The 72089-nt window shown below is 44.7% G+C and overlaps 1 protein-coding gene across 2 annotated transcripts; it reads left to right on the top strand.

Annotated features, from left to right (window-relative positions):
* Nucleotides 1-27759: 27759 nt before the first annotated feature.
* slc24a1 (solute carrier family 24 member 1) lies at nt 27760-71535 on the top strand. 2 transcript variants are annotated; one of them, XM_036961282.2, is made up of 10 exons: nt 27760-27875; nt 30475-31715; nt 32810-33009; nt 36809-36868; nt 47593-47701; nt 62622-62728; nt 62969-63235; nt 66945-67034; nt 67854-68020; nt 69448-71535. In XM_036961282.2, exons 2-10 carry the CDS (start codon nt 30818-30820, stop codon nt 69695-69697), a joined length of 2148 nt encoding a protein of 715 aa, XP_036817177.2. In that variant the 5' UTR covers nt 27760-27875; nt 30475-30817; the 3' UTR covers nt 69698-71535. The 2 variants fall into 2 exon arrangements, with proteins under 2 accessions (XP_036817177.2, XP_090070875.1); XM_090214749.1 differs by lacking the exons at nt 27760-27875; nt 36809-36868 and having other exon boundaries at nt 30715-31715; nt 69448-70738.
* Nucleotides 71536-72089: the final 554 nt, after the last annotated feature.

Raw genomic sequence — 72089 nt, 5'->3', positions numbered from 1 at the left:
ATTGATTGGCCCGTCCCTAAGTCACGCGTCGAGCTGCAGCGCTTTCTCGGCTTCGCGAACTTCTATCGTCGTTTCATCCGTAATTTCGGTCAGGTGGCAGCTCCTCTCACAGCCCTTACTTCTGTCAAGACGTGCTTTAAGTGGTCCGTTTCCGCCCAGGGAGCTTTTGATCTCCTCAAGAATCGTTTTACATCCGCTCCTATCCTTGTTACACCTGACGTCTCTAGACAGTTCGTTGTCGAGGTTGACGCGTCAGAGGTGGGAGTGGGAGCCATCCTTTCTCAGCGCTCCCTCTCTGACGACAAGGTCCACCCATGCGCGTATTTTTCTCATCGCCTGTCGCCGTCGGAACGTAACTATGATGTGGGTAACCGCGAACTGCTCGCCATCCGGTTAGCCCTAGGCGAATGGCGACAGTGGTTGGAGGGGGCGACCGTTCCTTTTGTCGTTTGGACTGACCATAGGAACCTTGAGTACATCCGTTCTGCCAAACGACTTAATGCGCGTCAGGCGCGTTGGGCGCTGTTTTTCGCTCGTTTCGAGTTCGTGATTTCTTATCGTCCGGGCTCTAAGAACACCAAGCCTGATGCTTTGTCTCGTCTCTTCAGTTCTTCAGTAGCCTCCACTGACCCCGAGGGGATTCTCCCTGAGGGGCGTGTTGTCGGGTTGACTGTCTGGGGAATTGAGAGGCAGGTAAAGCAAGCACTCACTCAAACTCCGTCGCCGCGCGCTTGTCCTAGGAACCTTCTTTTCGTTCCCGTTCCTACTCGTCTGGCCGTTCTTCAGTGGGCTCACTCTGCCAAGTTAGCCGGCCACCCTGGCGTTCGGGGTACGCTTGCTTCCATTCGCCAGCGTTTCTGGTGGCCCACCCGGGAGCATGACACGCGTCGTTTCGTGGCTGCTTGTTCGGTCTGCGCGCAGACTAAGTCCGGTAACTCTCCTCCTGCCGGCCGTCTCAGGCCGCTTCCTATTCCCTCTCGACCGTGGTCTCACATCGCCTTAGATTTTGTCACCGGACTGCCTTCGTCAGCGGGGAAGACTGTTATTCTTACGGTTGTCGATAGGTTCTCTAAGGCGGCTCATTTCATTCCCCTTGCTAAGCTTCCTTCTGCTAAAGAGACGGCACAAATCATCATCGAGAATGTTTTCAGAATTCATGGCCTTCCGTCAGACGTCGTTTCGGACAGAGGTCCGCAATTCACGTCTCAATTTTGGAGGGAGTTTTGCCGTTTGATTGGGGCTTCCGTCAGTCTCTCTTCCGGCTTTCACCCCCAGTCTAACGGTCAAGCAGAACGGGCCAATCAGACTATTGGTCGCATCTTACGCAGTCTTTCTTTTCGCAACCCTGCGTCTTGGTCAGAACAGCTCCCCTGGGCAGAATACGCCCACAACTCGCTTCCTTCGTCTGCGACCGGGCTATCTCCTTTTCAGAGTAGCCTCGGGTACCAGCCTCCGTTGTTCTCATCTCAGTTCGCCGAGTCCAGCGTCCCCTCCGCTCAGGCTTTTGTCCAACGTTGCGAGCGCACCTGGAAGAGGGTCAGGTCTGCACTTTGCCGTTATAGGGCGCAGACTGTGAGAGCTGCTAATAAGCGTAGAACTAAGAGCCCTAGGTATTGTCGCGGTCAGAGAGTTTGGCTCTCCACTCAGAACCTTTCCCTTAAGACGGCTTCTCGCAAGTTGACCCCGCGGTTCATTGGTCCATTCCGTATCTCTCAGGTCATTAATCCTGTCGCAGTGCGACTTCTTCTTCCGCGATATCTTCGTCGCGTCCACCCGGTCTTCCATGTCTCCTGTGTTAAGCCCGTTCTTCGCGCCCCCGCTCGTCTTCCCCCCCCCCCCCCATCCTTGTCGAGGGCGCACCTATCTACAGGGTCCGTAAGATCTTGGACATGCGTCCTCGGGGCCGTGGTCATCAGTACCTAGTTGACTGGGAGGGGTACGGTCCTGAGGAGAGGAGTTGGGTTCCCTCTCGGGACGTGCTGGACCGTGCGCTGATTGATGATTTCCTCCGTTGCCGCCAGGTTTCCTCCTCGAGTGCGCCAGGAGGCGCTCGGTGAGTGGGGGGGTACTGTCATGTACTGTCATGTTGTCTTGTCTCTGTCCTTTCCCTTCACCCTGTCTCCCTCTGCTGGTCGTGTTAGGTTACCTTTTCTCCCCCGCTTTCCCCCAGCTGTCCCTTGTCTCCTCTAACTACCCATTCACCCCGTTCCCCACCTGTTCCCTTTTTTCCCTCTGATTAGGTCCCTATATCTCTCTCTGTTTCTGCTCCTGTCCTTGTCGGATTCTTGTTTGTTTGTGTCATTCATGCCTGAACCAGACTGTCGTCATGTTTGCTGTAACCTTGTCCTGTCCTGTCGGAATCTGCCGGTCCATCTGAGCCTACCTATGTTTGGTAATTAAAGAAGCTCTGTTTAAGTTGATTCGCTTTTGGGTCCTCATTCACGCACCGTAACATTCTTGGTCAAATAACCTTGGGCTACAATTTCTGAGGCTGGTAGCTCTAATGAACTTCCTTTCCTGTGACGGTCCTCATGAGAGCCAGTTTCATCACAGCGCATGACGGTTTTTGCAACTGTGCTTGAAGAAACTTTCAAAGTTCTTGAAATTTTCCGGATTAACTGACCTTCATGTCTTAAAGTAATGATGGACTTTCGTTTCTCTTTGCTTATTTCAGGTGGTGATGGCATAATATAGACTTGGTCTTTTACCAAATAGGGCTATCTTCTGTATATCACCCCTACCTTGTCACAACACAACTGACTGGCTCAACCGCATTAAGGAAAGAAATTCCACAAATTAACAAGGCACACCTGTTAATTGAAATGCATTCCAGGTGACAACCTCATGAAGCTGGTTGAGAAAATCATTTTTTTTATAGGGGTGCCTCAGTACCCTCAGCACCTCTACTTCCAGCAGCTATGTACAGAGGCATGGAGCATGTTACCCCAACAAGGAGGTAACATTTAGACCTCACTACTACAGAAGGCTTACTGGATTTCCTATCCAAAAACATTGACCCCTAGTGGTCTGAATATTAACTTTGACCTCAGGCCCTTTTTATGAACAATTATTCATAAGGGCATGAGTCTTATGAATTTATGGATTCAGCTTCCCACCCAAGATATTCCCTTTGTTGATGATGCTAAATATGCATTACGTTTGAACCAAACGATGACAAGTTTCAAATTAAATTATGAAACATGTACAGTGCCTTCAGAAAGTAGTCACATCCCTGAACTTGTTCCACATTTTGTTGTGTTACAGCCTGAATTGAAAATGGATTACATTATTACAAGCTGCAAAGTCTAGTGTCTATCAGACCTCGGGATAAGACCCAGGTGCAGACAGTGGGCAGGCAAATGACAGGTCAAGGGCCGGCAGAGGACAGTAATCCAGGGCAGTGTCACAAGGTACAGAATGGCAGGCAGGGTCAGGGCAGGCAGAATAGTCCCTGTTTTCCGGGTTTTGCCCAGAGGGAAAACAGGGACTAGAGGGAAAGCAGGGACTAGAGGGAAAACAGGGACTAGAGGGAAAACAGGGACTAGAGAGAATTGGGACTAGAGAGAAAACAGGGACTAGAGGGAAAACAGGGACTAGAGGGAAAACAGCAGTACAGGAAAAACTCTGGTAGGCTTGATGAGACAAGACGAACTGGCAACAGACAAACAGAGTACACAGGTATAAATGCACAGGGGATAAATGGGGAAGATGCGCAACACCTGGAGGAGGTTTAGAGACAAGCACAATCAGATCAGCGTGTGACTGTGTCAATAAGTATTCTAACTCTTTGTTTTGGCAAGCCTAATTAAGTTCAGTAGTAAAAATGTGCTTAACAAATTGTATAAGTTGCATGGACTCACTCCGTGGTCAATTATAGTGGTTAACATGATTTTTGATTGACTACCCCATCTCTGTACCCCAAACAAACTCAGCAAAAAAATAATCGCCCCTTTTTCAGGACCCTGTGTTTCAAAGATAATTCATAAAAATCCAAATAATTTCACAGATCTTCATTGTAAAAGGTTTTAACTACTGTTTCTCATGCTTGTTCAATGAAGCATAAACAATTAATGAACATGCACGTGTGGAACGGTCGTTAAGACACTAACAGCTTACAGACGGTAGGCAATTAAGGTCACAGTTATGAAAACGTAGGACCTAAAGAGGCCTTTCTACTGACTCTGAAAAACACCAAAAGAAAGATGCCCAGGGTCCCTGCTCATCTGCGTGAACGTGCCTTAGGCATGCTGCAAGGATAAATCAGGACTGCAGATGTGGCCAGGGCAATAAATTGCAATGTCAATACTGTGAGACGCCTAAGACAGTGCTACAGGGAGTCAGGACGGAGAGCTGATCGTCCTCGCAGTGGCAGGCCACATATAACAAGACCTGCACAGGATTGGTACATCCGAACATCACACCTGCGGGACAGGAACAGGATGGCAACAACAACTGCCCGAGTTACACCAGGAACGCACAATCTGTCCATCAGTGCTCAGGCTGTTCGCAATAGTCTGAGAGAGGCTGGACTGATGGCTTAAGTTCACCTGTAAGGCAGGTCCTCACCAGATATCACCGGCAACAATGTCGCCTATAGGCACAAACCCACCGTCGCTGGACCAGACAGGACTGGCAAAAAGTGCTCTTCACTGACGAGTTGCTGTTTTGTCTCACCAGGGGTGATGGTCAGATTCATGTTTCTCGTTGAAGGAATGAGCGTTACACCGAGGCCTGTACATTGGAGCGGGATCAATTTGGAGGTGGAGGGTCTGTCACGGTCTGGGACGCTGTGTCACAGCCTCATCGGACTGAGCTTGTTGTCATTGCAGGCAATCTCATCACTGTGGGTTACAGGGAAGACATCCTCCTCCCTCATGTGGTACCCTTCCTGCAGGCTCATCCTGACATGACCCTCCAGCATGACAATGCCACCAGCCATACTGCTCGTTCTGTGCGTGATTTCCTGCAAGACAGGAATGTCAGTGTTCTGCCATGGCCAGCGAAGAGCCCGGATCCCAATTCCATTGAGCACATCTGGGATCTGTTGGATCGGAGGTTGAGGGCTAGGGCCATTCACCCCAGAAATATCTTGGAACTTGCAGGTGCCTTGGTGGAAGAGTGGGGTAACATCTCACAGTAAGAACTGGCAAATCTGGTGCAGTCCATGAGGAGGAGATGCACTGCAGTACTTAATGCAGCTGGTGGTCCACACCAGATACTGACTGTTACTTTTGATTTTGACCCCCCCCCCCCCTTTGTTCAGGGACACATTGTTAAATTTCTGTTAGTCACATGTCTGTGGAACTTGTTCAGTTTATGTCTCAGTTGTTTGTTATGTTCATACAAATATTTACACAATATTTACACAAAAATTTGCTGAAAATAAACGCAGTTGACAATGGAGGGTGTTCCTTTTTTGCTGAGTTTACATCATCATACAATTTTCTGTAAGGTCCTCTCTATAGAGTAATTAATCAACCACAAAGTCCAGGACAGCATTTCAATGCCTCAATCTACCGATTGGTAGATTGGTAAAAAATGTCCCTCGAGGTTAATTACACTTTGGATGTTGTATCAATACACCCCGTCACTACAAAGATACAGGCGTCCTTCCTAACTCAGTTGACGGAGAGTGGTGATTTTAAAACAGTTACAGAGTTTAATGGCTGTAATAGGAGAAAACTGAGGATGGATCAACAACATTGTAGTTACTCCACAATACTAACATAAACAAAAGTGAAAAGAAGGAAGCCTTCAGAGAATATAAATACTACAAAACATGCATCCTGTTTGCAAGAAGGCACTTAAGTAATACTACACAAAATGTGGCAAAGAAATTAACTTCATGTCCTGAATACATGGCAAAATGTTTGGGGCAAATCCAACAACACATTATTGAGTACCACTCTTCATATTTTCAAGCATGGTGGTGGCTGCATCATGTTATGGGTATGCTCGTCACCGGCAAGGACTAGGGAGGTTTTTTTGTTAGAGCGCTGGGCACACTGATTGGTGTCATCTCGTTAATCAGTATGTTTTACACCTGTGCTGGCTTCTCCATCTCTTTAGTGGGAAGGTGTTTCAACCTGTGCTGGTTGAGGTGTTATTTAAGAGTGTCTGCCCCAGTGCTCCAGTTGTCTTGAGAGATGTGGAGGGTTAACACCTTTAGTTGGCTCTCCCTATTTTAATCTCTAGACACACAATCCTTTATCTGATTTCCCTGGTTTTGTAATGCTCCACCTCTTTGGTTTGCTTCCTGTCTTTAAGTTTGGTGCGGGTTTTTCTTAAGTGGGCACTCATGTTGGTTGTCTTTTAGGTCCCAGTTGTTGTTGCTAGTCAACTTTCAGTGGACCCCCCCCATGAGTGTCTTTCAGAACCCCTCCTAGAACCACACCTGTTTTGTTTTGGTTGTTGTCAGTGACTCTTTATTTCCCCTTTCTGTTCTTACTGGGGAATGTAATAGGGTATGAATACTTTCTGAAGGCACTGTATAGGAAATAGTATTGGATGTTGATGTTAATACTATGTACAACATCTAATCTTGTTGCAATATGGTAAATAATTCTCATCATCTTGATAACTATGACACACCCCTCACTATTGTCATTGGTTGCACTAATTGCACTGTACATAACCTGGTTCAAGCATTTGTTCACCCTGAACCTCTACCAACTTTTCTGAGTGTGTGTCAGCTCATGCTTATCACAATCTACAAGAACAAAGATGAATGGGTGGAGCACCATCTGATTACTACTTATCCATAGAGAAGAGGTGATCAGATGGTGTGTTGTGTCACTGCAGGTTCGGAAACAAGGTAGAAAACACCCAGTGTCAGTTAGCTGACGTGAGCTCACACTGCTAGGGAGTTACATCAGCCATCACGCACACACGCATTCTCCCTCCCTCCCTGCCTCCCTCCATGCACCAGGGTAAGACATAACCCCCATGGAGAAGTCCTAGAGGTGTCAATGGTGTTTATGAGATATCCTCCTTCCACCATATCGTTTCCTGTCTTCATATCCATTGTCTTTTGTTATCTTAATGTGTATTTATTGATAGATTTTTGATGCTTGTGTTATTGTTATTGTTTGTGTTATTGCTTGGATAACCTTATCTACTATTATTGGTGTGTTTGTATATGTGCTGCCTGCTGGGCAGAACACTGGAAGAATCATTGGAAAGTTTGTTTATCAATTTGTCACTTAATCCCTAAGGCGTCGGTGGTCAGCTGGCAATTTGACTTAATTCATTCAACAGTTCTGGTCTCATTATCTTCCATTTCAACAGTACTGGTGGCATTATCTTCCCATTCAACAGTACTGGTGGCATTATCTTCCCATTCAACAGTACTGGTGGCAGTATCTTCCCATTTCAACATGATCTACTGTTACATTCCATCTATTCCATTTTCCTAAAAGATTGATATTTTTTACAAAAAAGAGCCTGCAAAAGAGGTTGGCTGAGAAGAAGTTACCAATTTTGTCTTTCTATGTCAGTACAGTCCTGACACTCCCACATCGTCTCACTTTCCAGAAGCACACAATTTATCTGACATGACCTCCAACTAACCAAACCCAAGGACAGACAGTAAACTCCTGAAGCTGAAGACAGTTGTCCCTTTATCTGAACGGCAGGCAATCCTACACATACACACAGAGTTATCAGAGCTATAATTTCACTCCTACGCATGCACACAGTGTTATCAGAGATATAATGTCACTCCTCTCTGGCTGATGTAATGCTCTTGGGCTGTGTCCCAAATGGCCCTCCATTCCCTTTAGGGTGGACTTCTGTTGCACTACTACCGATTGGCTCTGGTCAAAATAAGTGCCCTATATACGGAATAGGGTGTCATTTGGGACGCACTAGTCTCTCCGAATAGAAGTTACAGTGTGTGTGGCTACAGTCAGCTCAGCCAATAGCAGCAGGACAGGTTCAGGAGGAGGCTGAGCTTCAGACCAACAATGAATGAATGAATGAATGACACACACACACACACACACACACACCGAATAGAACAGATGCGCCAAATACAACAGGTGTAGACCTTTCAGTGAAGTGCTTACTTACAAGCCCTTAACCAACAATGCAGTTTCAAGGCTGGAGGCTATATACAGTGTATTACGGTACAGAGTCGGTGTGGAGGCTATATACAGGGTATTATGGTACAGAGTCAATGTGGAGGCTATATACAGGGTATTATGGTACAGAGTCAATGTGGAGGCTATATACAGGGGGTACCGGTACAGAGTCAATGTGGAGGCTATATACAGGAGGTACCGGTACAGAGTCAATGTGGAGGCTATATACAGGAGGTACCGGTACAGAGTCAATGTGGAGGCTATATACAGGAGGTACCGGTACAGAGTCAATGTGGAGGCTATATACAGGAGGTACCGGTACAGAGTCAATGTGTCAAAGTGTGGCGCACCGGTGTCAAGGTAATTATGAACATGCAGGCAGGGTTATTAAAGTTGCTGTGCATAGACAATAACAGATAATAACAGAGAGTAGCGTAGAAGTGGGGGGGCAATGCAAATAGTCTGGGTAGCCATTTGATTAGCTGTTCAGGAGTTTTATGGCTTGGGTGTGGAAGCTGTTTAGAAGCCTCTTGGACCAAGGCTTGGCACTCCGGTACCGCGTGCCGTGCAGTAGCAGAGAGAACAGTCTATGACTAGGGTGGCTGGAGTCTTTGTTAATTTTTAGGGCCTTCCTCTGGCACCACCTGGTATAGAGATCCTGGATGGCAGGAAGCTTGGCTCCGGTGATGTACTGGGCCGAACGCACTACCCTCTGTAGTGCCTTGCGGTCGGCGACTGAGCAGTTGCCATACTAGGCAGTGATGCAACCCGTCAGGATGCTCTCGATGGTGCAGCTATAGAACCTTTTGAGGATCTGAGGACCCTGAGGACAAATCTTTTCAGTCTCCTGAGGGGTAATAGGTTTTGTCGAGCCCTCTTCACGACTGTCTTGATGTGCTTGGACCATGTTAGTTTGTTGGTGATGTGTACGCCAAGAAACTTGAAGCTCTCAACCTGCTCCACTACAGCCCCGTCAATGAGAATGGGGACGTGCTTGGTCCACCTTTTCCTGTAGTCCACAATCATCTCCATTGTCTTGATCACGTTGAGGGAGAGGTTGTTGTCCTTGCACCACACGGTCAGGTCTCTGACCTCCTCCCATAGGCTGTCTCATTGTTGTCGGTGACACTGTTGTGTCATCGGCAAACTTTTTTATTTATTTTTATTTATTTATTTCACCTTTATTTAACCAGGTAGGCAAGTTGAGAACAAGTTCTCATTTACAATTGCGACCTGGCCAAGATAAAGCAAAGCAGTTCGACACATATAACGACACAGAGTTACACATGGAGTAAAACAAACATACAGTCAATAATACAGTAGAAACAAGTCGATGTATGATGTGAGCAAATGAGGTGAGTGTCACGACTTCCGCCGAAGTTGGCTCCCCTGCCTGTTCGGGCGGTGCTCGGTGGTCGTCGTCACCGTCCTACTAGCCACTACCGATCCCTTTTTCGTTTGTCTGTTGGTTTTGTCTTATTAGTTTCACCTGTGTGTATTTTAGTTTAATTAGCGCCCTTATATATAGTACGTTGTCCCGCCCTTGTTTTGTGCGGGATTGTTTTTTGTTACTCTGTTGTATGGTGGTTTTCGTGTGTGTATTCTCCTGACTATTTTGGTCCTGTGTTTGGGCTGGTCAATTGTATGCGCCCTGTGTGTTGGTGTGTTCGTTTTTGTGCGCCGGAGAATAAATTGTCAATCTACTGAACCCTGCTCTCTGCGCCTGATTCCACCCACCACTCCTAGTATCTCGTGACAGAATCCCGCACCACTACAATGGAATCAGCAGGAGCAGCCGCGTCTCCTCTCCCATCGATGGAGGAGAGGGTCCTCCATCACACCAGCGTGCTTCACAGGATTGTTTCGGCCATGGACCAAATGATGGAGAGGATGGATCGATGGGAGAGGAGTGGCCTTCCCACCTCATCAGCACCCCCTCCTTCAGCACCTCCAGTTCCTGCAACCACATCTGGCTCCGGGGCTCTTCGGCTGACGCTCCCACGGGAGTATGACGGAACGGCGGCTAGGTGCCAGGGTTTCCTTCTCCAACTGGAACTGTACCTGGCTACCGTGCGTCCTGCTCCCTCCGGGGAGGAGAGCGTGAGCGTCCTCGTCTCCTGTTTGACTGGGCGAGCCCTCGAGTGGGCCAACGGAGTGTGGAATGGTCCGGACTCGGCGAGGGATAATTACCCAGAGTTCACCCGCCGATTCCGAGCTGTGTTTGACCATCCACCAGAGGGTCGGGCGGCGGGTGAACGGCTGTTCCACCCGCGTCAGGAGACGAGGAGCGTACAGGACTTTGCCCTGGAGTTCAGGACCTTGGCCGCAGGAGCAGGGTGGAACGACAGGGCCTTGATAGATAATTTCCGATGCAGTCTCAGGGAGAACGTCCGCAGGGAGCTGGCATGTCGGGACACCACCTTCACACTGGATGAACTCATTGACTTGGCTATCCGTCTCGACAACCTGCTTGCTGCCCGCGGGCGTTCGGATCAGGTCCTGTCGTTTCCACTTCCCAGCCCTCCTGCCCCTATCCCTATGGAATTAGGAGGGGCGACTTCGAGGGGGACCGGAGGAGGAGTGTCCTCCTGCACCAGTTATGGTCGACGAGGGCATACGGCCGACCGGTGCTGGAGGAACTCGTCTGGGAGTCGGGAGGGCAGGCGGAGCACTACTCGATCACCCCAGGTGAGTAAGCACCAGACTCACCCAGAGCTTCCTGTCGGTCATATGTATGTGTTGACTTCTTTCCCTGTGTTTTTTCCCTCTCTACAGCATAAGGCGCTAGTCGACTCAGGCGCAGCTGGGAATTTCATGGATCGTGGGCTCGCGTTAAGGCTAGGGATTCCCCTGGTGTCGTTAGACCTACCTTTCCCCGTGCACTCCTTAGATAGCTGACCATTAGGGTCTGGAGTAGTTAGGGAGGCTACGGTGCCGCTGGACATGGTAACGCAGGGGGATCATAAGGAGCAGATTAGTCTGTTCATTATAGATTCACCTGCGTTTCCAGTGGTGTTGGGAATTCCCTGGCTAGCTCAACACAACCCGATGATTTCCTGGCGACAGGGGGCTCTTAAGGGGTGGTCAGAGGAGTGTTCAGGCAGGTGTATAGGAGTTTCCGTTGGTGCGACTACGGTGGAGAGTCCAGACCAGGTTTCCACCGTGCGCATTCCCTCTGAATATGCCGATTTGGCTATCGCCTTCAGTAAAAAGAGGGCGACCCAATTACCACCCCATCATCGAGAGGACTGCGCAATAAACCTTCTGGAGAACGATGCACTTCCTAGGAGTCACGTGTATCCATTGTCCCAGGAGGAGACGGTAGCGATGGAAACATATGTTGCTGAATCGCTGGGACAGGGGTACATTCGGCCCTCCGCATCACCCGTCTCCTCAAGCTTCTTTTTTGTGAAGAAGAAGGATGGAGGTCTGCGTCCGTGCATTGATTATAGAGGTCTAAATTCCATCACAGTGGGGTTTAGTTACCCACTACCTCTCATCGCTACGGCGGTGGAATCATTTCACGGGGCGCGCTTCTTCACAAAACTGGACCTGAGGAGCGCGTATAATCTGGTGCGTATCCGGGGAGGAGATGAGTGGAAAACCATATTTAGTACTACATCTGGTCATTATGAGTACCGCGTCATGCCGTATGGGTTGAAGAATGCTCCAGCCGTCTTCCAATCCTTCGTAGATGAGATTCTCCGAGACCTGCTCGGGCAGGGAGTGGTAGTGTACATCGATGACATCTTGATCTATTCTGCCACACGCGCGGCGCGTGTGTCTCTGGTGCGTAAGGTACTTGGGCGACTGCTGGAGCATGACCTGTATTGCAAGGCGGAGAAATGTGAGTTTTTCAAACAGTCCATTTCCTTCCTGGGGTATCGTATTTCCACCTCCGAGGCGTTGATGGAGGATGACCGCGTTAGAGCCGTGTGTAATTGGCCGACTCCGACCACGGTGAAAGAAGTGCAGCGGTTTTTAGGGTTTGCCAATTACTACCGGAGGTTTATCCGGGGTTTTGGTCAGGTGGCTGCTCCCATCACCTCACTGCTGAAGGGAGGACCGGTGCGCTTGCGTTGGTCAGCAGAGGCGGGCAGAGCTTTCAGTCGTTTGAAAGAGCTGTTCACCATTGCGCCCGTGTTGGCGCATCCGGACCCCTCTTTAGCGTTCATAGTGGAGGTGGATGCGTCCGAGGCGGGGGTCGGGGCCGTGCTGTCCCAGCGCTCGGGCGTGCCCCCCAAGCTCCGCCCGTGTGCTTTCTTTTCGAGCAAGCTCGGTCCAGCGGAGCGAAACTATGACGTGGGGGACCGGGAGTTGTTAGCTGTAGTCAAGGCTCTGAAGGTGTGGAGACATTGGCTTGAGGGGCCGAAACACCCTTCTCTGATCTGGACTGACCATCGTAATCTCGAGCATATCCGGGCAGCGAGGAGACTAAATCCACGTCAGGCTAGATGGGCCATGTTTTTTACCAGGTTTCGGTTTACCATCTCATACCGGCCAGGCTCCCAAAACACCAAAGCCGACGCGCTGTCCCGCCTCTATGATACCGAGGAGCGGTCCGTTGAGCCAACTCCCATCATTCCACCGTCATGTCTCGTGGTATGGGAGGTGGACGCGGAGATAGAGGAGGCCTCACGGTTAGAACCGGCCCCCCCTAACTGTCCAGTGGGGACTCAGTAAATGCCGAGGGGGGTCCGGGATAAGCTGATCCGGTGGGCTCATACTCTCCCCTCCTCGGGTCATCCTGGCATCGAGAGGACAGTGCGGAGTCTTAGAGGGAGATACTGGTGGCCCACGCTGGCTAAAGACGTGAGATTTTATGTCTCCTCCTGCTCAGTGTGTGCTCAGAGCAAGGCTCCTCGGCACCTGCCTAGAGGGAAGTTACAACCCCTCCCCGTTCCACAACGGCCGTGGACCCACTTATCGGTGGACTTTCTTATCGACCTTCCCCCGTCCCAAGGAAGTACTACGATCCTGGTCGTTGTGGATCGGTTTTCTAAGTCCTGTCGTCTCATCCCGTTGCCCGGTCTCCCTACGGCCCTGCAGACTGCGGAGGCACTATGGGGTGCCTGAGGACATCGTTTCTGATCGGGGTCCCCAATTCACGTCCAGAGTGTGGAGGGCGTTTATGGAGAGACTGGGGGTCTCGGTCAGCTTAACCTCAGGTTTTCATCCCGAGAGTAATGGGCAGGTGGAGCGCGTAAACCAGGATGTGGGCAGGTTTCTGCGGTCCTATTGCCGGGACCGGCCTGGTGAGTGGGCACGGTATGTTCCTTGGGCTGAACTCGCTCAGAACTCCCTACGCCACTCCTCAACTAACTTGTCCCCTTTTGAGTGTGTGTTAGGTTACCAGCTGGTCCTGGCCCCATGGCATCAGAGCCAGACCGAGGCTCCTGCGGTGGAGGAATGGGTACAGCGCTCCAAGGACACCTGGAAAGCCGTTCAGGATTCGCTAAGGTTAGCGGGAGAACGGCAGAAGAGGAGCGCTGACCAGCACCGCAGTGAGGCCCCCGTGTTTGCACCGGGGGACAGGGTCTGGCTCTCGACCCAAAACCTGCCCCCCCGCCTGCCCTGTCGGAAGCTGGGGCCGCAGTGTGTGGGGCCGTTCAAAGTCCTGAGGAGAATAAACGAGGTGTGTTACAGGTTACAACTTCCTAGGTATTCCCGTATTAACCCCTCGTTTCATGTGTCTCTCCTCAGGCCGGTGGTGGCTGGTCCCCTGCAAGAAGGTGAGGTGCCTGAAGTCCCTCCGCCCCCTCTGGACATCGAGGGTTCCCCGGCGTACACGGTTCGGAGCATTCTGGATTCAAGACGCCGGGTGGGGGGCCTACAGTACCTCGTGGACTGGGAGGGGTACGGTCCGGAGGAGAGATGCTGGGTTCCGGTGGGGGACATTTTGGACCCTTCTCTCCTGAGAGATTTCCACCGCCTCCACCCAGATCGCCCGGCACCTCGTCCTCCGGGTTGTCCTCGAGGCCGGTGGCGGCGCATCAGGGGGCCGCGCGTCAGGGGGGGGTACTGTCACGACTTCCGCCGAAGTTGGCTCCCCTGCCTGTTCGGGTGGTGCTTGGCAGTCGTCGTCACCGTCCTACTAGCCACTACCGATCCCTTTTTCGTTTGTCTGTTGGTTTTGTCTTATTAGTTTCACCTGTGTGTATTTTAGTTTAATTAACGTCCTTATATATAGTAGGTTGTCCCGCCCTTGTTTTGTGCGGGATTGTTTTTTGTTACTCTGTTGTATGATGATTTCCGTGTGTGTATTCTCCGGACTGTTTTGGTCCTGTGTTTGGGCTGGTCAATTGTATGCGCCCTGTGTGTTGGCGTGACCGTTTTTGTGCGCCGGAGAATAAATTGTCAATCTACTGAACCCTGCTCTCTGCGCTTGATTCCACCCACCACTCCTAGTATCTCGTGACAGTGAGATAAGGGAGGTAAAGGCAAAAAAAGGCCATGGTGGCAAAGTAAATACAAAGTAGTAAGTAAAACACTGGAATGGTAGATTTGCAGTGGAAGAACTTGCAAGGTAGAAATAAAAATAATGGGGTGCAAAGGAGCAAAATAAATAAATAAATAAATAAAATAAATACAGTTGGAAAAGAGGTAGTTGTTTGGGCTAAATTATAGGTGGGCTATGTACAGGTGCAGTAATCTGTGAGCTGCTCTGACAGCTGGTGCTTAAAGCTAGTAAGGGTTTCCAGTTTCAGAGATTTTTGTAGTTTGTTCCAGTCATTGGCAGCAGAGAACTGGAAGGAGAGGCAGCCAAAGAAAGAATTGGTTTTGGGGGTGACCAGAGAGACATACCTGCTGGAGCGCGTGCTACAGGTGGGTGATGCTGTGGTGACCAGCGAGCTGAGGTAAGGGGGGACTTTACCTAGCAGGGTCTTGTAGATGACATGGAGCCAGTGGGTTTGGCGATGAGTATGAAGTTTTGGAAGCTTTGGTGACGAAATGGATGGCACTGTGATAGACTGTATCCAATTTGTTGAGTAGGGTATTGGAGGCTATTTTGTAAATGACATCGCCGAAGTCGAGGATTATAAAGGATGGTCAGTTTTACAAGGGTATGTTTGGCAGCATGAGTGAAGGATGCTTTGTTGCGAAATAGGAAGCCAATTCTAGATTTAACTTTGGATTAGAGATGTTTGATGTGGGTCTGGAAGGAGAGTTTACAGTCTAACCAGACACCTAGGTATTTGTAGTTGTCCACGTATTCTTAGTCAGAGCCGTCCAGAGTAGTGATGTTGGACAGGCGGGCAGGTGCAGGCAGCGATCGGTTGAAGAGCATGCATTTAGTTTTACTTGTATTTAAGAGCAATTGGAGGACACGGAAGGAGAGTTGTATGGCATTGAAGCTTGCCTGGAGTGTTGTTAACACAGTGTCCAAAAAAGGGCCAGAAGTATACAGAATGGTGTCGTCTGCGTAGAGGTGGATCAGAGACTCACCAGCAGCAAGAGCGACATCATAGATGTATACAGAGAAGAGAGTTGGGCCAAGAATTGAACCCTGTGGCACCCCCATAGACTGCCAGAGGCCCGGACAGCAGACCCTCCGATTTGACACACTAAACTCTATCAGATAAGTAGTTGGTGAACCAGGCGAGGCAATCATTTGAGAAACCAAGGCTGTCGAGTCTGCCGATGAGGATGTGGTGATTGACAGAGTCGAAAGCCTTGGCCAGATCAATGAATACGGCTGCACAGTAATGTTTCTTATCGATGGCGGTTAAGATATCGTTTAGGACCTTGAGCGTGGCTGAGGTGCACCCATGACCAGCTCTGAAACCAGAATGCATAGCAGAGATTCGAAATGGTCGGTAATCTGTTTGTTGACTTGGCTTTCAAATACCTTAGAAAGGCAGGGTAGGATAGATATAGGTCTGTAGCAGTTTGGGTCAAGAGTGTCCCCCCCTTTGAAGAGGCGGATGACCGCAGCTGCTTTCCAATCTTTGGGAATCTCAGACGACACGAAAGAGAGGTTGAACAGGCTAGTAATAGGGGTGGCAACAATTTCGACAGATCATTTTAGAAAGAAAGGGTCCAGATTTTCTAGCCCGGCTGATTTGTAGGGGTCCAGATTTTGCAGCTCTTTCAGAACATCAGCTGACTGGATTTGGGAGAAGGAGAAGTGGGGAGTGCAGTGGGGAGTTGCTGTGGGGAGTGCAGTGTTGTTGACTGGGATAGGGGCAGCCAGGTGGAAAGCATGGCCAGCCGTAGAAAAATGCTTATATAAATTCTCAATTATAGTGGATTTATCAGTATTGACAGTGTTTCCTATCTTCAGTGCAGTGGGCAGCTGGGAGGAGGTGTTCTTATTCTCCATGGACTTTACAGTGTCCCAGAACTTTTTTGAGTTAGTGTTGCAGGAAGCAAATTTCTGCTTGAAAAAGCTAGCCTTGGCTTTTCTAACTGCCTGTGTATAATGGTTTCTAGCTTCCCTGAAAAGCTGCATATCACGGGGGCTGTTCGATGCTATTGCAGAACGCCACAGAATGTTTTTGTGTTGGTTAAGGGCAGTCAGGTCTGGGGAGAACCAAGGGCTATATCTGTTCCTGGTTCTAAATTTTTTGAATGGGGCATGCTTATTTAAGATGGTTAGGAAGGCATTTTTTTTAAATAACCAGGCCTCCTCTACTGACGGGATGAGATCAATATCCTTCCAGGATACCCCGGCCAGGTCGATTAGAAAGGCCTGCTCGTTGAAGTGTTTCAGAGAGCGTTTGACAGTGATGAGTGGAGGTCGTTTGACCGCTGACCCATTACGGATGCAGGCACTGAGGCAGTGATCGATGAGATCTTGGTTGAAGACAGCAGAGGTGTATTTAGAGGGCAAGTTGGTTAGGATGATATCTATGAGGGTGCCCGTGTTTACGGCTTTGGGGAGGTACCTGGTAGGTTCATTGATCATTTGTGTGAGATTGAGGGCATCAAGCTTAGATTGTAGGATGGCTGGAGTGCTAAGCATGTTCCAGTTTAGGTCGCCTAGCAGCACGAGCTCTGAAGATAGATGGGGGGCAATCAGTTCACATATGGTGTCCAGGGCACAGCTGGGTGCAGAGGGTGGTCTATAGCAGGCGGCAACGGTGAGAGACTTGTTTTTAGAGAGGTGGATTTTTAAAAGTAGAAGTTCAAATTGTTTGGGTACAGACGTGGATAGTAGGACAGAACTCTGCAGGCTATATTTGCAGTAGATTGCAACACCGCCCCCCTTGGCAAAATGTTGTAGTTTAGGATGAACATTTCAGAATTTTTGGTGGTCTTCCTAAGCCAGGATTCAGATACAGCTAGAACATCCGGGTTGGCAGAGTGTGCTAAAGCAGTGAATAAAACAAACTTAGGGAGGAGGCTTCTAATGTTAACATGCATGAAACCAAGGCTATTACAGATACAGAAGTCATCAAAAGAGAGCGCCTGGGGAATAGGAGTGGAGCTAGGCGCTGCAGGGCCTGGATTCACCTCTACATCACCAGAGGAACAGAGGAGGAATAGGATAAGGGTACGGCTAAAAGCAATGAGAATTGGTCGTCTAGAACGTCTGGAACAGAGAGTAAAAGGAGGTTTCTGGGGGCGATAAAATAGCTTCAAGGTATAATGTACAGACAAATGTATGGTAGGATGTGAATACAGTGGAGGTAAACCTAGGTATTGAGTGATGATGAGAGAGATATTGTCTCTAGAAACATCATTGAAACCAGGAGATGTCACAAGCTAGCATAGGATGGAGGTCTGTTTTCAGCCACCTCGTGCGTTTCCATCGGTAGGATTAGTGGGGTTCCGTGTGGTAGAGGGGATCAATCCAATTCGCAAAAAAAAAAAAATATATAGTTATAGAGGCCCAAGAAAAAAATTGTCCGATAGGTCTATTCAGATAGCAGCCGATAAGACAGCTAACGATTAGTGGACCGCAGATGGGCGTTCAGGTAACGTCGCGACGGAGGAGCCAGCTGGATAACTCCCTCGGGCAGATAACGTCGGTAGTCCAGTTGTGAAGGCCTGGTGGGGCTCTGCGTTGGCAGTAAAACGGGTCCGGATAGGTGATTGTAGCCAGGAGTGATTGATGGAACTCTTCAGCTGGCTAGCTCCGAAAGAATTGCTTTGCTCCGGAATCGACGGAATTGCTTTGCTCCGGAATCGACGTAAGCCGATAGTCACACAGATAGCAGCTAGCTAGCTGTGAAATCCAGGTATAAATGTCCAGAGCTTGCGGTTGAAATCCAGGGACATGGAGAGGAAAATAGGTCCGGTATGTTTCAGTCCGAGCCGCGCCGTACAAATCTGCCGATAGATTTTTGAGCTACAGGATAGCTGATGACCACAAACCGTGGTTAGCTGAATACTAACGATTAGCCAGTAAAGAAGCTAACTAGCTTCTGGCTAGCTTCTGATAAGCTTCTGGTTAGCTTCAGGCTAGCTTCTGGCTAGCTTCAGGCTAGCTTCTGGCTAGCTTCTGGTTAGCTTCTGGCTAGCTTCTGATAAGCTTCTGGTTAGCTTCAGGCTAGCTTCTGGCTAGCTTCAGGCTAGCTTCTGGCTAGCTTCTGGTTAGCTTCTGGCTACCTTCTGGTTAGCTTCAGGCTAGCTTCTGGCTAGCTTCTGGTTAGCTTTTGGTTAGCTTCTGGTTAGCTTCCTGTCTAGCTTCTGGTTAGCTTCCTGGCTAGCTTCTGGTTAGATTCTATGGAGGATTACAGATGAGGTAAATAATACTTTTTTTTTTTAAATATATAAATTGGTGAGGCGGGTTGCAGGAGAGTGTTTTGAAGATGAGTTTATGGAAAATAAAAAATATATATATAAAAAGGTATGCGAAGAAAGTTGTAAATATATATATATATATATATATATATATATATATATATATATATATATATATATATATATATATATATATATATATATATATATATATATATATATATATACGGGACACAACAAGACGAGGACAAAAGACGTCTGACTGCTATGCCATCTTGGCTAAGAGTAACTTAATGATGGTGTTGGAGTTGTGCGTGGCCATGCAGTCATGAGTGAACAGGGAGTACAGGAGTGGACTGAGCACGTACCCCTGAGGGGCCCCCGTGTTGAGGATCAGTGTGGCGGATGTGTTGTTACCTACCCTTACCACCTGGGGGTGGCCCATCAGGAAGTCTAGAATCCAGTTGCAGAGGGAGGTGTTTAGTCCCAGGGTCCTTAGCTTAGTGATGAACTTTGAGGGCACTGTGGTGTTGAACGCTGAGCTGTTGTAAATTAATAGCATTCTCACATAGGTGTTCCTTTTGTCCAGGTTAGAAAGAGCAGTGTGGGGTGCAATAGAGATAGCATAAGGTTGAAAACGTCCTGGAAATCAGTACGTGTAAATGTTGACCTGTTAAAAAGGTATTTCTCACATTGGCTGCGGAGAGAGTGATCACACAGTCATACTGACCAGCTGATGCTCTCATGCAGGTTTCAGTGTTACTTGCCTCGAACCGAGCATAGAAGTTATTTAGCTCGTCTGGTAGGCTCGTGTCACTGAGCAGCTATCGGTTGTGCTTCCCTTTGTAGTCTGTAATAGTTTGCAAGCCCAGCCACATCTGACGAGCATCGGAGCCGGTGTAGTACAATTCGATCTTAGTCCTGTATTGACACTTTGCCTGTTTCATGGTTCGTCGGAGGGCATAGCAGGATTTCTTATAAGCTTCCGGGTTAGAGTCCCGCTCCTTGAAAGCGGCAGCTCTACCCTTTAGCTCGGTGCGAATTTTGCCTGTAATCCATGACTTCTGGTTGGAGTATGTACGTACAGTCACAGTGGGGACAACGTCATCGATGCACTTATTGATAAAACCAGTGACTGATGTGGTGTACTCCTCAATGCCATTGGAAGAATCCCAGAACATGTTCCAGTCTGTGCAAAACAGTCCAGTAGTTTATCATCTGCTTCATCTTTGTTATAGACAGAGTCACTGGGGCTTCCTGTGTTCTTTTGCATACCTTAATCTTTTCTTTTTATTGGCCAATCTGAGATATGGCCTTTTCTTTGCAACTCTGCCAAGAAGGCCAGCATCCCGGATTTGCCTCTTCGATGTTGACGTTGAGACTGGTGTTTTGCAGGTACTATTTAATGAAGTTGCCAGTTGCGGACTTGTGAGGCTTCTGTTTCTCAAACTAGATACTCTAATGTACTTGTACTCAGTTGTGCACCGGGGCCTCCCACTCCTCCCACTCGGCTTTCTATCTCGCAACAAAGCCTCCTTCACTCATGCTTCTAAACATACCCTTGTAAAACGGACTATTCTACCGATCCTTGATTTCGGCGATGTAATTTACAAAATAGCCTCCAACACTCTACTCAGCAAATTAGATGCTGTCTATCACAGTGCCATCCGTTTTGTCACCAAAGCCCCATATACTACCCACCACTGCGACCTGTATGCTCTCGTTGGCTGGTCCTCGCTTCATATTCGTCGCCAAACCCACTGGCTCCAGGTCATCTATAAGTCTTTACTAGGTTAAGCCCCGTCTTATCTCAGCTCAATGGTGACCATAGCAACACCAAAATGTAGCACGCGCTCCAGCACGTACAGTATATCTCACTGGTCATCCCCAAAGCCAACACCTCCTTTGGCCACATTTCCTTCCAGTTCTCTGCTGCCAGTAACTATAACGAACTGCAAAAATCACTGAAGCTGGAGTCTTATATCTACCTCTCTAACTTTAAGCATCAGCTGTCAGAGCAGCTTACCAATCACTGTACCTGTACACAGCCAATCTGTAAATAGCCCACCCAACTACCTCATCCCCATATTGTTATTTATTTTTGCTCTTTGCACCCCAGTATCTCTACTGGCACATCATCATCTGCACATCTATCACTCCAGTGTTAATGCTAAATTTTAATTATTTTGCAACTATGGCTTATTTATTGCCTTACCTCCCTAATCTTACGACATTTGCACACACTGTATACAGATTATTCTATTGTGTTATTGACTGTACATTTGTTAATCCAATGTGTAACTCTGTGTTGTTGTTTTTGTCGCAATGCTTTGCTTTATCTTGGCCAGGTCGCATGCGTAGTTGTTCTCAACTGGCCAACATGGTTAAATAAAGGTGAAATAAAAAATGTTTAAAAAGGAGAGTAGATGGACCTGGGTCAGATGGATAGTAGATGGGACCTGGCTACATAGTGTCAGATGGATAGTAGATGGGACCTGGGTCAGAAGGATAGTAGATGGGACCTGGCTACATAGGGTCAGAAGTATAGTAGATGGACCTGGCTACATAGGGTCAGAAGGATAGTAGATGGGCCTGGCTACATAGAGTCAGAAGTATAGTAGATGGGACCTGGCTACATAGGGTCAGAAGGATAGTAGATGGGACCTGGCTACATAGGGTCAGAAGGATAGTAGATGGGAGCTGGCTACATAGGGTCAGAAGGATAGTAGATGGGAGCTGGCTACATAGGGTCAGAAGGATAGTAGATGGGAGCTGGCTACATAGGGTCAGAAGGATAGTAGATGGGAGCTGGCTACATAGGGTCAGAAGGATAGTAGATGGACCTGGCTACAAAGGGTCAGAAGGATAGTAGATGGGACCTGGCTACATAGGGTCAGATGGATAGTAGATGGGAGCTGGCTACATAGGGTCAGAAGTATAGTAGATGGGGCCTCGGTCAGAAGGATAGTAGATGGGACCTGGCTACATAGGGTCAGAAGTATAGTAGATGGGACCTGGCTACATAGGGTCAGAAGGATAGTAGATGGGACCTGGCTACATAGGGTCAGAAGGATAGTAGATGGGAGCTGGCTACATAGGGTCAGAAGGATAGTAGATGGGAGCTGGCTACATAGGGTCAGAAGGATAGTAGATGGGAGCTGGCTACATAGGGTCAGAAGGATAGTAGATGGGAGCTGGCTACATAGGGTCAGAAGGATAGTAGATGGACCTGGCTACATAGGGTCAGAAGGATAGTAGATGGGACCTGGCTACATAGGGTCAGATGGATAGTAGATGGGAGCTGGCTACATAGGGTCAGAAGTATAGTAGATCGGGCCTGGGTCAGAAGGATAGTAGATGGGACCTGGCTACATAGGGTCAGAAGTATAGTAGATGGACCTGGCTACATAGGGTCAGAAGGATAGTAGATGGGCCTGGCTACATAGAGTCAGAAGTATAGTAGATGGGACCTGGCTACATAGGGTCAGAAGGATAGTAGATGGGACCTGGCTACATAGGGTCAGAAGGATAGTAGATGGGAGCTGGCTACATAGGGTCAGAAGGATAGTAGATGGAAGCTGGCTACATAGGGTCAGAAGGATAGTAGATGGGAGCTGGCTACATAGGGTCAGAAGGATAGTAGATGGGAGCTGGCTACATAGGGTCAGAAGGATAGCAGATGGACCTGGCTACATAGGGTCAGAAGGAGAGTAGATGGGACCTGGCTACATAGGGTCAGATGGATAGTAGATGGGAGCTGGCTACATAGGGTCAGAAGTATAGTAGATGGGGCCTCGGTCAGAAGGATAGTAGATGGGACCTGGCTACATAGGGTCAGAAGTATAGTAGATGGACCTGGCTACATAGGGTCAGAAGGATAGTAGATGGGCCTGGCTACATAGAGTCAGAAGTATAGTAGATGGGACCTGGCTACATAGGGTCAGAAGGATAGTAGATGGGACCTGGCTACATAGGGTCAGAAGGATAGTAGATGGGAGCTGGCTACATAGGGTCAGAAGGATAGTAGATGGGAGCTGGCTACATAGGGTCAGAAGGATAGTAGATGGGAGCTGGCTACATAGGGTCAGAAGGATAGTAGATGGGAGCTGGCTACATAGGGTCAGAAGGATAGTAGATGGACCTGGCTACATAGGGTCAGAAGGATAGTAGATGGGACCTGGCTACATAGGGTCAGATGGATAGTAGATGGGAGCTGGCTACATAGGGTCAGAAGTATAGTAGATGGGGCCTGGGTCAGAAGGATAGTAGATGGGACCTGGCTACATAGGGTCAGAAGTATAGTAGATGGACCTGGCTACATAGGGTCAGAAGGATAGTAGATGGGCCTGGCTACATAGAGTCAGAAGTATAGTAGATGGGACCTGGCTACATAGGGTCAGAAGGATAGTAGATGGGACCTGGCTACATAGGGTCAGAAGGATAGTAGATGGGAGCTGGCTACATAGGGTCAGAAGGATAGTAGATGGGAGCTGGCTACATAGGGTCAGAAGGATAGTAGATGGGAGCTGGCTACATAGGGTCAGAAGGATAGTAGATGGACCTGGCTACATAGGGTCAGAAGGATAGTAGATGGGACCTGGCTACATAGGGTCAGATGGATAGTAGATGGGAGCTGGCTACATAGGGTCAGAAGGATAGTAGATGGGAGCTGGCTACATAGGGTCAGAAGGATAGTAGATGGGAGCTGGCTACATAGGGTCAGAAGGATAGTAGATGGGAGCTGGCTACATAGGGACAGAAGGATAGTAGATGGGAGCTGGCTACATAGGGTCAGAAGGATAGTAGATGGACCTGGCTACATAGGGTCAGAAGGACAGTAGATGGACCTGGCTACATAGGGTTAGGAGGATAGTAGATGGACCTGGCTACATAGGGTCAGGAGGATAGTAGATGGATCTGGCCACATAGGGTCAGAAGGATAGTAGATGGACCTGGCTACATAGGGTCAGGAGGATAGTAGATGGGAGCTGGCTACATAGGGTCAGAAGTATAGTAGATGGGGCCTGGGTCAGAAGGATAGTAGATGGGACCTGGCTACATAGGGTCAGAAGTATAGTAGATGGACCTGGCTACATAGGGTCAGAAGGATAGTAGATGGGCCTGGCTACATAGAGTCAGAAGTATAGTAGATGGGACCTGGCTACATAGGGTCAGAAGGATAGTAGATGGGACCTGGCTACATAGGGTCAGAAGGATAGTAGATGGGAGCTGGCTACATAGGGTCAGAAGGATAGTAGATGGGAGCTGGCTACATAGGGTCAGAAGGATAGTAGATGGGAGCTGGCTACATAGGGTCAGAAGGATAGTAGATGGACCTGGCTACATAGGGTCAGAAGGATAGTAGATGGGACCTGGCTACATAGGGTCAGATGGATAGTAGATGGGAGCTGGCTACATAGGGTCAGAAGGATAGTAGATGGGAGCTGGCTACATAGGGTCAGAAGGATAGTAGATGGGAGCTGGCTACATAGGGTCAGAAGGATAGTAGATGGGAGCTGGCTACATAGGGTCAGAAGGATAGTAGATGGGAGCTGGCTACATAGGGACAGGAGGATAGTAGATGGACCTGGCTACATAGGGTCAGGAGGATAGTAGATGGACCTGGCTACATAGGGTCAGGAGGATAGTAGATGGACCTGGCTACATAGGGTCAGGAGGATAGTAGATGGATCTGGCCACATAGGGTCAGAAGGATAGTAGATGGACCTGGCTACATAGGGTCAGAAGGATAGTAGATGGGATCTGGCTACATAGGGTCAGAAGGATAGTAGATGGGAGCTGGCTACATAGGGTCAGAAGGATAGTAGATGGGAGCTGGCTACATAGGGACAGAAGGATAGTAGATGGGAGCTGGCTACATAGGGTCAGAAGGATAGTAGATGGACCTGGCTACATAGGGTCAGAAGGACAGTAGATGGACCTGGCTACATAGGGTTAGGAGGATAGTAGATGGACCTGGCTACATAGGGTCAGGAGGATAGTAGATGGATCTGGCCACATAGGGTCAGAAGGATAGTAGATGGACCTGGCTACATAGGGTCAGGAGGATAGTAGATGGGAGCTGGCTACATAGGGTCAGAAGTATAGTAGATGGGGCCTGGGTCAGAAGGATAGTAGATGGGACCTGGCTACATAGGGTCAGAAGTATAGTAGATGGACCTGGCTACATAGGGTCAGAAGGATAGTAGATGGGCCTGGCTACATAGAGTCAGAAGTATAGTAGATGGGACCTGGCTACATAGGGTCAGAAGGATAGTAGATGGGACCTGGCTACATAGGGTCAGAAGGATAGTAGATGGGAGCTGGCTACATAGGGTCAGAAGGATAGTAGATGGGAGCTGGCTACATAGGGTCAGAAGGATAGTAGATGGGAGCTGGCTACATAGGGTCAGAAGGATAGTAGATGGACCTGGCTACATAGGGTCAGAAGGATAGTAGATGGGACCTGGCTACATAGGGTCAGATGGATAGTAGATGGGAGCTGGCTACATAGGGTCAGAAGGATAGTAGATGGGAGCTGGCTACATAGGGTCAGAAGGATAGTAGATGGGAGCTGGCTACATAGGGTCAGAAGGATAGTAGATGGGAGCTGGCTACATAGGGTCAGAAGGATAGTAGATGGGAGCTGGCTACATAGGGACAGGAGGATAGTAGATGGACCTGGCTACATAGGGTCAGGAGGATAGTAGATGGACCTGGCTACATAGGGTCAGGAGGATAGTAGATGGACCTGGCTACATAGGGTCAGGAGGATAGTAGATGGATCTGGCCACATAGGGTCAGAAGGATAGTAGATGGACCTGGCTACATAGGGTCAGAAGGATAGTAGATGGGATCTGGCTACATAGGCTCAGAAGGATAGTAGATGGACCTGGCTACATAGGGTCAGAAGGATAGTAGATGGGACCTGGCTACATAGGCTCAGAAGGATAGTAGATGGACCTGGCTACATAGGGTCAGAAGGATAGTGCACCTGCAGACAACAAAATAACATTAATATAAATTACAATTAATTGTCTCACCCCTGTCAGTCTGTCTTTACACAGCTCAGTGAAAGGTATATGCCTGCCTCCCATATATTTATACACTACCGGTCAATAGTTACAACATCTACTTATTCAAGGGATTTTCTTTATTTTTTAAATTTTTACATTGTAGAATAATAGTAAAGACATCAAAACTATGAAATAACACATATGGGATCTTGTAAGTGACCAAAAAAGTGTTAAACAAATCAAAATCTATTTTATATTCTTCAAAGTAGCCACCCTTTGTCTTGATGACAGCTTTGCACACTCTTGCCATTCTCTCAACCAGCTTCATGAGGTGGTCACCTGGAATGCAGTCAATCATTACTTTAAGACATGAAGGTCAGTCAATCTGGAACATTTCATGAACTTTGACATTTCTTTAAGTGCATGATTCCATGTGTTATTTCATAGTGTTGATGTCTTCACTATTATTCTACAATGTAGAAAAGAGTAAAAATAAAGAAAAACCCTGGATTGAGTAGGTGTGTCCAAATTCTTGACTGGTACTGTATGTGTCCCTCAGTGTTTGTCATTGGTGTTACCATCTTGAAAATCACTTATTACAAAGATAAACATGCCCTTGTGCATTCCCTCCAAAAACGTAGTGTGCAAAATTAGCTACAAATTAAAAAGAGGATTGCAGTGTCACCTGGTGAGCTTAATTTAAATGGAAGGAAATTACATTAAGCAAAATTATTAATCACGTCACTATTACATATTTTTTTTAGGTGTTATTGACCTTAAATTTGAGCATCTTTGGCCTCCATGTCTGAAACTCCTCATTTACAGTGCATTGGGAACGTATTCCTTTCCTTTTTCCACATTATGTTACAGCCTTATTCTAAAATGGATTAAATATTTTTTCCTCATCAATCTACAAACAATACCCTGTAATGAGAAAGCAAAAACATTTTTGCCATTTTTGCAAAAAGTGAGATTACATTTTATATATATATATATATATATATATATATATATATATATATATATATATATATATATATATATATATATATATATATATATGCTCCTATATATATATTTATATACTATACTATATACAAATTCTATAAATTATTATATATTATATAAATTTGCCAAAAAGTTTTTGCTGTTTCGATATGGGGTATTGTGTAGGAGGGGGTATTGACGAGGAAAAAAACAAATTAATCAATTTTATAATAAGTCTGTAATGTAACAAAATGTGGAAAAAGTCAAGTGGTCTGAATACTTTCTGAATGCAGTGTACTTACTACTCCTGCTGGTACCACAATGTTACCCTAATGAAGCTACCAACCCTAACATCTCTCCTCAGCCTGCACCTGAGTCTGCTCCTCAGCCTGCAGCTCAGTCTGCTCCTCAGCCTGCAGCTCAGCCTGCTCCTCAGCCTGCTCCTCAGCCTGCACCTCAGTCTGCTCCTCAGCCTGCACCTCAGTCTGCTCCTCAGCCTGCTGTCAGCCTGCTCCTCAGCCTGCTCCTCAGCCTGCTCCTCAGCCTGCTCATCAGCCTGCTCATCAGCCTGCTCATCAGCCTGCTCATCAGCCTGCTCATCATCCAGCACCCTGTTACATTGCTGCTTGTAGTTATATTTCAACTTGTCTTAGCTCCAATCTTCAATCAGTAGTTGAAGCTATATAATAATCTCTTTAAAGTATTATGAAACCAATAATTATATTAAACCCCCTTCAAAAAATGTCAAACTGACAATTTATCTCGATGGTGTTGGAATCAAATAAATACCACCAATTAAAACATTTGCATTATGCTATCAAAACAATTGAAATGAAATGGTTGATATAGCTATAGGCTTAATGAGAGTGAGAGTGACAATCAACACAAGAGTGACAATAGGGATAATCCTATTAGAAGTCTTCAGGTACAGAGGGGTATTAGTTATAATTCTGATCCACTGTGAAGACCTCTATCTGTCCCCCAGTGTGTCCTATGTGAACCTGCCGTGAACCGTACCCTACAGCTCTACGGTGAACCTCTCCACTGTTTGCGCCAATGCACCCCAGCTGTGGAGAAATTACACCTCCTCATCTGGTACCAGGTAGGACTGAGTGTACTTCTAGATAACTTCAGGTAGGACTGAGTGTACTTCTAGATAACTTCAGGTAGGACTGAGTGTACAGCTAGATAACTTCAGGTAGGACTGAGTGTACATCTAGATAACTTCAGGTAGGACTGAGTGTACAGCTAGATAACTTCAGGTAGGACTGAGTGTACATCTAGATAACTTCAGGTAGGACTGAGTGTACTTCTAGATAACTTCAGGTAGGACTGAGTGTACATCTAGATAACTTCAGGTAGGACTGAGTGTACTTCTAGATAACTTCAGGTAGGACTGAGTGTACTTCTAGATAACTTCCTTTTTCGGACCTAGAAAGTTGTCCATTTTATGTTAACATTTTGATAAGAGATTGGAAATATTATGCATGATAGCAACATTTGTGATTTTAGAAAATGATACAGAATACTGTATATATTATGTGAAGACATTGTTTTACTGTATATGAATGTTTTGTCAACATTTATAAATCAAATCAAATCAAATGTTATTGGTCATATTCACATGGTTAGCAGATGTTAATGCGAGTGTAGCGAAATGCTTGCGCTTCTAGTTCCGACAATGCAGTAATAACCAACAAGTAATCTAGCTAACAATTCCACAACTACTACCTCATACACACAAGTGTAAAGGGATAAAGAATATGTACATAAAAATATATGAATGAGTGATGGTACAGAGCAGCATAGGCAAGATACAGTAGATGGTATCGAGTACAGTATATACATATGAGATGAGTATGTAAACAAAGTGGCATAGTTTAAAGTGGCTAGTGATACATGTATTACATAAAGATGCAGTAGATGATATAGAGTACAGTATATACATATGAGATGAGTAATGTAGGGTATGTAAACATTATATTAAGTAGCATTGTTTAAAGTGGCTAGTGATACAGTATATTTTACATCAATTTCCATCAATTCCCATTATTAAAAGTGGCTGGAGTTGAGTCAGTGTCAGTGTGTTGGCAGCAGCCATTCAATGTTAGTGGTGGCTGTTTAACAGTCTGATGGCCTTGAGATAGAAGCTGTTTTTCAGTCTCTCTGTCCCTGCTTTGATGCACCTGTACTGACCTCGCCTTCTGGATGATAGCGGGGTGAACAGGCAGTGGCTCGGGTGTTTGTTGTCCTTGATGATCTTTATGGCCTTCCAGTGACATCGGGTGAGTGCTTTTGGTGACAAGCCAAATTTCTTCAGCCTCCTGAGGTTGAAGAGCACTGCTGCGCTTTCTTCACGACGCTGTCTGTGTGGGTGGACCAATTCAGTTTGTCCGTGATGTGTACGCTGAGGAACTTAAAACTTACTACCCTCTCCACTACTGTCCCATCGATGTGGATAGGGGGGTGCTCCCTCTGCTGTTTCCTGAAGTCCACGATCATGTCCTTTGTTTTGTTGACTTTGAGTGTGAGGTTATTTTCTTGACACCACACTCCGAGGGCCCTCACCTCCTCACTGTAGACTGTCTCATCGTTGTTGGTAATCAAACCTACCACTGTAGTGTTGTCTGCAAACTTGATGATTGAGTTGGAGGAGTGCATGGACACGCAGTCATGGGTGAACAGAGAGTAGAGGATGGGCTGAGAACGCACCCTTGTGGGGCCTCAGTGTTGAGGATCAGTGAAGTGGAGATGTTGTTTCCTCCCTTCACCACCTGGGGTCGTCCCGTCAGGAAGTCCAGGACACAATTCCAGAGGGCGGGGTTTGAGCCCCTTGGTCTCAAGCATAATGATGATCTTGGAGGGTACTATGGTGTTGAATGCTGAGCTCTAGTCATGTGAACACCATTCTTACATAGGTATTCCTCTTGTCCAGATGGGATAGGGCAGTGTGATGGCGATTGTATCGTCTGTGGACCTATTGGGTCGGTAAGCAAATTGAAGTGGGTCTAGGAGGAGGTGATATGATCCTTGACTAGTCTCTCAAAGCACTTCACGATGACAGAAGTGAGTGCAACGGGGCGATAGTCATTTAGTTCAGGTACCTTTGCATTCTTGGGTACAGGAACAATGGTGGACATCTCGAAGCATGTGGACACGGCCGGGGATGCCGTCTGGGCCGGCAGCCTTGCGAGGGTTAACACGTTTAAATGTCTTTCTCAGGTCGGCCACGGAGAAGGAGAGCCCACACAGTCCTTAGTAGTGATCTTTACTTTTCACTCTCTTTCTATTGCTCACTATAGCCACATATTTATTGAATACAACAGGGGGCAATAGCCTAATGACTCATAGTAACATGTACATGTATGGCCTGCTCCTTATCCCCAGACACTCATGTCTCAATGTGATAATAATTATCCTGACATTAAAGAGACGGAGGATTTATTATTCAAAAGACTGTTGTCACCTGTTGCTTAACCTGTCATCTCTGGGCCCATATTCATAAACAGGTCTCAGAGTAGTAGGAGGGCTGATCTGGGGTCAGTTTAGCCATTGAGACCATAAACCAGTCTCAGAGTAGTAGGAGGGCTGATCTGGGGTCAGTTTAGCCATTTAGACCATAAGAAATAAGATTAAATGGACGCTTTATGCATACGGAACCTGATTCATTCAAACTTGGTGTTTCCTTCCCTTTACAACAGGTTGGGGAGGAGCTGGATTCTTCCCTGATTCACTCTGCCAGGGACCTGTATTCTGAATCACTCTGCCAGGGACCTGTATTCTGAATCACTCTGCCAGGGACCTGTATTCTGAATCACTCTGCCAGGGACCTGTATTCTGAATCACTCTGCCAGGGACCTGTATTCTGAATCACTCTGCCAGGGACCTGTATTCTGAATCACTCTGCCATTACTCATCTCACCCTAACCCTAACCCTGTATTCTGAATCCAATTCAATGGTGCAATTAACGACTTCTCAGGCTGAGGAGTGAGTTTACAAATCCATACCTGTTAAATAACACCACAATCACCATCTCTTCATAAATGTATTGTACCCAAAGGAAGAGACTGCAGCTGAGCCGAGTCATATTCCTCCTGTCTGTTGTTCTACTGTGTTGTCTCTACCAGCTGTCTATCACCTCCAAGCTCTCCCCAGGACCCTGGCCCCATGCCCTGCCCCAAAGAGGTGAGGGGTCTGGGGATGGAGAGGGACTGACAGGGGCCCTCCTGGAGGAGGTTACATTGGAGACCTTAAGGGAGGGGGGACACAGTGTTGACACACAAGAGGAGGAAATTATAGATTTGGTGACAACTGAAGTGTCCGATTATTACTCTGAGACGACTACAGATGATGTCACACCATCCACTACCACTGAGGTCTCATCATCATCATCATCAGTGACTACAATCCGGAGTATCATTCACTGTATATATGTAGACCTGGAGCCTCCCATTCAGATCCCCACCCTTCCCAATCCACCACCCACCCATCTAGTCCCCAACACCACCCAATCCTCCCCTGCCGACCCGGGGGACGCCCCTCATCAGAAAGGAGAGTACCCGACTGATATCTTCTCCGTGGAGGACCGGAGACGAGGCTGGGTGTCGCTCCACATCTTCGGGATGATGTACATGTTCGTCTCACTCGCCATTGTGTGTGATGAATTTTTTGTCCCTGCGCTCGGCGTCATCACAGACCAGCTCGCCATCTCCGACGACGTGGCCGGGGCAACCTTCATGGCGGCAGGAGGCTCCGCTCCGGAGCTGTTCACCTCGCTGATTGGCGTGTTCATCTCTCATAGCAATGTGGGCATCGGGACGATCGTGGGGTCGGCGGTGTTCAATATCCTGTTCGTCATCGGCATGTGTGCCATCTTCTCCAGGGAGATGCTGCACCTCACCTGGTGGCCCCTGTTCAGGGACGTCTCCTTCTATATCATAGGTAATAATATACTATCACATGTAAAGGCAGATGCTGCACCTCAGCACTTTCTGCATCAGCAGTTGTCAAAGTGCCTAACAGTAACTCGGCTCTGGCCTCAGAGAGCAAAGGTAGAAGCGAGAGCACAGTGGCCAGGAGAAACTACCTAGAAGGAAGACACCTACTGTACAGAGGAACCTGGCTCAGAGGGGCTATATTCCTCTGGCTGTACCAGGTGGAGATTAAGAGTACATGTGGCCATCAAGGCCAGATAGTTTCTGAGTCCAGAGGACGGGAGAGAAGAGGTTCCACTCATAAATAAATGATAGTGTGCTTGGAGCCAGCAGTCGATCTCAATCACAAAAAAATGTAAGGATAAAGGCCAGCACTCACTGGCATATAATATAAAGGCCAGCACTCACTGGCATATAATTGCAATTGAAGCAATTTGGGATGCAACTATTATTCACAACATGATCATTTACCTAACCTCTAACCTCTTGCTGTGTCCTCTAACCTCTTGCTGTGCCTCTAACCTCTTGCTGTGTCCTCTAACCTCTTGCTGTGTCCTCTAACCTCTTGCTGTGTCCTCTAACCTCTTGCTGTGTCCTCTAACCTCTTGCTGTGTCCTCTAACCTCTTGCTGTGTCCTCTAACCTCTTGCTGTGTCCTCTAACATCTTGCTGTGTCCTCTAACCTCTTGCTGTGTCCTCTAACCTCTTGCTGTGTCTTCTAACCTCTTGCTGTGTCCTCTAACCTCTTGCTGTGTCCTCTAACCTCTTGCTGTGTCCTCTAACCTCTTGCTGTGTCCTCTAACCTCTTGCTGTGTCCTCTAACCTCTTGTTGTGTCCTCTAACCTCTTGCTGTGTCCTCTAACCTCTTGCTGTGTCCTCTAACCTCTTGTTGTGTCCTCTAACCTCTTGCTGTGTCCTCTAACCTCTTGCTGTGTCCTCTAACCTCTTGCTGTGTCCTCTAACCTCTTGCTGTGTCCTCTAACCTCTTGCTGTGTCCTCTAACCTCTTGCTGTGTCCTCTAACCTCTTGCTGTGTCCTCTAACCTCTTGCTGTGTCCTCTAACCCCTTACTATTGATGAATTAACATCTATATTGTTTTCAGACCTGATCATGTTGATAATCTTCTTCCTGGACAACACCATCATGTGGTATGAGAGTATAATGCTGGTGGCTGGCTACAGCTCCTATGTCTGCTTCATGAAGTACAACGTTCAGCTGGAGGCAGCATTCAAGAACCAGCTCAGGAAACACCAGCACATCATTAATATCATCACTGTGGCTGTTGAGGATGAACCTGATAAGGTACATTTTATTTGCATTTATTTATTTAACTAGGCAAGTCAGTTAAGAACAAATTCTTAAGAGTATACAGGAGAACTTACAATACCGTTCAAAAGTTTGGGGTCACTTAGAAACGTCCTTGTTTGTGGGTTTGATTATGGCTCAAAATGGCCAGAAACCAAGAACTTTCTTCTGAAACTCGTCAGTCTATTCTTGTTCTGAGAAATGAAAGCTCAACGTCAACAGTGAAGAGGCGACTCCGGGATGCTGGCTTTCTAGGCAGAGTTGCAAAGAAAAATGCCATATTTCAGACTGGCCAATAAAAAGACAAGATTAAGATGGGCAAAAGAACACAGACACTGGACAGAGGAACTCTGCCTAGAAGACCAGCATCCGGGAGTCGCCTCTTCACTGTTGACGTTGAGACTGGTGTTTTGCGAGTACTATTTAATGAAGCTGCCAGTTGAGGATTTGTGAGGCGTCTGTTTCTCAAACTAGACACTCTAATTTTTAGTTATGTATTAATTTCACCTTTATTTAACCAGGTAGGCCAGTTGAGAACAAGTTCTCATTTACAACTGCGACCTGTCCAAAATAAAGCAAAGCAGTGTGATACAAACAACACAGCGTTAGTTACACATGGAATAAACAAACATACAGTCAATAACACAATAGAAAAGTCTATATACAGTGTGTGCAAATGGCGTAAGGAGGCAAGGCAATAAATAGGCCGTAGTAGCGAAGTAATTACAATTTAGCAGATTAACACTGGAGTGATAGATGGGCAGATGATGATGTGCAAGTAGAAATACTGGAAATACTGGTGTGCAAAAGAGCAAAAAAGTAAATAAAACAATATGGGGATGAGGTAGGTAGTTGGATGGGCTATTTACAGATGGGCTATTTACAGATGGGCTGTGTACAGTTGCAGCGATCGGTAAGCTGCTCAGATAGCTGATGCTTAAAGTTAGCGATTTTTGCAATTTGTTCCAGTCATTGGCAGCAGAGAACTGGAAGGAAAGGCGGCCAAAGGAGGTGTTGGCTTTGGGGATGACCAGTGAGATATAACTGCAGCGTGCAATGGGTGGGTGTTGTTATCGTGACCAGTGAGCTGAGATAAGGCGCAGCTTTACATTGCAGAGACTTATAGATGACCTGGAGCCAGTGGGTCTGGCGACGAATATGTAGCGAGGGCCAGCCGTCGAGAGCATACAGGTCGCAGTGGTGGGTGGTATAAGGGCTTTGGTGACAAAACGGATGGCACTGTGATAGACTGCATCTAGTTTGCTGAGTAGAGTGTTGGAGGCTATTTTGTAAATGACATCGCCAAAGTCGAGGATCGGTAGGATAGTCAGTTTTACGAGGGTATGTTTGGCAGCATGAGTGAAGGAGGCTTTGTTGCAAAATAGGAAGCTAATTCAATATTTAATTTTTGATTGGAGATGTTTAATATGAGTCTGGAGGGAGAGTTTACAGTCTAGCCAGACACCTAGGTATTTGCAGTTGTCCTCTTGCTCAGTTGTGCACCGGGGCCTCCCACTCCTTTTTCTATTCTGGTTAGAGCCAGTTTGCGCTGTTCTGTGAAGGGAGTAGTACACAGCATTGTACGAGATCTTCAGTTTTTTTTGCAATTTCTCTCATGGATTAGCTTTCATTTCTTAGAACAAGAATAGACTGATGAGTGTCAGAAGAAAGTTATTTGTTTCTGGCCATTTTGAGCCTGTAATCAAACCCGCAAATGCAGATGCTCCAGATTCTCAACTAGACTAAAGAAGTCCAGTTTTATTGCTTCTTTAATCAGAGCAACAGTTTTCAGCTGTGCTATCATAATTGCAAAAGGGTTTTCTAATGATCAATTAGCCTTTTAAAATTATAAACTTGGATTAGCTAACACAATGTGCCATTGGAACACAGGAGGGATGGTTGCTGATAATGGGCCTCTGTACACTATGTAGATATTCCATTAAAAATCAGCAGTTTCCAGCTACAATGGTCATTTACAACATTAACAATGTCTACACTGTATTTCTGATCAATTTTATGTTATTTTAATGGACAAAGTATTAGCAGGAAATGTCTAAGTGACCGCAAACTCTTGAATGGTAGTGTGTATTTTAACTATTTTTGGTATAGTGTTCCTTTGTTACAGATACTGTCACGATGTTCGTAATAATGGTCGGACCAAGACGCAGCGCGATATGAGTTCCACATACTTTAATATTAGTTAAACTTAACAAAACAAAACAATAAACGAACAAACCGTGACTACTGAGGTGCTATGTGCACTAACTCCAAACATAAACAATATCCCATAACCCACAGGTGGAAAAAATTCTACTTAAGTATGATCCCCAATTAGAGACAACGATAGCCAGCTGCCTCTAATTGGGAATTATACCAAAACCCCAACATAGAGGCAGCGTAGCCTAGTGGTTAGAGGCAGATAGCCTAGTGGTTAGAGGCAGGTAGCCTAGTGGTTAGAGGCAGATAGCCTAGTGGTTAGAGGCAGATAGCCTAGTGGTTAGAGGCAGGTAGCCTAGTGGTTAGAGGCAGGTAGCCTAGTGGTTAGAGGCAGGTAGCCTAGTGGTTAGAGGCAGATAGCCTAGTGGTTAGAGGCAGGTAGCCTAGTGGTTAGAGGCAGGTAGCCTAGTGGTTAGAGGCAGATAGCCTAGTGGTTAGAGGCAGGTAGCCTAGTGGTTAGAGGCAGGTAGCCTAGTGGTTAGAGGCAGATAGCCTAGTGGTTAGAGGCAGGTAGCCTAGTGGTTAGAGGCAGCGTAGCCTAGTGGTTAGAGGCAGCGTAGCCTAGTGGTTAGAGGCAGCGTAGCCTAGTGGTTAGAGGCAGCGTAGCCTAGTGGTTAGAGGCAGGTAGCCTAGTGGTTAGAGGCAGCGTAGCCTAGTGGTTAGAGCGTTGGACTAGTAACCGAAAGGTTTCTAGATAGAATCCCGAGCTGACAAGGTAAAAATCTGTCGTTCTGCCCAGAACAAGGCAGTTAACCCACTGTTCCTAGGCTGTCATTGAAAATAAGAATTTGTTCTTAACTGACTTGCCTAGTTAAATAAAGGTGAAATAAAAAAATAAATAGTAGCAATTGGGAGGGATATCTGCACGTCAGGGGTCGATAATGAAGATCATTTTGTGAGAACAGACATGGAGGCTGGCTCCTGTGTAAGGAGAATCATGTCATACAGCTCATTATTCATCTGGTTCCCTCAAACATACATGGAGGACCTGATTAAGCCATATATCTCCTTTAAAATCCCTCCATAAACTTAATCCAAGTTTTTAAGTCACATGTTGTTGATCATAGGCTCTAATTCAGCCATATTTCCTTTAAAGTTAAAGCAGGTTCTCAAAGCAAATGATACAGCCACAGCAACCCAAGTGCAGCGTGGGCAGTTCTGGTTCTTTAATAAGGGAGAGCTGAGCCTAAGAGTATCACTTGAGATGATCTGCCATGGGAATGATATCAGTGTACACACACCTGGTGTTGTTAGGAGTGGGAGGATTCTTACCTAGGCCCTTGTAGAACCTAAGCTGATCACGAAACCCTTCCAAGCCTGAGGGGCTGCAGTGATACACACACTTTTTCTTGAAGCTTCAACATATACACCTAACTCCTGTAATGGTGAATGAGCATCATATAGATTTACATAGGGTAATGCTTCATCAGGGGTTGTTGTTGCGCCCAATACCTAATTCCCTTATTACAACCAAAACATTATGTATGTACTGTAGCTGTGAGCTCTACTGCCCCTCCTTTATATAAGGGACGGCGTGTTCTGGAATGTTTAAGATCTGGTGAACTCTTGTTGTCCACAGGATGAGACAGCAGGTCAGAATAGTAGCCCTCCTGCCCCAGAAGACAAGAAACTATTAAAGGTAAACAACTAGGCAGTGATCAAGTAGTAGTTTAGTAGGATCCCCAATAGTAGTTTAGTAGGAACCCCAGTAGTAGTTTAGTAGGATCCCCAGTAGTAGTTTAGTAGGAACCCCAGTAGTAGTTTAGTAGGATCCCCAGTGGTAGTTTACTAGGATCCCCAGGGTAGTTTACTAGGATCCCCAGGGGTAGTTTACTAGGATCCCCAGGGGTAGTTTACTAGGATCCCCAGGGGTAGTTTACTAGGATCCCCAGGGGTAGTTTACTAGGATCCCCAGGGGTAGTTTACTAGGATCCCCAGTGGTAGTTTACTAGGATCCCCAGTAGTAGTTTAGTAGGAACCCCAGTAGTAGTTTACTAGGATCCCCAGTAGTAGTTTAGTAGGAACCCCAGTAGTAGTTTAGTAGGAACCCCAGTAGTAGTTTACTAGGAACCCCAGTAGTAGTTTAGTAGGATCCCCGGGGTAGTTTACTAGGATCCCCAGGGGTAGTTTACTAGGATCCCCAGGGGTAGTTTAGTAGGATCCCCAGTAGTAGTTTAGTAGGATCCCCAGTAGTAGTTTACTAGGATCCCCAGTAGTAGTTTAGTAGGATCCCCAGTAGTAGTTTACTAGGATCCCCAGTAGTAGTTTACTGGGATCCACAGTAGTAGTTTAGTAGGATCCACAGTAGTAGTTTACTAGGATCCCCAGTAGTAGTTTACTGGGATCCACAGTAGTAGTTTACTAGGATCCCCAGGGGTAGTTTAGTAGGATCCCCAGTAGTAGTTTACTGGGATCCACAGTAGTAGTTTACTAGGATCCACAGTAGTAGTTTAGTAGGATCCCCAGTAGTAGTTTAGTAGGATCCCCAGTAGTAGTTTAGTAGGATCCCCAGTAGTAGTTTACTGGGATCCACAGTAGTAGTTTACTAGGATCCCCAGTAGTAGTTTACTGGGATCCACAGTAGTAGTTTACTAGGATCCCCAGTAGTAGTTTACTAGGATCCCCAGTAGTAGTTTACTAGGATCCCCAGTAGTAGTTTAGTAGGATCCCCAGTAGTAGTTTACTAGGATCCCCAGTAGTAGTTTAGTAGGATCCCCAGTAGTAGTTTACTAGGATCCCCAGTAGTAGTTTACTAGGATCCCCAGTAGTAGTTTACTGGGATCCACAGTAGTAGTTTACTGGGATCCACAGTAGTAGTTTACTAGGATCCCCAGTAGTAGTTTACTAGGATCCACAGTAGTAGTTTACTAGGATCCCCAGTAGTAGTTTAGTAGGAACCCCAGTAGTAGTTTAGTAGGAACCCCAGTAGTAGTTTACTAGGATCCCTAGGGGTAGTTTACTAGGATCCCCAGGGGTAGTTTACTAGGATCCCCAGGGGTAGTTTACTAGGATCCCCAGGGGTAGTTTACTAGGATCCCCAGGGGTAGTTTACTAGGATCCCCAGGGGTAGTTTACTAGGATCCCCCGTAGTAGTTTACTAGGATCCCTAGGGGTAGTTTACTAGGATCCCCAGGGGTAGTTTACTAGGATCCCCAGGGGTAGTTTACTAGGATCCCCAGGGGTAGTTTACTAGGATCCCCAGGGGTAGTTTACTAGGATCCCTAGGGGTAGTTTACTAGGATCCCCAGGGGTAGTTTACTAGGATCCCCAGGGGTAGTTTACTAGGATCCCCAGTAGTAGTTTACTAGGATCCCCAGGGGTAGTTTACTAGGATCCCCAGGGGTAGTTTACTAGGATCCCCAGGGGTAGTTTACTAGGATCCCCAGGGGTAGTTTACTAGGATCCCCAGGGGTAGTTTACTAGGATCCCCCGTAGTAGTTTACTAGGATCCCTAGGGGTAGTTTACTAGGATCCCCAGGGGTAGTTTACTAGGATCCCCAGGGGTAGTTTACTAGGATCCCCAGGGGTAGTTTACTAGGATCCCCAGGGGTAGTTTAGTAGGATCCCCAGGGGTAGTTTACTAGGATCCCCAGGGGTAGTTTAGTAGGATCCCCAGGGGTAGTTTATCAGGATCCTATTAGCTACTGCAAAAGCAGCAGCTACATTACATAATGCAGAAGATTCATAGACAAGAACAGAACTACATACATTTAAAATAAGTATGAACGCTTTTATGTATGAATGCCTCCATAATCATTTGATTCAGATAGTTTCCTCCTGTAATGGGTATCCTGGGGTAGAGTGTTCACAGTAGCCACCCGCAATGGTTTTTCTAACGGTGAATTAAATATTTATTAACATAAAATAACCAGGCCTGGAATGTTTTGCCTTGTTAATGTCAATTGCCCTTAATGGATTACCTGCGGTTCAGTGTAACGGGTTCCAGTCTACCACCCATGAAGGGTTATCTGAGGTATTGTGTAACGGGTTGCAGTCTACCACCCCTAAAGGGTTATCTAAAAGGTACAGTGTAACAGGTTAGACTCCTGCTGATATATATTGAATCAGAATCTGATGGAGTTGTTAGACTCCTGCTGATATATAATGAATCAGATTGAGTTGTTAGTCTCCTGCTGATATATAATGAATCAGATTGAGTTGTTAGTCTCCTGCTGATATATAATGAATCAGATTGAGGTGTTAGTCTCCTGCTGATATATAATGAATCAGATTGAGTTGTTAGTCTCCTGCTGATATATAATGAATCAGAATCTGATTGAGTTGTTAGTCTCCTGCTGATATATAATGAATCAGATTGAGTTGTTAGTCTCCTGCTGATATATAATGAATCAGATTGAGTTGTTAGTCTCCTGCTGATATATAATGAATCAGATTGAGGTGTTAGTCTCCTGCTGATATATAATGAATCAGATGGAGTTGTTAGACTCCTGCTGATATATAATGAATCAGATTGAGTTGTTAGACTCCTGCTGATATATAATGAATCAGATTGAGTTGTTAGTCTCCTGCTGATATATAATGAATCAGATTGAGTTGTTAGTCTCCTGCTGATATATAATGAATCAGATTGAGTTGTTAGTCTCCTGCTGATATATAATGAATCAGATTGAGTTGTTAGTCTCCTGCTGATATATAATGAATCAGATTGAGTTGTTAGACTCCTGCTGATATATAATGAATCAGATTGAGTTGTTAGTCTCCTGCTGATATATAATGAATCAGATTGAGTTGTTAGTCTCCTGCTGATATATAATGAATCAGATTGAGGTGTTAGTCTCCTGCTGATATATAATGAATCAGATTGAGTTGTTAGTCTCCTGCTGATATATAATGAATCAGATTGAGGTGTTAGTCTCCTGCTGATATATAATGAATCAGATTGAGTTGTTAGACTCCTGCTGATATATAATGAATCAGATTGAGTTGTTAGACTCCTGCTGATATATAATGAATCAGATTGAGTTGTTAGTCTCCTGCTGATATATAATGAATCAGATTGAGTTGTTAGTCTCCTGCTGATATATAATGAATCAGATGGAGTTGTTAGACTCCTGCTGATATATAATGAATCAGATTGAGTTGTTAGTCTCCTGCTGATATATAATGAATCAGATTGAGTTGTTAGTCTCCTGCTGATATATAATGAATCAGATTGAGTTGTTAGACTCCTGCTGATATATAATGAATCAGATTGAGTTGTTAGTCTCCTGCTGATATATAATGAATCAGATTGAGTTGTTAGTCTCCTGCTGATATATAATGAATCAGATTGAGTTGTTAGTCTCCTGCTGATATATAATGAATCAGAATGAGTTGTTAGTCTCCTGCTGATATATAATGAATCAGAATCTGATTGAGTTGTTAGTCTCCTGCTGATATATAATGAATCAGATTGAGTTGTTAGTCTCCTGCTGATATATAATGAATCAGATTGAGTTGTTAGTCTCCTGCTGATATATAATGAATCAGATTGAGTTGTTAGACTCCTGCTGATATATAATGAATCAGAATCTGATTGAGTTGTTAGTCTCCTGCTGATATATAATGAATCAGAATCTGATTGAGTTGTTAGTCTCCTGCTGATATATAATGAATCAGATTGAGTTGTTAGTCTCCTGCTGATATATAATGAATCAGATTGAGTTGTTAGTCTCCTGCTGATATATAATGAATCAGATTGAGTTGTTAGTCTCCTGCTGATATATAATGAATCAGATTGAGTTGTTAGTCTCCTGCTGATATATAATGAATCAGATTGAGTTGTTAGTCTCCTGCTGATATATAATGAATCAGAATCTGATTGAGTTGTTAGTCTCCTGCTGATATATAATGAATCAGAATCTGATTGAGTTGTTAGTCTCCTGCTGATATATAATGAATCAGAATCTGATTGAGTTGTTAGTCTCCTGCTGATATATAATGAATCAGATTGAGTTGTTAGTCTCCTGCTGATATATAATGAATCAGATTGAGTTGTTAGTCTCCTGCTGATATATAATGAATCAGAATCTGATTGAGTTGTTAGACTCCTGCTGATATATAATGAATCAGAATCTGATTGAGTTGTTAGTCTCCTGCTGATATATAATGAATCAGATTGAGGTGTTAGTCTCCTGCTGATATATAATGAATCAGATTGAGTTGTTAGTCTCCTGCTGATATATAATGAATCAGATTGAGTTGTTAGTCTCCTGCTGATATATAATGAATCAGATTGAGTTGTTAGTCTCCTGCTGATATATAATGAATCAGATTGAGTTGTTAGTCTCCTGCTGATATATAATGAATCAGATTGAGGTGTTAGACTCCTGCTGATATATAATGAATCAGATTGAGGTGTTAGACTCCTGCTGATATATAATGAATCAGAATCTGATTGAGTTGTTAGTCTCCTGCTGATATATAATGAATCAGATTGAGGTGTTAGTCTCCTGCTGATATATAATGAATCAGATTGAGTTGTTAGTCTCCTGCTGATATATAATGAATCAGATTGAGTTGTTAGTCTCCTGCTGATATATAATGAATCAGATTGAGTTGTTAGTCTCCTGCTGATATATAATGAATCAGATTGAGTTGTTAGTCTCCTGCTGATATATAATGAATCAGATTGAGTTGTTAGTCTCCTGCTGATATATAATGAATCAGATTGAGTTGTTAGTCTCCTGCTGATATATAATGAATCAGATTGAGTTGTTAGTCTCCTGCTGATATATAATGAATCAGATTGAGTTGTTAGTCTCCTGCTGATATATAATGAATCAGATTGAGTTGTTAGTCTCCTGCTGATATATAATGAATCAGATTGAGTTGTTAGTCTCCTGCTGATATATAATGAATCAGATTGAGTTGTTAGTCTCCTGCTGATATATAATGAATCAGATTGAGTTGTTAGTCTCCTGCTGATATATAATGAATCAGATTGAGTTGTTAGTCTCCTGCTGATATATAATGAATCAGATTGAGTTGTTAGTCTCCTGCTGATATATAATGAATCAGAATCTGATTGAGTTGTTAGTCTCCTGCTGATATATAATGAATCAGAATCTGATTGAGTTGTTAGTCTCCTGCTGATATATAATGAATCAGAATCTGATTGAGTTGTTAGTCTCCTGCTGATATATAATGAATCAGATTGAGTTGTTAGTCTCCTGCTGATATATAATGAATCAGATTGAGTTGTTAGTCTCCTGCTGATATATAATGAATCAGAATCTGATTGAGTTGTTAGACTCCTGCTGATATATAATGAATCAGAATCTGATTGAGTTGTTAGTCTCCTGCTGATATATAATGAATCAGATTGAGGTGTTAGTCTCCTGCTGATATATAATGAATCAGATTGAGTTGTTAGTCTCCTGCTGATATATAATGAATCAGATTGAGTTGTTAGTCTCCTGCTGATATATAATGAATCAGATTGAGTTGTTAGTCTCCTGCTGATATATAATGAATCAGATTGAGTTGTTAGTCTCCTGCTGATATATAATGAATCAGATTGAGGTGTTAGACTCCTGCTGATATATAATGAATCAGATTGAGGTGTTAGACTCCTGCTGATATATAATGAATCAGAATCTGATTGAGTTGTTAGTCTCCTGCTGATATATAATGAATCAGATTGAGGTGTTAGTCTCCTGCTGATATATAATGAATCAGATTGAGTTGTTAGTCTCCTGCTGATATATAATGAATCAGATTGAGTTGTTAGTCTCCTGCTGATATATAATGAATCAGATTGAGTTGTTAGTCTCCTGCTGATATATAATGAATCAGATTGAGTTGTTAGTCTCCTGCTGATATATAATGAATCAGATTGAGTTGTTAGTCTCCTGCTGATATATAATGAATCAGATTGAGTTGTTAGTCTCCTGCTGATATATAATGAATCAGATTGAGTTGTTAGTCTCCTGCTGATATATAATGAATCAGATTGAGTTGTTAGTCTCCTGCTGATATATAATGAATCAGATTGAGTTGTTAGTCTCCTGCTGATATATAATGAATCAGATTGAGTTGTTAGTCTCCTGCTGATATATAATGAATCAGATTGAGTTGTTAGTCTCCTGCTGATATATAATGAATCAGATTGAGTTGTTAGTCTCCTGCTGATATATAATGAATCAGATTGAGTTGTTAGTCTCCTGCTGATATATAATGAATCAGATTGAGTTGTTAGTCTCCTGCTGATATATAATGAATCAGATTGAGTTGTTAGTCTCCTGCTGATATATAATGAATCAGATTGAGTTGTTAGTCTCCTGCTGATATATAATGAATCAGAATTAGATGGAGTTGTTAGACTCCTGCTGATATATAATGAATCAGATTGAGTTGTTAGTCTCCTGCTGATATATAATGAATCAGAATCTGATTGAGTTGTTAGTCTCCTGCTGATATATAATGAATCAGATTGAGGTGTTAGTCTCCTGCTGATATATAATGAATCAGAATCTGATTGAGTTGTTAGTCTCCTGCTGATATATAATGAATCAGATTGAGGTGTTAGTCTCCTGCTGATATATAATGAATCAGATTGAGTTGTTAGTCTCCTGCTGATATATAATGAATCAGAATCTGATTGAGTTGTTAGTCTCCTGCTGATATATAATGAATCAGAAGTTTCACCTGAGGTTCTTGGCTCCCACTGAGGCTTTCACCTCAACCACCATGATCAGAGTTAACAGACGTGAACGCAGTAACCTTTAATTGTGTTTCCTCCTAAAGAATAAACTTAATGGTTTTCACCTGAACAGCTGGTCTTCCATTTCCATTCTCATCCCCTACATCATATTCACATCCAGCAGCATCCACCACACACATACAGATCAGTACATACGTAGGTATACACTCAAGGAAAGAACTACAGTTAATCCGGAAAGTATTCAGACCCCTTCACTTTTTCCACATTTTGTTACGTTACAGCCTTATTCTGAAATGGATCAAATGCTTTTTTCACACTCTACACACAATACCCCATAACGCCGAAGCTAAAACTGGTTTTCAGAAATGTTTACAAATGTATTCAAAATTAGAAATACCTTACTTACATAAGCATTCAGACCCTTTGCTATGAGACTCGAAATTGAGCTCAGGTGCATCCTGTTTCCATTGATCATCCTTGAGATGTTTCTACAACTTGTTTGGAGTTTCTACAACTAGATTTGGAAAGGCACACGCCTGTCTATAAGGTCCCACAGTTGACAGTGCATGTCAGAACAAAAACCAAGCCATGAGGTTGAAGGAACTGTCCGTAGAGCTCCGAGGCAGGATTGTGTCGAGGCACAGATCTGGGGAAGGGTACCAAAAAGTGTCTGCATCATTGAAGGTCTCCAAGAACACAGTGGCCTCCATCATTCTTAAATGGAAGAAGTTTGGAACCAGCAAGACTCTTCCTAAAGCTGGCCGCCCGGCCAAACTGAGAAATCGGGGGAGAAGGACCTTGGTCATTGACGTGACCAAGAACCTGATGGTCCCTCTGACAGAGCTCCAGAGTTCCTCTGTGGAGATGGGAGAACCTTCCAGAAGGACAACAATCTCTGCAGCACTCCACCAATCAGGCCTTTATGGTAGAGTAGCCAGACAGAAGCCACTCCTCAGTAAAAGGCACATGGCCCCCTTGGAGTTTGCCAAAAAGCACCTAAAGGACTCTCAGACGCTGAGAAACAAGATTCTCTGGTCTGATGAAACCAAGATGGAACTCTTTGGCCTGAATGCAAAGCATCACGTCTGGAGGAAACCTGGCACCATCCCTACAGAGAAGCATGGTGGTGGCAGCATGGGGATGTGGGAATGTTTTTCAGCGGCAGGGACTGGGAGAATAGTCAGGATCAAGGGAAAGATGAACGGAGCAAAGTACAGAGAGATCCTTGATGAAACCTTACTGCAGAGCACTCAGAACTCAGACTGGGGCAAAGGTTCACCTTCCAACAGGACGACAATCCTAAGCACACAGCCAAGACAAGACATGTGTGGCTTTGGGACAAGTCTCTAAATGTCCTTGAGTGGCACAGCCAGAGCCCGGACTTGAACATGATCAAACATCGCTGGAGAGACCTGAAAATAACTGTGCAGTGGCGCTCTCCATCCAACCTGATAAAGCATGAGAGGATCTGCAGAGAAGAATGGGAGCTACTCCCCAAATACATGTGTGCCAAGCTTGCAGCGTAATACCCAAGAAGACTCAAGTCTGTAATCGCTGCCAAAGGTGCCTAAACAAAGTACTGAGTAAAGGGTCTGAATACTTGTGTTAAAATTGAAAAAATGTAATATCACATTTACATATTTGCAAAAATGTCTAAAAACCTTTTATTCTTTGTCATTATAGTCATTTGAGTAGCCATTTGATTAGGTGTTCAGGAGTCTTACGGCTTGGGGTAGAAGCTGTTTAGAAGCCTTTTGGACCTAGACGGAGACGGAGCAGTTGCCATACCAGGCAGTGATGCAACCAATGGTGCAGCTGTATAACCTTTTGAGGATCTGAAGACTCATGCCAAATCTTTTCAGTCTCCTGAGGGGGAATAGGTTTTGTCGAGCCCTCTTCACGACTGTCTTGGTGTGCTTGGGCCATGTTAGTTTGTTGATTATGTGGACGCCAAGGAACTTGAAGCTCTCAACCTGCTCCACTGCAACCCCGTCGCTGAGAATGGGGGCGTGCTCGATCCTCTTTTTCCTGGTGTCCACAATCATTTCCTTTGTCTTGATCACGTTGAGGGAGAGGTTGTTGTCCTGGAAACACACTGCCAGGTCTCTGACCTCCTCCCTATAGGCTGTCTCATCGTTGAGGGAGAGGTTGTTGTCCTGGCACCACACGGTCAGGTCTCTGACCTCCTCCCTATAGGCTGTCTCATCGTTGAGGGAGAGGTTGTTGTCCTGGCACCACACGGTCAGGTCTCTGACCTCCTCCCATAGGCTGTCTCATCGTTGAGGGAGAGGTTGTTGTCCTGGCACCACACGGTCAGGTCTCTGACCTCCTCCCTATAGGCTGTCTCATCGTTGAGGGAGAGGTTGTTGTCCTGGCACCACATGGTGTAGATTGATGAGGAAATTAAACTATTGAATCCATTTTAGAATAAGGCAGTAACGTAGCAAAATGTGGAAAAAGTCAAGGGGTCTCAATACTTTCCGAATACACTATACATTAAAAAAATACACTTTAAAATAAGAATAAACACTGTATACACTTCAGCCTACCATTCCATACGTCACTAATAATTTGCTTTCCTGAGGCCCTGATATCCTGAGTCTCACATTGTCAGCGTTGTGCTGTGATGTGCTGTTTTATTTGTTTTTTCATCTCATTTTGATGGTTGCTTGTCACATATATACTGAACACCACACTTACTGAACACCACACTTACTGAACACCACACTTACTGATCACCACACTTACTGATCACCACACTTACTGATCACCACACTTACTGATCACCACACTTACTGATCACCACACTTACTGAACATCACACTTACTGATCACCACACTTACTGAACACCACACTTACTGATCACCACACTTACTGATCACCACACTTACTGATCACCACACTTACTGAACACCACACTTACTGATCACCACACTTACTGATCACCACACTCACTGAACTTCACACTTACTGAACTTACGCTACAACATATTTCACATGAAAGTTTGATCTCACCCCTCTCTCTCTCTTGATCTCACCCCTCCCTCTCTCTTGCTCTCACCACTCCTTCTCTCTTGATCCCACCCCTCTCTCTCTTGATCTCACCCCTCTCTCTTGATCTCACTCCTCCCTCTCTCTTGCTCTCACCACTCCTTCTCTCTTGATCTCACCCCTCTCTCTCTTGATCTCACCCCTCCCTCTCTCTTGCTCTCACCCCTCCCTCTCTCTTGCTCTCACCACTCCTTCTCTCTTGATCTCACCCCTCTCTCTCTTGATCTCACCCCTCTCTCTTGATCTCACCCCTCCCTCTCTCTTGATCTCACCCCTCCCTCTCTCTTGATCTCACCCCTCCCTCTCCCTTGATCTCACCCCTCCCTCTCCCTTGATCTCACCCCTCCCTCTCCCTTGATCTCACCCCTCCCTCTCCCTTGATCTCACCCCTCCCTCTCCCTTGAGCTCACCCCTCCCTCTCCCTTGAGCTCACCCCCCCCCCCCCCCCCCTCTCCCTTGAGCTCACCTCTCCCTTGAGCTCACCCCTCCCTCTCTCTTGCTCTCACCCCTCCCTCTCTCGGTCTCACCCTTCTCTCTCTCGGTCTCACCCTTCTCTCTCTCGGTCTCACCCCTCCCTCTCTCTATCTCTCTCTCTCTCGCTCTTGGTCTCACCCCTCTCTCTCTCTCTCTCTTGATCTCCCCCCAGTTGAAGCCTGTCCTCCAGAGAGGAGGAAGTTCAGCCTCTCTTCACAACTCCACCATGAGGAACACCATGTACAAGCTGATGATTCACACACTAGACCCCCTGGGAAACAGTAGGTTACCTTCTAGAAAAGACAACAGACCTGAGTTCAAATACTATCACACATCATTTCAAATAGTTTAGCTGGGCTTGACTGAGATCGTCTGGTGCAATGGACCAGATCCCTTATCTTTCACTCCAAGCAGTCTTAATCACATGCAATAAGTATTTGAAATATTTCAAGTAGACATTGTGTTTATTTTTGGACACATTTTAAATGTGTTGTAAACAGTTTAGCTTGCTGGGTAACCTGTGTCAATTTAAAAGTGGCATAAGAAATGACTTTGTACCTGCCACTACAGCTATCAATAGTATGATAACTTCTTACAATGTTTCTATATTAACATTAAACAGTATATACTGTAGTATGATATTTGTTCACTCTGACCCATACCAAAACAGTGAAACCTGTTGATATAGACGGAGTGCCTTTGTCCTTCTCTCAGTCAGTCAGTGTGATTAATTATCAAAGTGTTCCACGTTAAGCTTTGGCTAGCACTAAATCCAGATTGGTCCTAAGCAGATTAATGCCTGTGTCAGTTTATCACCTCAACAAGGCTCTCATTCATACAGCACTACAGTATAGTAGACAAGTGGTCACATAGGGACAGAAATGGCACCCTATTCCCTAAACAGTGCACTACATCTGACATACACTAGGTAGGGAATAGGTTAACACTGGGGACGCAACCAGACAATCAGGATCCACAACAGAATAGTGAAACAGCAAACACAACACAGGAAACACTATCCAGTAACACAGACAACACAACACTATCCAGTAACACAGACAAAACTAACACTTTGGTTGGTAGACGATGTGTATGGGTGGTTGGGGATGTGTGTGTTTGTTTGGGGATGTTGTGGTGGTTGGGGATGTGTGTGTGTGTGTGTGTGCGTATGGGTGGTTGGGGATATGTGTGTTTGTTTGGGGATGTGTATGGGTGGTTGGGGATGAGCATGGGTGGTTGGGGATGAGCATGGGTGGTTGGGGATGAGAATGGGTGGTTGGGGATGAGCATGGGTGGTTGGGGATGAGCATGGGTGGTTGCGGATGAGCATGGGTGGTTGGGGATGAGCATGGGTGGTTGGGGATGAGCATGGGTGGTTGGGGATGAGCATGGGTGGTTGGGGATGAGCATGGGTGGTTGGGGATGAGTATGGGTGGTTGGGGATGAGTATGGGTATGGGTGGTTGGGGATGTGTATGCGTCACTTAGGCCGAGCACACCCCCATTCTCATCGACGGGGTTGCAGTAGAGCAGGTTGAGAGCTTCAACGAACTATCATGGTCCAAACACACCAAGACAGTTATGAAGAGGGCACGACAATGCCTATTCCCCCTCAGGAGACTGGAAAGTATTGTCATGGGTCCTCAGATCCTCAAAATGTTATACAGCTGCACCATCGAGAGCATCTGGTTGCATCACCGCCTGGTATGGCAGCTGCTCGGCCTCCGACCGCAAGGCACTACAGAAGGTAGTACGTACAGTCCAGTACATCACTGGGGCCAAGCTTCCTGCCATGCTTTCAGACCTCTATACCAAGCGGTGTCAGAGGAAGTCCCTAAAAATGGACTCCAGCCACACTAGTCATAGACTGTTTTCTCTGGTACCACGCGGCAATCGGTACCGGAGCGCCAAGTCTAGGTCAAAAAGGCTTCTTAACAGCTTCTACCCACAAGCTAATCAAATGGCTACCGGGACTATTTGCATTGACCCCCCCCCCCCCTGCACTTCTCTGTTTATTATCTATGCATTGTCACTTTACCTCTAACTAGATGTACATATTATCTAAATTACCTCGACTAACCGGTACCCCTGTATATAGCCTCCACATTGACTCTGTACCGTAACAGACTGTATATAGCCTCCACATTGATTCTGTACCGTAACACCCTGTATATAGCCTCCACATTGACTGTACCATAATACCCTGTATATAGCCTCCACATTGACTCTGTACCGTAATACCCAGTATATAGCCTCCACATTGACTCTGTACCGTAATACTCTGTATATAACCTCCACATTGACTCTGTACCGTAACAGCCTGTATATAGCCTCCACATTGACTCTGTACCGTAACAGCCTGTATATAGCCTCCACATTGACTCTGTACCGTAACACCCTGTATATAGCCTCCACATTGACTCTGTACCGTAACAGCCTCCACATTGACTCTGTACCGTAAAACCCTGTATATAGCCTCCACATTGACTCTGTACCGTAATACCCTGTATATAGCCTCCACATTGACTCTGTACCGTAACACCCTGTATATAGCCTCCACACTGACTCTGTACCGTAATACCCTGTATATAGCCTCCACATTGACTCTGTACCGTAATACCCTGTATATAGCCTCCACATTGACTCTGTACCGTAACACCCTGTATATAGCCTCCACATTGACTCTGTACCGTAACAGCCTCCACATTGACTCTGTACCGTAAAACCCTGTATATAGCCTCCACATTGACTCTGTACCGTAATACCCTGTATATAGCCTCCACATTGACTCTGTACCGTAACACCCTGTATATAGCCTCCACACTGACTCTGTACCGTAATACCCTGTATATAGCCTCCACATTGACTCTGTACCGTAATACCCTGTATATAGCCTCCACACTGACTCTGTACCGTAATACCCTGTATATAGCCTCCACATTGACTCTGTACCGTAATACCCTGTATATAGCCTCCACATTGACTCTGTACCGTAATACCCTGTATATAGCCTCCACATTGACTCTGTACCGTAATACCCTGTATATAGCCTCCACATTGACTCTGTACCGTAACACCCTGTATATAGCCTCCACATTGACTCTGTACCGTAACAGCCTCCACATTGACTCTGTACCGTAAAACCCTGTATATAGCCTCCACATTGACTCTGTACCGTAAAACCCTGTATATAGCCTCCACATTGACTCTGTACCGTAACAGCCTGAAAATAGCCTTGTTACTGTTATTTTATTGTTGCACTTTAACTATTTGTTATTTTTCAATTCTCTTCTAAACTGTATTGTCGGTTAAGGTCTTGTAAGTAAGCATTTCACTGTTGTATTAGGCGCATGTGACAAATATAATTTGATTTGATGTCATTTCAATCCCTTGATTATCCATACAGGAGTACAGTAGACCACCAGCGCTCAGATAGGGACCCAATTCCAACTAAACTACTGATAGAGCTGCTTCCTGTGCTTGGCCCTTGTATGTTGAACATAATAAACGGCTCCCAATCCACCAGATGTGGACCAAGCTCGTTAAAAGTGGCAGTGATAAAGCCTCTCCTGAAAAAGCCAAACCTTGACCCAGAATTTTTTTTTTTTTTAACTATCGACATATATTGAATCTCCCATTCCTCTCAAAAAAAATCTAAAAGCTGTTGCGCAGCAACTCACTGCCTTCCTGAAGACAAATAGAAACGCTTCAGTCTGGTTTCAGACCCCATCATAGCACTGAGACGGCACTTGTGAAGGTGGTAAATGACCTTTTAATGGCATCAGACTGAGGCTTTGCATCTGTCCTTGTGCTCCCAGACCTTAGTGCTGCTTTTGATACCATCAATCACCACATTATTTTGGAGAGATTGGAAACCCAAATTGGTCTACACGGACAAGTTCTGGCCTGGTTTAGATCTTATCTGTCGGAAAGATATCAGCTTGTCTCTGTAAATGATTTGTCACCTGACAAAATCAATTGTACGTTTCGGCATTCCTCAAGGATACGTTTTAGGACCACTATTGTTTTCCCTTTGGAAAGTATTCAGATCTCTTATTTCTTCTTTTACAGCCTTATTCTGAAATGGATTAAAAAACAGATTTCCCTCATCACCTCAATCTGCCCCCTAATGACAAAGCAAAAATAGGTTTTTATACATTATTGCACACATATATACATATATACATACATACATACATACATACATACATGCATACATACATGCATACATACATACATACATATAAATGAAATATAACATTTATATATATATATATATATATAAATGAAATATAACATTTACATAAGTATTCAGACCCTTGACTCCAGTGGTCGCCAACCGGTCGATCTTCAAGGCATTCCTAGTAGATCCCCAAATATTTCTGTAGAAAATACAATCTCACCAGAGGAAAGGAAGGAGGGAGCAGGGGCCGTGAGAGGTGGTTGGGAAAAATAATGTTGAACGATAATCCAACTCGGAATTCCAAGTCAGAATCTCAGGCATCTTTCTAGAGCTCTGACTTTTTGACCTGAAGGTCACTGACGTCGTGAGTTGACCTCGTTGACCATCAGATGCAGGTACCATCAGTCCAGTTAAATTAAAAGGCAAATTATTTAAATTCAGGCTCCACAGGGCCTCACAAGTGCTAAACCAACTGATCTATTTTGTCATCAAAGCTTGAGTTTTGAAATATAATATGGTCTGATTAACAATATTGGAAGGCCGATCACATAGCCAATATGCTGTGATAATGTACTAGGCCTACTGCCCAAACCTCATTCCTACAAAACTCTTTGTGTGAGGTTAATGTAAAAAATAAAAAATAAAAAGTCTGAGCAGTAGATCTCAGCTTGCTTTTCGACTGTGAAGGTGATCTTGACTTAGAAAAGGTTGGTGACCACTGCTTTACTCAGTACTTTGTTGAAGCACCGTTGGCAGCAATTACAGCATCGAGACGTCTTGGTTATGACGCTGCAGGCTTGGCACACCTGTATTTGGGGAGATTCTCCCATTCTTCTCTGCAGATCCTCTCAAGCCCTGTCAGGTTGGATGGGAAGCGTTGCTGCACAGCTATTTTCAGGTCTCTTCAGAGATGTTCAATCGGGTTCGAGTCCAGGCTCTGGCTGGGCCACTCAAGGACAGTCAGAGACTTGTCCCAAAGCCACTCCTGCATTGTCTTGGCTGTGTGCTTAGGGTCATTGTCCTTTCAGAAGGTGAAACTTCGGACGGGTCTGAGGTCCTGAGCGCTCTGGAGCAGGTTTTCATCAAGGATCTCTCTGTACTTTGCTCCGTTCATCTTGGCCTCAATACTGACTAGTCTCCCAGTCTCTGCCGCTAAAAAACATCCCCACAACATAATGCTGCCACCACCATGATTCACCATACGGATGGTGCCAGGTTCACTTCAGACGTGACGCTTGACATTCATGCCAAAGAGTTGTTCAATCTTGGTTTCAGCAGACCAGAAAATCATGCACCTTTTACTGAGGAGTGGCTTCCATCTGGCCACTCTACCATAAAGGCCTGATTGGAGGAGTGCTGCAGATATGGTTGTCCTTCTGGAAGGTTCTTCCCCAGATCTGTGCCTCAACACAATCCTCTCTCAGAGCTCTATGGACAATTCCTTTGACCTCATGGTTTGCTTTTTGCTCTGACATGCACTGACAACTGTGGGACCTTATATAGACAGGTGTGTGTCTTTCCAAATGGTGTCCAATCAATTGAATTTACCACAGGTGGACTCCAATCAAGTTGTAAAAACATCTCATGGATGATGAATGGAAACAGGATGCACCTCAATTTTGAGTCTCATAGCAAAGGGTCTGAATATTTATGTAAACAAGGGACTTCTGTTTTTAATTTTTAATACACTTGCTAAAACTTCTAAAAAACTGTTTTTGCTTTGTCATAATGGTGTGTGTAGCATAGGACGTTTATTTTGCGGGGTCTGAATACTTTCTAAAGGCACTGTATTTTCTACCTCTTGTTGATGTCATTTGGAAACACATCTTTCACTGCTATGCGGACGACACACAGCTGTACATTTCGATGAAACATGGTGAAGCCCCAAAATGTCTTACCCTGGAAGCATGTGTTTCAGACATAACAAAGTGGATGACAGGAAATGTTTTACTTTTAAACAGACAAAATAGAGACGCTAGTTCTAGATCCCAAGAAATAAATAGTTCTACTGTTGGATCTGACAATTCATCTTGATGGTTGCACAGTCGTCTCAAATAAAACTGTGAAGGACCTCTGCATTACTCTGGACCGTGATCTCTCTTTTGACAAACATATCAATAATTTTTCACAGACAATTTTTTGATTCTTCGTAACATTGCAAAAATCTGGAAAAAAATGATCTTCCTATCCGGTTTCCGTCCCCTCAGGCTCGTGTGGCGGAGGAGATCTTCGTGGGCTATACTCAGCCTTGTCTCAGGTAGTAAGTTGGTGGTCTGTTGATATCCCTCCAGTTGTGTGGGGGCTGTGCTTTCGCAAAGTGGGTGGGGTTATATCCTGCCTGTTTGGCCCTGTCCCGGGGTATTGTCGGATGGGGCCACAGTGTCCTGAGACTCCAGAGGGAGTCTGGAAGGGCATCTAGGAATCTTTGTGTTGTCTGAGAATTTGTAGCATGACTTTTGATGCTCCTTGGTTGGGGTCTGAGCAGATTGTTTGTTGCGATTGCAAACGTAATAAAATGGTTGTCGGATAGTCCAGGATTATGAGGAAAAACATTAAGAACCACAACATTTATTCCACGAGACAAAACTAGGTCCAGAGTATGACTGTGACAGTGAGTGGGTCCAAAGACATGTTGGACAAAACCCACTGAGTCGATGATGGCTCCGAAAGCCTTTTGGAGTGGGTCTGTGGACTTCCATGTGAATATTAAAGTCACCAAAGAATTGAATATTATCTGCCATGACTACAAGGTCGGATAGGAATTCAGGGAACTCAGTGAGGAACGCTGTATATGGCCCAGGAGGACTGTAAACAGTAGCTATAAAAAGTGATTGAGTAGGCTGCATAGATTTCATGACTAGAAGCTCAGAAGACGAAAACGTCATTTTTTTGGTAAATTTAAATTTGCTATTGTAAATGTTATCAACACCCCCGCCTTTGCGGGATGCGCTGGGGATATGGTCACTATTGTAACCAGGAGGTGAGGCCTCATGTAATACAGTAAATTCATAAAGCTTAAGCCATGTTTCAGTCAGGACAATCACATCAAGATTATGATCAGTAATTACTTCATTGACTATAACTGCCTTTGAAGTAAGGGTCTAACATTAAGTAGCTCTATTATGAGATGTGAGGTATCATGATCTCTTTCAATAATGACAGGAATGGAGGAGGTCTTTATTCCAGTGAGATTGCTAAGGCGAACACCGCCATGTTTAGTTTTGCCCAACCTAGGTCGAGGCACAGACACGGTCTCAATGGGAATAGCTGAGCTGACTACACTGACTGTGCTAGTAGCAGACTCCACTAAGATGGCAGACTGGCCTGCACCCTGCTGCCTGGCCTGCACCCTCTCTCATTGTGGAGCTAGGGGAGTTAGAGCCCTGTCTATGTTGGTAGACAAGATGAGAGCACCCCTCCAGCTAGGATGGAGTCCGTCACTCTTCAACAGGCCAGGCTTGGTCCTGTTTGTGGGTGAGTCCCAGAAAGAGGGCCAATTGTCTACAAATTCTATCTTTTGGGAGGGGCAGAAAACAGTTTTCAACCAGCGATTGAGTTGTGAGACTCTGCTGTAGAGCTCATCACTCCCTATAACTGGGAGGGGGCCAGAGACAATTACTCGATGCGACACATCTTTCTAGCTGATTTACACGCTGAAGCTATGTTGCGCTTGGTGATCTCTGACTGTTTCATCCTAACATCGTTGGTGCTCGCACCTACAGTCCATACCTCTTTACCTCCACCTACAGTCCCATACCTCTTTCACTCCACAGGGAGTTTAGTTGTAGCAGGGTATTGTGTTCCCTCTTCCTAGAGGCGTACGTAACAGTCAAGTACAGTAATGTGTCTTCAGACTGTCAAGTACAGTAGTGTGTCTTCAGACTGTCACGTAATGTGTCTTCAGACTGTCACGTAGAGTAATGTGTCTTCAGACTGTCACGTAGAGTAATGTGTCTTCAGACTGTCACGTAGAGTAATGTGTCTTCAGACTGTCACGTAATGTGTCTTCAGACTGTCACGTAGAGTAATGTGTCTTCAGACTGTCACGTAGAGTAATGTGTCTTCAGACTGTCACGTAGAGTAATGTGTCTTCAGACTGTCACGTAGAGTAATGTGTCTTCAGACTGTCACGTAGAGTAATGTGTCTTCAGACTGTCACGTAGAGTAGTGCGTCTTCAGACTGTCACGTAGAGTAGTGCGTCTTCAGACTGTCACGTAGAGTAATGTGTTGCTAATGATCAAGTAGTTGCATCAAGATTCCATTCATCAAAGTTATTTTACTGCAGACTAGCGAGTTATTCTCCGAAATACAGTCTGCTTGCCTTGTTTGCAGTGAAGTTTAAAAAGAAAAGGCAACCTTTCTAAACGGCATTGCCATGGGGACAGCAACGACAGACAAACCTAAAGGTGAGCTGGACACAAAGGAATGAGGAGTTCTGATGCCGAGGTGGTGGATATACAGAGTACAAAACATTAAGAACACCTGCTCTTTCCATGACGTAGACTGACCAGGTGAAAGACCAGCTGAAGAGATCCCTTATTGATGTCAACTGTTATAAATCCTCTTCAATCAGTGTAGATAAGGGAAGGAGACAGGTTAAAGGTCTTGTAACCCTTGAGACAATGGAGACATGAATTGTATGTGTGCCATTCAGAGGGTGAAACAAAAGATTTAGCTGACAGTTGGAGAGTTAAGAACTGCAGCGCTGCAGGATTTCACACTCATCAGTTCCTGCCAACTGGGCACAATTGAGGCTGTTCTGAAGGAGGGTGGGGGGACAACTCAATATTAGGAAGTTGTTCCTAATGTTTTGTTCACTCAGTGTGTAGCAGATGAGGATCTGTAAGACAAAGTCTGAAGTGTCTCCACTAGGTGGTGCAACTGGGTAAAACGCTTCAGAAAGGCGGTTACGTGTGTTTATCCTCTGGATAAAGGCATTCTGCTGTAGGAGAGGTTACTGCTACCTGCCAGCAGGTGGAGCTGTTGTCCTCTGGATAAAATCATTCTGCTGTAGGAGAGGTTACTGCTACCTGCCAGCAGGTGGAGCTGTTGTCCTCTGGATAAAATAATTCTGCTGTAGGAGAGGTTACTGCTACCTGCCAGCAGGTGGTGCTGTTGTCCTCTGGATGAAATCATTCTGCTGTAGGAGAGCCTTGGACCATGAAATGATACATGAAAATCCATTCCAACTCTGGTTTTGTCTTTGTCCAGGTCTGTACACAATAGTATAACTATGTTCCCTCTTACAAATGGCAATTATTGCTAATTTACCCTGAATTGAAAGAGTAGATGTAACAGTATGACTTTAGACCGCCCCCTTGCCCATACCCGGGCGCGAACCAGGGACCCTCTGCACACATCATCAAGAGTCACCCACGAAGCATCGTTACCCATCGCTCCACAAAAGCCGTGGCCCTTGCAGAGCAAAGGGAACTACTACTTCAAGGTCTCAGAGCAAGTGACGTCACCGATTGAAACGCTATTTAGCGTGCACCGCTAACTAAGCTAGCCGTTTCACATCCGTTACATAGACAGATTGATAACCCCCTAGAATGACTCCAAAAGACTCCTGAACACCTATTAAAATGGCTACTCAGACTATTTGCCTCCTGTGATAGTTCACTTCTTTACTATTAAATGAGGAGAGACAAACTTATCACACAAGTCAGTTATACTTAAACTAAATCTTTAACAATGAGAGCTTTGCAATAGTAATGGCATTTAGACTAATCACCGTTTCTGACGATCCGTTGAAAAGCCCCAAGACAAAAGTACAAAGGTCTTTGAGAGCCAGGATACACCCCTTTCAACCTACTTGACGAACAACATATACATAGAATGAGTCACAAGGGGAGACTTTTTAAATGAGAAAGGAGTATCCCGTAGCCAGATAGCATTCGCTATAAATTATCGTTCAGTTTGGCCCTTAATACGAGGTTCTAATCTCGTTCCTGGTATTTCATAGCACAAAAACGTCAACTCCAGACACTACCCCACACATCTAGTCTCAGACCTTATCTCCCCCAAGGCCAAAGGAGGGAGTGACTGGCGCACAGATATTGTGGAAACCAGTAATTGGTTCCCCATTAATCACACCCTCCCTTCATGTGGTTTAAGAATGATATTTTGCATAGCACCAGGAACATGTGAAAGACAAGCCTGACCTCTCCCCTCTCTGGGCCCCAGGTGACTGAGCCCCAGCTGAGGGAAGAAGTGCAACTGCCAACACCAGAGTCCAAAGGGATAAATTCTAATAAGTATCTGACATCAGCATATTATGCAGATAGGACATCTTCATTATCTATGTTACCCAACTCATTATGATTCTTCCACCTCACCCCCACCCCCCTCTTCTACGCTGCTGCTACTCTGTTATCTATGCATAGTCACTTTAACTCTACCTACATGTACATATTACCTTGACTAACCAGTACCCCCTGTATATAACCTCCACCTTGACTCTGTACCAGTACTCCCTGTATATAGCCTCCACATTGACTCTGTACCTGTACCCCCTGTATATAGCCTCCACATTGACTCTGTACCGGTACCCCCTGTATATAGCCTCCACGTTGACTCTGTACCGGTACCCCCTGTATATAGCCTCCACATTGACTTTGTACTAGTACCCCCTGTATATAGCCTCCACATTGACTCTGTACCTGTACCCCTGTATATAGCCTCCACATTGACTCTGTACCGGTACCCCCTGTATATAGCCTCCACATTGACTCTGTACCAGTACCCCCTGTATATAGCCTCCACATTGACTTTGTACCAGTACCCCCTGTATATAGCCTCCACATTGACTTTGTACCTGTACCCCCTGTATATAGCCTCCACATTGACTCTGTACCGGTACCCCCTGTATATAGCCTCCACATTGACTCTGTACCAGTACCCCCTGTATATAGTCTCCACACTGACTCTGTACCAGTACCCCCTGTATATAGCCTCCACATTGACTCTGTACCGTAATACCCTGTATATAGCCTCCACACTGACTCTGTACCGGTACCCCCTGTATATAGTCTCCACACTGACTCTGTACCGGTACCCCCTGTATATAGCCTCCACATTGACTCTGTACCGGTACCCCCTGTATATAGCCTCCACATTGACTCTGTACTGGTACCCGCTGTATATAGCCTCCACATTGACTCTGTACTGGTACCACCTGTATATAGCCTCTACATTGACTCTGTACCGTAATACCCTGTATATAGCCTCCACATTGACTCTGTACCGTAACACCCTGTATATAGCCTCCACATTGACTCTGTACCGTAACACCCTGTATATAGCCTCCACATTGACTCTGTACCGGTACCCCTGTATATAGCCTCCACATTGACTCTGTACCGTAATACCCTGTATATAGCCTCCACACTGACTCTGTACCGTAATACCCTGTATATAGCCTCCACATTGACTCTGTACCGTAATACCCTGTATATAGCCTCCACATTGACTCTGTACCGTAATACCCTGTATATAGCCTCCACATTGACTCTGTACCGTAATACCCTGTATATAGCCTCCACATTGACTCTGTACCGTAATACCCTGTATATAGCCTCCACATTGACTCTGTACCGTAACACCCTGTATATAGCCTCCACATTGACTCTGTACCGTAATACCCTGTATATAGCCTCCACATTGACTCTGTACCGTAATACCCTGTATATAGCCTCCACATTGACTCTGTACCGTAATACCCTGTATATAGCCTCCACATTGACTCTGTACCGTAATACCCTGTATATAGCCTCCACATTGACTCTGTACCGTAACACCCTGTATATAGCCTCCACATTGACTCTGTACCGTAATACCCTGTATATAGCCTCCACACTGACTCTGTACCGTAACACCCTGTATATAGCCTCCACATTGACTCTGTACCGTAATACCCTGTATATAGCCTCCACATTGACTCTGTACCGTAACACCCTGTATATAGCCTCCACATTGACTCTGTACCGTAATACCCTGTATATAGCCTCCACACTGACTCTGTACCGTAACACCCTGTATATAGCCTCCACATTGACTCTGTACCGTAATACCCTGTATATAGCCTCCACATTGACTCTGTACCGTAATACCCTGTATATAGCCTCGCTACTGTTATTGCCCTTTATTTGTTACCTTCATTTCTTATTCTTATTTTTTTTTTTGGTAATTTTTAAAACTGCATTGTTGGTTAAGTGCATGTAAGTAAGCATTTCACTGTAAAGTGCTGTATTTGGCATATGTGACACAAAAAAAACATTTGATTTTATTGTAAGCCTGGGGGGATGGTTCTACCAACCTAACATAGGGAATTGTTTTAAGGTGGTCACGCCAAGGATCCTTTAGCTAATTAATTTTGAATTTTAGGTCAGCTTATATAAAATAAAAACACAGTACCAGTCAACAGTTTGGACACACCTACTCATTCAAGGATTTTTCTTTATTTTTATATTTTCTACATTGTAGAACAATAGTGAAGACAGCATAACTATGAAATAACACATATGGAATCATGTAGTGACCAAAAAGTGTTTAAAAAAATGAAAGTATATTTCAGATTCTTCAAAGTAGCCTCCCTTTGCCTTGATGACAGCTCTGCACACTCTTGGAATTCTCTCAACCAGCGTCATGAGGTAGTCACATGGAATGCATTTTAATTAACAGGTGTGCCTTCTTAAAAGTCCATTTGTGGAATTTATTTCCTTCTTAATGCGTTTGAGCCAATCAGTTGTTGTGACAAGGAAGGGGTGGTATACAGAAGATAGCCCTCTTTGGCAAAAGACCAAGTCCATATTATGGCAAGAGCAGCTCAAATAAGCAAAGAGAAACAACAGTCCATCATTACTATAAGAAATGAAGGCCAATCAATGCAGAACATTAAGAACTTTGAAAGATTCTTCAAGCGCAAAAACATCAAGCGCTATGCTGAAACTGGCTCTCATGAGGACCGCCACAGGGAAGGAAGACCCAGAGTTACCTCAGCTGCAGAGGATAAGTTCATAAGAGTTACCAGACTCAGAAATTGCAGCCCAAATAAATGCTTCACAAAGTTCAAGTAATGGACACATCTCAACATCAACTGTTCAGAAGAGACTGAGCCTGAGCCTTCAGGCTTAGCTGCAAAAAAACACTACTAAAGGACACCAATTATAAGAGTCTTGCTTGTGCCAAGAATCACAAGCAATGGACATTAGACAAGTGGGAATCTGTCCTTTGGCCTGGAGACCAAATTTGAGATTTTTGGTTCCAACCTCCATGTCTTTGTGAGACGCAGAGTAGGTGAACGGATGATCTCTGCATGTGTGGGTTCCACCATGAAGCATGGAGGAGGAGGTGTGATGGCGCTTTTCTTGTGACACTGTCTGATTTATTTAGAATTCAAGGCACACTTATCCAGCAAGTCTACAACCGCATTCTGCAGCGATATGCCATCCCATCTATCTATCATTTGTTTTTCAACAGGACAATGACCCAAAATACAACTCCAGGCTGTGTAAGGGCTATTTGACCAAGGAGAGTGATGGAGTGCTCCATCAGATGACCGAACTCTACAATCAACCAACCTCAACCCAATTGAGATGGTTTAGGATGAGTTGGACCGCAGAGTGAAGGAAAAGCAGCCAGGAAGTGGTCAGCATGTGTGGGAACTCTTTCAAGACTGTTGGTAAAGCATTCCTCATGAAGCTGGTTGAGAGAATGCCAAGAGTGTGCAAAGCTGTCATTAATGCAAAGGGTGGCTACTTTGAAGAATCTCAAATGTGGAATTTGCCAAAAGGCATCTAAAGGACTCTCAGACCATGAGAAACAAGATTCTCTGGTAAGATGAAACCAAGATTGAAATCTTTGGCCTGAAAGCCAAGCGTCATGTCGGGAGTAAACCTGGCACCATCCCTACTGTGGAAGCATGGTGCTAGCAGCATTATGCTGTGGGATGTTTTTAAGTAGCAGGAACTGGGAGACTAGTCAGGATTGAGGAAAGATGAAAGGCGCAAAGTACAGAGAGATCCTTGATGAAAACCTGGTACAGAACTCAGGACATCAGACTGGGACTAAGGTTCCCCTTCCAACAGGACAACGAACCTAAGAACACAGCCAAGACAACGCAGGAGTGGCTTCAGGACAAGTCTCTGAATGTCCTTGAGCGACCCAGCCAGAGCCGGGACTTGAATCCGATCAAACATCTCTGGAGAGACCTGAAAATAACTGTACAGTGATGCTCCCCATCCAACCTGACAGAGCTTTAGAGGATATGTAGAGAAGAATGGGAGAAACTCCCCAAATACAGTTGTGCCAAGCTTGTAGCGTCATACCGGAGAAGACTCAAGGCTGTAATCGCTGCCAAAGGTGCATCAACAAAGTACTGAGTAAAGGGTCGGAATACTAAATGAAATATTTCAGTTCTTTATTTTTATACATTTGCTAAAAAAAATAATTAATGTATTTGCTTTTGTCGATATTGTGTGTAGATTGATGAGGGGGGAAAAAACGATTTAATCCATTTTAGAATATGTCTGTAACGTAACAAAATGTGGAAAAAGTCCAGGGGTCTGAATGCTTTCCAAATGCAGTGTACTTCCATACATATTTTAAACTGGTAACCGGTTACCTTCAGACTAGTGTCGTGAGGGTCATCCGTAGACCAAACCGTTCCGACACTACAGATGTTTTCCTGAGAAGACTGATTTTCGGGATGTCTCATGGTCTGACAAACGTTGCTGTAACTCGGTCAATTTCCACCTCAGATGCGGAAGGCTGACATAAGCAGCTGCTGTGGACACAGCCCATTAAAAAAACATCTCTCTAGCTTAAACTGATGGATTTTGATGGGGATATTTTTATTATTATGCTATTTAGATTCAAGCGGAGTCGCAGACATCAACTCTAGGGGGGTTTTAATATGGAAATTCCCACATATGATGTTTGAGTTGGTTGAACTGATAGGATAGTGCTGCTGCTGTTCTGACCAGCCCCCCCCCCCCCCCCCTTTACCATCTGTCCAGACAAAGAACCAGTTGTCCCTGCACCCTCAGCCGCCCCAGTTCCAGCCCCTGCTCCAGCCCCAACCAAGGAGGAGGAGACGAAGAAGGAGCAGCCAGAGGGTCAGATGGTACAAGACAATGACAATACATTTCCTATCAATACATACAGTACATCACTAGGGGGACTCAAGGTAACAGCTCCCTCTCTCTCCCCTTCTCTCTCTCCCTCCACTTCTTTTCTCCTCTCTCTCGTTCTTAATCTCCTTCCCTGTCTCCATCAATCTCTCCCCCCCGACCACTCCCTTCAACCCCCTCTCCCCCTACCTCTCCTTCCTCCCTCTCCCTCCTTCCCCCTCCCTTCCTTATAGGAGGACAAATCGGCAGCAGTTGGTTCGTCTTGTAGTGAGGATGATGAGGATGATGACGACAGTGATGAAGATAGTTCTGATGAGGAAAGTTCTGATGAGGAAAGTTCTGATGAAGATGACGATGAGGAAGATGAGGAAGATGATGACCTTGATGACAAGCCTCTGTCTTTGGTGTGGCCGGACACCAGATGTAAACAGGCCACATATCTGTTCCTCCTGCCTATAGTCTTCCCTCTGTGGCTCACCGTGCCCGACGTCCGTAACCCGGTAAGGCCCACACACACCCACACACACCCATACAAACACACACACCCACCAACACACACACACATACCCACAAACACACACATACCCAGTAAAAAGAAAATACCACTGTAAGACAGCACCTTATGTAGTTTGGAAAAACATGAAAGTTGACCATGGACAGCAAAGTTCAAATCAACTCAAGTACTATTGGAACCAGTGGAACTGAAGAAACTGATGGAACTGGTGGAACTGATAGTTCTATGGAACTGATAGGACTGATAGGACAGATAGGACTGATGGAACCAGTGGAACTGAGAACTGATAGAACTAGTGGAAATTATACAACTGATGGAACTGACGGAACCAGTGGAACTGACAGAACCAACGGAACTGGTGGAACTAAATAGAACTGGTGGATCTAATAGAACTGATGGAACTGGTGGAACTGATGGAACTGGTGGAACCAATGGACCTCGTGGAACCAATGGACCTCGTGGAACTGATGGAACTAGTGGACCTGATAGAACTGAAAGAACTATTGGAACTGATGGAACTGATAGAACTGATAGAACAAGTAGAACTGAACAAACTAGTGGAACTGAAGGAACTAGTGGAACTGATAGAACTAGTGGAACTGATAGAACTAGTGGAACTAGTGGACCTGATGGAACTGAAAGAACTAGTGGAACTGATAGAACTGATAGAAGTAGTGGACCTGATAGAACTAGTGGAACTGATGGAACTGATGGGAACTAGTGGAACTGGTGGAACTAGTGGAACCGATGGAACTGGTGGAACCGGTGGAACTGGTGGAACCGGTGGAACTGGTGGAACTAGTGGAACTGAAGGAACTGAAGGAACTAGTGGAACCGGTGGAACCGACGGAACTGATGGAACTGATGGAACTGATGAACTAGTGGAACTAGTGGAACTGATAGAACTAGTGGAACTAGTGGAACTGAGAACTGATAGAACTAGTGGAACTGATAGAACTTTTGGAACTGATACAACTAGTGGTACTGAGAAATGATAGAACTAGTGGTACTGAGAAATGATAGAACTAGTGGAACTGATAGAACTAGTGGACCTGATAGAACTAGTGGACCTGATAGAACTAGTGGACCTGATAGAACTGAGAGAACTGATGGAACTGGTGGAACTGATAGAACTGATAGAACTGAAAGAACTAGTGGAACTGATAGAACTGAAAGAAATAGTGGAACTGATGGAACTGATAGAACTGAAGGAACTAGTGGAGCTGATGGAACTGGTGGAACTAGTGGAACTGATAGAACTAGTGGAACTGATAGAACTAGTGGAACTGATAGAACTGAGAGAACTAGTGGAACTGATGGAACTAGTGGAACTAGTAGAACTGATAGAACTGAAAGAACTAGTGGAACTGATAGAACTGAAAGAACTAGTGGAACTGATAGAACTGAAAGAACTAGTGGACCTGATGGAACTGATGGAACTGATAGAACTGAAGGAACTAGTGGAACTGTTGGAACTGGTGGAACTGATGGAACTTTTGGAACTGATACAACTAGTGGTACTGAGAAATGATAGAACTAGTGGTACTGAGAAATGATAGAACTGATAGAACTAGTGGAACTGATAGAACTAGTGGACCTGATAGAACTAGTGGACCTGATAGAACTGAGAGAACTGATGGAACTGATGGAACTAGTGGAACTGATAGAACTGAAAGAACTAGTGGAACTGATGGAACTGATAGAACTGAAGGAACTAGTGGAACTGATGGAACTGGTGGAACTAGTGGACCTGATAGAACTAGTGGAACTGATGGAACTGAAAGAACTAGTGGAACTGATAGAACTGAAAGAACTAGTGGAACTGATGGAACTGATAGAACTGAAGGAACTAGTGGAACTGATGGAACTGGTGGAACTAGTGGACCTGATAGAACTAGTGGAACTGATGGAACTGAAAGAACTAGTGGAACTGAGAACTGATAGAACTAGTGGAACTGATGGAACTGAAAGAACTAGTGGAACTGAGAACTGATAGAACTAGTGGAACTAGTGGAACTGATGGAACTGATGGAACTAGTGGAACTGATAGAACTAGTGGACCTGATGGAACTGAAAGAACTAGTGGAACTGATAGAACTAGTGGAACTGATGGAACTGAAAGAACTAGTGGAACTGAGAACTGATAGAACTAGTGGAACTGAGAACTGATAGAACTAGTGGAACTGAGAACTGATAGAACTAGTGGAACTGATAGAAGGGGTGGAACTGATGGAACTGAAAGAACTAGTGGAACTGATGGAACTGAAAGAACTAGTGGAACTGATAGAACTGAAAGAACTAGTGGAACTGATAGAACTAGTGGAACTGATAGAACTAGTGGAACTGATAGAACTAGTGGAACTGAGAACTAGTGGAACTGGTAGAACTAGTGGAACTGATAGAACTGAGAGAACTAGTGGAACTGATGGAACTAGTGGAACTGATAGAACTGAAAGAACTAGTGGAACTGAAAGAACTAGTGGAACTGATGGAACTGATAGAACTGATGGAACTAGTGGAACTGATAGAACTAGTGGAACTGATGGAACTGATAGAACTGAAAGAACTAGTGGAACTGAAAGAACTAGTGGAACTGAAAGAACTAGTGGAACTGATGGAACTGATAGAACTGAAATAACTAGTGGAACTGAAAGAACTAGTGGAACTGATGGAACTGATAGAACTGAAAGAACTAGTGGAACTGAAAGAACTAGTGGAACTGATGGAACTGATAGAACTGAAAGAACTAGTGGAACTGAAAGAACTAGTGGAACTGATGGAACTGATAGAACTGAAAGAACTAGTGGAACTGAAAGAACTAGTGGAACTGATGGAACTGATAGAACTGATGGAACTGAAGGAACTAGTGGAACTGAAGGAACTAGTGGAACTGCAGGAACTAGTGGAACTGAAGGAACTAGTGGAACTGATGGAACTGATGGAACTAGTGGACCTGATAGAACTGATAGAACTGAAAGAACTAGTGGAACTGATAGAACTGAAAGAACTAGTGGAACTGATAGAACTGAAAGAACTAGTGGAACTGATAGAACTGAAAGAACTAGTGGAACTGATAGAACTAGTGGAACTGATAGAACTAGTGGAACTGATAGAACTAGTGGAACTGATAGAACTGATAGAACTAGTGAAACTGATGGAACTAGTGGACCTGATGGAACTAGTGGACCTGATGGAACTAGTGGACCTGATGGAACTAGTGGACCTGATGGAACTAGTGGACCTGATGGAACTAGTGGACCTGATGGAACTGATGGACCTGATAGAACTGATGGAACTGAAAGAACTAGTGGAACTGATGCAACTGAAAAAACTAGTGGAACTGAGAACTGATAGAACTAGTGGAACTGATAGAAGGGGTGGAACTGATGGAACTGAAAGAACTAGTGGAACTGATGGAACTGAAAGAACTAGTGGAACTGATAGAACTGATAGAACTGGTGGAACTGATAGAACTGGTGGAACTGATAGAACTGGTGGAACTGATAGAACTGGTGGAACTGATAGAACTAGTGGAACTGATAGAACTAGTGGAAGTGACTTACTCAAATTCCTGTAATCCTTGCCTGTATTTGATGTTGTCATTTACTGTCCCTGAGTCTATCAAACTGTATGGTGGAAGTATACCTCAGTTAGAGAAAAACAATGTATTCTGTCACTGCCTATCTGTTCTGCAGATATATAAGAGGTTTTTTGTGATCACCTTCCTGGGGTCTATCCTATGGATCGCCGTCTTCTCCTACCTCATGGTGTGGTGGGCACATCAGGTAAGTTATACTAACTGCATCCCCAGGCGTTTGTATGAGTCTAATACACAAGAATAGTAGAATAATTAAAGAAGGCTGGTAGAAGAGGTAGTCTTCCTTTTGGCACTACCGTCAAATAGAGTCAAATAGAACAAACTATTAGAACCAACACCCAGTGTTACTCTCACTACCGCTACTGAGTCAAATAACACTATTAGAACCAACACCCAGTGTTACTCTCACTACCGCTACTGAGTCAAATAGAACAAACTATTAGAACCAACACCCAGTGTTACTCTCACTACCACTACTGAGTCAAATAGAACAAACTATTAGAACCAAGACCCAGTGTTACTCTCACTACCACTACTGAGTCAAATAGAACAAACTATTAGAACCAAGACCCAGTGTTACTCTCACTACCACTACTGAGTCAAATAGAACAAACTATTAGAACCAACACCCAGTGTTACTCTCACTACCACTACTGAGTCAAATAGAACAAACTATTAGAACCAACACCCAGTGTTACTCTCACTACCGCTACTGAGTCAAATAGAACAAACTATTAGAACCAACACCCAGTGTTACTCTCACTACCACTATTGAGTCAAATAACACTATTAGAACCAACACCCAGTGTTCCTCTCACTACCACTACTGAGTCAAATAGAACAAACTATTAGAACCAAGACCCAGTGTTACTCTCACTACCACTACTGAGTCAAATAGAACAAACTATTAGAACCAACACCCAGTGTTCCTCTCACTACCACTACTGAGTCAAATATAACAAACTATTTCCTATTAGAACGTAACACAACACCCTGTTTCTGTCAGGTGGGAGAGACCATAGGCATCTCAGAGGAGATCATGGGCCTAACCATCCTGGCTGCAGGAACGTCCATCCCTGACCTCATCACTAGTGTTATTGTGGCCCGTAAAGGACTGGGGGATATGGCTGTGTCCAGTTCTGTGGGCTCCAACATCTTCGACATCACCATGGGGTGAGTGCCATCACCTTCACACTGAATGATGTTAAACTACACTAAAGCTACCCTTAAGAAAAATTAAGTTTACTTAACTCAAATTCATTTTAAAAGCTAGTTCCCTACATCCCAAACTACTTAGTTATAAATTACCATATCTCAATCTGGAATGTCAGACTACAAAGATTACTCTGGAGCTGGGGATTTTCCCTGCAATCTGGAGCCATAATCATGCTTCATACTATTTTTAAAAAATGTATATTTTTATGCATATCTAAGCATACCTTATGAGCTGTCTGTATCTTCCTGACTGGTGGTTCTTTTTTATTCATAAAGAAACTAAAAACTCTGCTAATATCTGGGTAAAAGATTGAAAGGAATGTGAGTCTTATTCAGTACATGTAGTTATTGCCCGCTTTCTAAAGTCTATGAACCTTTCCAGCAGGAATGCCAGTACTCTAACTTGATTGATAACATGAAATGTCTTCTTGGTAGCTACTTATGAGGTTGGGAACCTATCGAGCTAAAGCCAACTTCATAAAATTGCTATGTGGTTAGTGTTATTACAGAGAAATATAAAAAAATGTAACAAAAAAACAGGTCAAATTACATTTTAGTCAACGCTCTTATCCAGTGCAATTATGCTCAAGTGCCTTGATCAAGGGCACATCCACAGTGTTCACATTTTCAGCTAGGGTATTCCAGACAAACCTTTCAGTTCCTGGCCCAACGCGCTAACCGCTAGGCTACCGGCTGCCCTATTTGAGGGAGCATGTGCCCCCTAAGGGCATGACGCCCCTGCTCTGGATTCAGATGTTAACCAAATGTGTAATTTGGCCTATTAAACACAAAAACTATGTTTTAAGTGAGAAGTAGGAAGGTCTGTTGCAGAAAAATAAAATTAATTATTGCTTAGTTCACCCATATTTTATTTATGGATAGTATGCAGTTTCAGTAGTTAGCTACACCGCTACATGGTAAAACAGTATGTAGTTCCAGTAGTTAGCTACACCGCTACGTGGTAAAACAGTAGTGTGTAGTTCCAGTACTTAGCTACACCGCTACATGGTAAAACAGTAGTGTGTAGTTCCAGTAGTTAGCTACACCGCTACATGGTAAAACAGTAGTGTGTAGTTCCAGTAGTTAGCTACACCACTACATGGTAAAACAGCTGTTAACTACTGAAAACACTACCTACATTTGAATTCAGTTCAACTACCACCAAGCTACTCCAAAATGTATTCACATTCCTAGATGTAGTTCACTAGTCCCCAGAACTATGGGCTAACATCCTGTAACTGGTTCAGGCTCTGAGAAAGAGGCTTAAAGGACTATGGAGAAAAGGGGTTATGAGTCCAATTGATTAAAATTTGTCGACCTAGCTGTACAAGGTAATAATATCTTTCTCTCAACCCCCCCCCCCCCCCCCCCCCCCCCCCCCTCAGCCTGCCAGTCCCGTGGTTATTGTGGTCGTCGTTCAATGGTTTTGCTCCGGTGCCCGTCAGCTCCAACGGCCTGTTCTGTGCCATTGTGTTGCTCTTCCTCATGCTCCTCTTCGTCATCATCAGTATTGCTGTGTGTAAGTGGAGGATGAACAAGATGCTGGGATCTACCATGTTCCTTCTCTATTTTGTCTTCCTGGTGCTGAGTGTTCTGCTAGAGGACAGAGTTATCATCTGTCCTGTGTCCATCTGACACTATTGTCTTCCTGGTGCTGAATGTTCTGCTAGAGGACAGAGTTATCATTGATTGAATTTGACAATTTGTCAAATACATATGGGCGCTTCAGCCGGTGACACCTCCACAAAATAGTTTGCTTCATAACATGAGATAATGTTTATTAGGAAATTGTACTAATTAAGTGCACACACACAAACGCACACACCCAAACGTACACGCACACACACAAATGCAGACACACACACACACACAGAAACATACACACACGTGCTGGAGGATCAAGTCATTATATGCTCTGTTTCCATCTGAGTCTGATTGTGTGAGGCCTCTCTTTTGAGGCTGATTGTGTGAGGCCTCTCTTTTGGGGCTGATTGTGTGAGGCCTCTCTTTTGGGGCTGATTGTGTGAGGCCTCTCTTTTGTCCAGCATGGTGTCTGACCAGATTAGTCTATAGGCATGGTTCCAAATTAAATAGATACTTCAGTTTAAAGAAAGTCGCTAACTAGCATTTGCAAGTAGATACCATAGACGTCCAGTCATTGCGCTAACACTAGTTAGCATTGGCTCACGGAACTACCTCTAATTTTCTTCATATTGGATGCAGAGACATACAGATGGTATCCATGAGTTCATTTGACTCTGGGGAAGTACATAAAGTGCTTCTTTGCCAACATCCAGAAGTATCCCTTCAACATTTTTCATTGGTAGCACTGGTGCTCCCAACTTTAAAAAGTTAGGAGCACCACATGAAACTTAGGAGCACCAGAAAACAGGATGTGTTTAATTCAGAGATACAGCCTATATTAGGCTTTTATGAATTCTACTTTTGAAGCATGTGTTGTGTCCTAGAAACTAATATGTAACACGGTAAAGAAATGTGTTTATTATAAAAGCTAAAATGTTGATACTAATACCTGTCATTGACATTACAAAAGTTATTTTTTAGTATTAGTAATATTAGGTTTCTGCATTGTGTAAAGCACAATTTTCCTATTGAGATACATTGAATTGGAAATTGTACGCTGTCCCTTTAAACACTTCAGGTTTGTGATGACAACATGCAAGAGATCTGTCATTCATTCATTGCTGTGATCATTGACCTCATGAAGAAGATATCCCTCTTCCTTTCTTTCTGTGTCCTCAGATGTTCGTATATACTGGTGAAGTTACCAGGTTGTTAGCTAGCCAATGAGGTTACATGACTGAACGAAGTATAAACAAATGGTTAACGACGCACAAGTAGTTTTAGAATGGCCCAAGACATAATTTCAGAATGTAAAATGTGGTCCCTGCGGTCCGCTATAGACAAGTTGGTTGTTTCCCAACAAAACCGACACATGCCCAAATATGGGGCAAAACAGACTGGGTTGACTTAGATTGTTGACAACATGTTAACAATATTTATTGAAAACATAAATGAAGCTAGCTAGCTAGCAAATTTTAGCCATATTAGAATAGACAACTCTATTAGAAAACACCTCAAAACAAGACATGGTATCAATAACAAGGTCAAACTAGCTGAAACGAGTCACTTACTATTCGCCACATGGCAGCTTCTCGTCATTGTAGCTAGCTGTCTGGCCATCCAGAACCATAACAACACATTAAGCTATTCACTTTATTGTACAGTAGAAGATGTTTTAACTCAGACAGCTTTTAGGGAAACACTTGTGACATTCTCTCGTTGGGTTAAACCACAGAAGATATTTTGACCTGGTTGGGCTAGAAGCAGGCCGTTTTCCCTGTAGTAATGATATAACCATGGCGCTAACTAATCTGTTCTCACTTTGTTCTCTAGGGCACTCTGAAACTATGGTACAGAGAAGCCTGATCATTACAATTATTATCTGGGAGATTCTTTTCCTAGTCGCTCCCAAAATAAAACTACTGGTCATACAACAAAATATTTCATATGCCATCAAACTGGTCGCACTTAACAGCCCTGTCTCTGTCTGGCTCGATGGACCTTTGAATGCATCATCAAAATATCCCAATCATTTGATTTCTAAAAGCTGTAGCAATGTCTACATTGAGTTGTTAGTGGATTAGGACTATCCGAGGCTCTCTGACTGGCAACACAGTCAACACAATGTTAATTGAGATGTTGCCGAATTTCAATCACTTAAAAATGTCTGGTTTTGACTTTCAGAAATGCTGACCTAAGTATAAAGAAGTGCGAGTAGTGAAACGAGATGTATTATTTATTTTATTAATATAATATTATTACCAACAATGACTTTATTGCTTTAAGTAATGTGATAAAAGCCCAAGTAGAAAACAAAGCAGTTGAATAATAGATGTACAGACAGTGAAAAGCTACTGTTCTCACTCAGTATCAAGGTTATTTATATTTGTTTTAAGATTTTTATTTGAAATTCAGTTTATCAGTTCATATTCAGATCCGATTT

Source organism: Oncorhynchus mykiss, chromosome 2 (genome assembly GCF_057628025.1).
Source record: "Oncorhynchus mykiss isolate SJ-2025 chromosome 2, ASM5762802v1, whole genome shotgun sequence".
In the NCBI taxonomy this organism is placed as follows: domain Eukaryota; kingdom Metazoa; phylum Chordata; class Actinopteri; order Salmoniformes; family Salmonidae; genus Oncorhynchus; species Oncorhynchus mykiss.
Note: the sequence above shows the minus strand (reverse complement) of the source record. Positions and strands in the feature narration are given on the sequence as shown.

Bases quoted from the DNA above. Each gene is read 5' to 3' on its own strand.
- slc24a1 (XM_036961282.2), top strand. From the start codon at position 30,818: ATGTATTGTACCCAAAGGAAGAGACTGCAGCTGAGCCGAGTCATATTC. The intron at 36,869-47,592 runs GTAAACAACTAG...ATCTCCCCCCAG, and splicing joins AAGACAAGAAACTATTAAAG to TTGAAGCCTGTCCTCCAGAG. The intron at 68,021-69,447 runs GTGAGTGCCATC...CCCCCCCCTCAG, and splicing joins ATCTTCGACATCACCATGGG to CCTGCCAGTCCCGTGGTTAT.